The 60,948-nt window shown below is 40.2% G+C and overlaps 2 protein-coding genes across 3 annotated transcripts; both read left to right on the top strand.

The window, feature by feature from the left end:
- Positions 1 to 816: 816 nt before the first annotated feature.
- Positions 817 to 12,132, top strand: LOC130069491 (arrestin domain-containing protein 3-like). Its single transcript, XM_056233387.1, has 7 exons — positions 817 to 1,102; positions 1,198 to 1,242; positions 1,340 to 1,400; positions 9,240 to 9,387; positions 9,497 to 9,593; positions 10,148 to 10,404; positions 11,617 to 12,132. The coding sequence occupies exons 1-7, from the start codon at positions 844 to 846 to the stop codon at positions 12,067 to 12,069; spliced, it is 1,320 nt and encodes a 439-aa protein (XP_056089362.1). The 5' UTR covers positions 817 to 843; the 3' UTR covers positions 12,070 to 12,132.
- Positions 12,133 to 36,566: 24,434 nt separating this feature from the next.
- Positions 36,567 to 39,587, top strand: LOC130069490 (arrestin domain-containing protein 3-like). 2 transcript variants are annotated; one of them, XM_056233385.1, is made up of 7 exons: positions 36,567 to 36,869; positions 36,968 to 37,009; positions 37,098 to 37,158; positions 37,594 to 37,741; positions 37,852 to 37,948; positions 38,562 to 38,818; positions 39,033 to 39,587. In XM_056233385.1, the coding sequence occupies exons 1-7, from the start codon at positions 36,608 to 36,610 to the stop codon at positions 39,501 to 39,503; spliced, it is 1,338 nt and encodes a 445-aa protein (XP_056089360.1). In that variant the 5' UTR covers positions 36,567 to 36,607; the 3' UTR covers positions 39,504 to 39,587. The 2 variants fall into 2 exon arrangements, with proteins under 2 accessions (XP_056089360.1, XP_056089361.1); XM_056233386.1 differs by lacking the exon at positions 36,968 to 37,009.
- The last annotated feature ends 21,361 nt before the right edge of the window (positions 39,588 to 60,948 follow it).

The raw sequence follows: 60,948 nt of genomic DNA, 5'->3' as shown, positions 1-60,948 counted from the left end.
ATTTCTTATTTCTAAAGGTAATATCATATACTGAATATATTATACCTTTCATATAATGTGTAATAAAGAAAGAGGCTGCTCACTGCAGAGCCATGGGTGGAGCGTGATGTCCAGCTCCCCCTCTCTGGATGTAATTTGGGCATAATGGGTGGAGGTAGAATGTTCAACCACACCCTAACCCTACCCATAACTAAATCCCTCCACCCATTAGATCCACAGGGATGGAGATGGACCAGGTCAAGCTCCACCCATGACGTCCAGAGAGGTGGAGATCAGTGTCCTTGGTTTGTAACAATTTTGCATAATGCCCCATATGGTCTTGGCTGCCTGCGAACAATGTGTACTTTGAAACTAGCCTACTCTCAAACACTGTAGTATACATCAGACCGGTTCATCTTTTTATATTTTGTTGTCGCAGGCTGTATGTTAAAATGCTTAAACACATTCACTTCATATCACTTCACATCTATAGGCTACTTCATACCCCATAACGACAAAGCAAAGACAAGATTGTGACAAGTATCTAGACCTTTAGGCACTTTGACAAGCACTTTGAAAAAAAAAAAAATACTTTTGGCAAATGGTGGAGGCCACTGTGCTTTGGAACCTTCAGTGCAGCAGAATTTTATCCTTAGATTTGTGACTGAACACAATCTCTTGGTCAGCAGGCTGTTAATGTGACCTTATGGCTTGTTTCTTGTATTTTCAGCAGTTTTGCTTTATATAGACAGGACCACATATATATAGCCTATATATAGTTTCCTGCAGGAAGCGCGTGCTGCTATAAAGGGATATTCCATTGGGATCAAACGTCAGAAGCGGATACTGGCACCAGGAGACGCGATGTCCGTCACTGTGAAAAACATTTCTATAATATACAGTCCTATCAATCAGAACAATACCTTCTCTAGCGGGGATTTTATATCGGGACATGTCATTTTGGATCTAGCGAAGGACACGAAAATGCAGTCGCTGAGTGTAAAAATCAAAGGGAAAGCAGAGGTTTGCTGGAGGGAGCGTCACAAAAGCACTGTTGTTTACTCCGATAAGGAAAAGTATTATTCCGTGGAGAGGTTTTTCGTTCGGGAGAACAAAACACATGGTAGGAGGAACTACAGCTGTATTTTTTTGGTAACAATTAGGAGAACTCAGGTCGATTTAACCAGCTTTATGTTGTACTGTAACTTGATCTTGTAGGTAATGACCATGAGATGATGCTGAGAGATCCATCAGGACAGCCGTGTAAGTCTGGTCGTGGAATGGATGAATCTTACAAAAAGAGCTTTACAAATTAATCTGAAAAACATGCTGAGCTCTGCTTTGATTTTTGATTTGTTAGATTCTTCGGTTGTTGCACCAGGCCGTCATGTTTACCCATTCACCCTTCAGTTACCTCGACAGTAAGTTACGGGGTTTGTTGCATTTCGACAAGTAGGCTATGATCTTTTATACGCAAACAACTAAAGTGTCAAGTAGGGTAAAAATTGAAGCATAAGTAAAACCTTTGCTTTGCTCCTTAAATACATGCAAATGAACACAACTTTAGCCTTTTTAAAAGTTTTAATAACCAGAAATGTTCTTCCCCCTGCATGTTGGTTATAGCCTATGTGATCTTCTTGGTTAACAATATGCAAATCTAAAACGTACATTTAAAATGAACACATAGTCAAAACAATGCAAAAAGACAACCATCAGATTGGAAAATGGGATAGGCCTATGTTTAGCATACACATTTCTCTAGTGGTTGTATATGATTAGAAGGTTTATTTGTGTGTTTCAAAGTGAATGAAGTGAGAGTAAATCTCTCTAAAAAATTTTTTTTGGGTCTTAATACAGTTTTATCTTCCTGGTTTGTCTTTGCTGCTGTGTTATAACCAGTGCCTTGTTCTGCATCGGGATGTTAGTTGCAGTTTGGGGGTAGTACCACATAAAATCTTACACTTGTTGGGTGAGGGGTATTGTGAATTATTTATTAGGTAACCTATAACAAATAATTGTATCTGATCTGCCTCAGGCACTAAAAAGTGAATTATTGTAAGGCATGGAAATAAATAACACTGTACCTTTGATGTCATCACCTCTTTTTACAATAATCTATTCCAACAAAAGGGGGGAAGGTCTAAGGCTACTTTTCTTAACACGTCTGACATCTTTTGTTATATGTCATCTTTTGTTTGTTGAGTGTCTACTACAAGAACAAAAACACTAAACAAACCATTATCTTCTGGCACTGCCAATTCGCTAAGTCTCCCAGAAACATGCAGAAGTCCATTCTTTCAGAAGACCTGGTGTACAACTTGGGAATGAAAATGTGATTGCACATGATTTTTATTTATTTATTTATTTTGAGCAGTGAAAGGGTTTGTACATTCACATGCTTTCTAACAGCTTTCATGTTTGCTTCCACCAAAACTTGGGTTTCTTGTTTTACGTTAGTACTAATTACATTGGTAACTATCTCGTGCGTGTAGTCCGCAGTTGTTGTTGCTGTTACGCAATGGCCCTGTCCCAAATGGCACACTCCGGACTTGTGGACTTCCTCAGAGTCCACACTTCGGTGACGTCATGTAGTGCAGACCTATAGGGCCCTTAGCGCGAGTCCGTGAGGGCGCATTGAGAGGTGTTTTTGGGACAGACTCGATCGTCACGCCGGAAACAGGAAGACAGTCTGATTGTTGTTATGGACAGGAGCTACAGGTTCGGGGAAATATGCTGCCTATTGTTGTTGTGTTTACAAATGACTCAGTAAAGCCCTGACATTCTTTTCTATTTATTTAATGAATCATAATGCGATCGTATAATTCAGCTCACTATTATTAGCCTATGTTTGAGAGTGAGACATCAACCACTGGTCGATGATCATAATGTTTGTATAAACTTGTCATAAAAACCGTAATGATAATTACACTTAAATATTTTCTTCTCAGCCATGTTAACAATTGTCCGTGCGCGAAATCTCCTCCCATCCGTTGTCTGATTGGCCTTTCGCAAGGATTCCTGGGTAGTTAAAGTGCGTGGAGCCGGCATCTATGCGGGCTTCGCGGAAGACGGCTTCAATGGTACAAAGGGGGCGCTGCTGAGCACACTTCAGAGCGTTAAAATGCTAAATGGGACGGCCTACGGACTCGTAGACTCTGCGAGCACGCGCAATTTAAGTCCACGAGACCGAAAGTCCGCATGAAGTGCGCCATTTGGTACAGGGCCAAAGTAGTGGTGTCTGACTAGGGTCGACATCGTTTCACAAAATATATGGATTGGCTGTACACATGAAACGCAAGGGTGTCGTTTTCAGATTTATCCACTGTGGGACCGGGTTTACAAAAATAGCGGTTTCAAAACACTGGTTCCGTCTGGACGAAACGCCAATACGATACAAATTTTTTACGTATACAGCTAAATGGGTCTCCGTGTGGACAAGGCCTTAGCTTAGTCTTTACTAATGATCTGATGAGTTGAATCAGGTGTGTTTGATTAGGGAGAGGTATAAACTAGGGCTGGACGATTTTGGCTAAAATCATAATCGCGATTAATCGAACAAGCTACCTTGATTACGATTATTGAACGATTATTTGATTTTTTTTTTTTTTCTCATATGTCACTGGCAAGGCTAATACTGTAAATATGTTCACGGTTATTTTTTCTAATGAAAGAGTGCATAATCCTATCTTTGTGATTCTAAAATAAGGAGAAACACAGATAGCTTTTAATGCTTATTTATTAAATATTTCAAACAATAGAGCATCACATCACAGCCGGTGCCGGAAGTAAAAAATCAATACAATTTCTCCATTGACAGTTGGGGTATAAGCCATAAAAACATAACCATACATGGAAGACTTAAAACCAGCTACGGCTGTACTAAGTGATTGTATATGCTCATATAAACGCCAAAAGTTCATGGGGCGCTAACCTTGTTTTAAGATAAATGCCTTTTATTCGCAATGTATTGGATAAGTACTTCATTACCTACAATCCTGAACAATCCAACAATCCCACAGTGATGCATCTGATTGGTGGAAGTCGTGTAACGTGTCTGGTTAAACCCTGTGAAGGTCCGTGAAGACTGAAGATCGTGTAATGACGTAGGTCTAGTTCATTGGTCGCACGTCAGAGGCGCCTGCGCCATTGGATGTGCAGTTGCTGCAGCACAGCCTATGAGCGAGCCAGATGCTCAATGTGTTAGCTGTGCAGCTGCAAATGCGTTTTACATATAAGCTTCAGTAAATCGAGGAAAAGGAGTTTCCCTGCACATTTACTATATAATTCACTGGAGGAAAAAGTTAACATGGCCGTCGTCAGATTTGGAAGTCGCTCAAAAGGCTCTTTCGCGGTTGTGGCTTCAGTCGAATTCAGTGAGGCGCGGTGGTTTATGGGATGAGTAGTTCCTTCGCTCGGAAATGAAAATATGTACACAGTCTTGTACCTTTGACTTTTTTTGGATTTTCTCTTCGTTTTTTCACTCGAAATGATATGTTGTATGCTTATGAGCAGTGTTGGGGGTAACTCATTACAAGTAACTTGAGTTACGTAATCAGATTACTTTTTCAAGTAACTAGTAAAGTAACGCATTACTTTTAAAATTTACAACAAAATATCTGAGTTACTTTTTCTAATAAGTAACGCAAGTTACTTTGTTTTCACCTTTATTGACTGACTGCTCTTCTGTCCTAATGTTGAGACAAATCGAAGTGCAGAGGCGTTGTGTGTAACATGATGGTTATTATAGTTCTAGATTAAATGTAAGTGTGGATTTACTCATCTCACTTGCACAAAAAAGATTCAATATTCCTCAAAATGAATAAAATCAGCGAAATGCAGAATCAGAACACTATGCAAACCTCCAATACCTAAATATGTTAAATAAAACAAATTGTTATGCATTTAATCTTTATTGAGCAAAGTACTTGCTTCTGACCTCCGATTTTTCATTTAAACCATAAGCAAAAATGACTATAGATTTTTTTATATGTTTTTATTGGTAAAGTAAGTGTTAAATTTGTTTCTCCTGCATCCTCTTCTTCTGTTACCCAGAACAGCAGCAGCTGAAAGGTTTGTTTGACCGGCCCAAATTGTTCTTTACATTTGCCCAAAAATATATCTTTTTTGGTATAAAAAAACAAGCCCAGCCCAGGTGGAAAAAAAGTAACGCAAAAGTAACGTAACACATTACTTTTCTAAAAAAGTAACTAAGTAACGCAATAAGTTACTTTTTAAGGGAGTAACGCAATATTGTAACGCATTACTTTTCAAAGTAACTTTCCCCAGCACTGCTTATGAGTTCAGCCGTAGCTGGTTATCCTCAGACATGCTCTAAAACTCTTTAGATACGGATTTTCCAAAACGTCAATGGGAGAAATGAATGGGAAATTTACTTCCGGCACCAAAGCTCTCTCGGGCTGTGGGCGGGACTGTGAAGCTCTATTGAATCAAACAGAGCATACAATGCTTGAAATAAAAACGTCTTATAAAAAAGTCATTAAGTTTTAATGTAAAAAGAAAGTTTCCTAAAAAATTTAGAAAATAGTTCTTTTTGTAAACAAAATAAATTATTGTAAATATTGCCATCTTAAGAGTAAAATATAACTTGTATAAAACTAAAAAAACTAATCCTTTTCATATTGTGTAGCATTTGTAAATGCTTGTGTTATCGCAACCTGCTTTGTGGCACTTGCTGGGGGTTTGTCAGTCTCTCTCTTTTTTCGCGTGTTTCTTTGGTCACTGTTCAACCCCTCGCTGCATGGAGCCAGGCTTATAAACCCAAATTGATAAGCTAAGCCGGCATGTCGAATTGGGTTTTGGTAATAATCGAGCGCTCACTCCAGTTCGCTCGGAGGCTCGCTAGGTGCGCCTTATGCAACGACCGGCCAGCCTTTGGCTTCTGGACGGAGCCGATGACAAACTGGCACATCAACTGCCTGGAAATGATGGCCTTCAAGGAGCTCCAATCAGAGCTTAGAGGGCACCATGTCCTGGTCCGATTGAACAGCAGGACAGTGGTAGCCTATATAAATCACCAAGGGTCTCAGGTCTCACCCGATGAACAAGTTGGCGTGCCGCCTCCTCCTGTGGGCGCAATGGATAGCCAATGTCTTCACTTAGAAGAGCGCTGTACGTGCCAGGCTCCATGAACACTGTAGCATATATGCTGTCCCGGAACGTACCGCCCCCGGGGGAGTAGAGGCTCCACCACCAGATGGTTTGCATTTTAGGACAAGCAGAGGTGAACCTCTTTGCATCGAGAGAGACCTTCCACTGCCCGATTTTCTTCTTGAAGAAAAAAGATCCATTGGCCCACAGATGGCCCTCGCTGTGCCTTTATGTATTTCCTCCAGTGAAGCTGCTTCCTCCAGGAAGTCATACAGGCTTGAAGGGGACCACTCATAGGCCAATGCATCCTGTTCCTTGGAGAACAACGTTGGGCAGTGGGAGTTCTCTTTCGAGGCAAATAGGTCTATTTCCCCTTGCCCGAAGACACTCCAAATCATCTGCACCGTCTGGGGGTGGAGCCTCCATTCCCCCGGATGCGGTCAGTTCCAGGACAACATGTCCGCTCCCTTGTTCAGAGACCCTGGCACATGCACCACTCTCGCCAAGTAGATATTGTGCTGAGCCCAAAGGAAGAGGCGACTCACCAGCCTGTTTAGGAGGTGTGACCTGAGTCCCCCTTGGTGATTTATGAAGACTACCATTGTCATGTTGTCTGATCGGGACAAGACGTGGTCCCCCGTCAGCTCTGGCTGGAAGACTTTAAAAGGCCAGTAAGACTGCCATCATTTCTAGGCTGTTGATGTGCCAGTTCAGCATCAGGCCCGTCCAGGCAAATTCCAGGGAACTGAGACTCTGGGTTACCCTCTGGGTTACCCTGAGATTGATGTGTCCATTTCACAATGCCAGCCATTGTGCCAGTATTGAATGGGCCGCATATGAAGCAGACCTAGAGGAACTGCTGTTGAGGCTGCTGCCATGAGGCCCAACAGTTTCTGGGATATTTTGAGCGCTAATCTGAAAAACAATCTGTGATGAGGGTCGCCACGTTGTGGTGGAGAGCTGATGCTTGTTATAGTGCAAGAAAAATAAGTGCTCTTTTCGGGGAAAGGTTTTTTTTTTCTTTTTTTTTTTTGACTCACTGGAAAAGTGGTGAGGAGCTTGGGTATGTACACTCTTGTTGGGGCGGACTCAGCATTTTCAACAAAAACAACGTTCCCAATGCCTGGAACTGAATAGGGGGTTGAATCTCCTCTTCATGCCTGGTATATCTGGACTGCTTAGGCTGCTGCTCAGGGTCCAGCACTATCTTAGGATTCCTGGTTCCACGGAAAAGGGTAGCGCTTTGGGCTGCCTGATCTCGGGTTCTGCCTTGGGCTGGGGTAGATCAGGCGTATATGCTGGCCTGGTGTGCTGCTGAGTCAGCGGCGGTTTGGGACTGCCTCTTCGGGAGGAAATGACGCATGGCTTGCAACGATTTCTGGGCTGCTGTAAAATGCTCAGCAGAACCATCTACCGCAGAACCAAAGAGGACCACTGGAGAGACGGGAGTCTAGGAGGGCCATCTTGTCGGCATCCTTGATCTCCGTTTAATTTAACCAAAGGTGGCACTCGAGGACCACCAAATAGGCCCACGCTCGTCTAATCGCATGGGCTATGGACAGTGCTGGGCACTGCGCAGCTGTATAAAGGAAGCCGGGTCCAGATTCGTCCATGGAGCGGAGGAGTTTGTCTTGGTAAACTTGGTAAACTTCACACATTGTGTGAAGAGGGGATCCAGCCGCACCATATGCAGTGGCCGCCAAGGCCGACGTGGCTCTGCACGGCTTGGAGGGGTGGGCAGCTTTGGTCTTCCATCCGAGAGCTGTGGGTGGGCAGAGGTGTGGGGCGGTAGCCTCTTCCAATGGGGAAAGCTTAACATCTCTTTTGCAGCTGCTGAAGCGACGTTAATCCACTGCTGAGGCTTCTTCTCATGACGAGCAGGAAGGCTTCTTTTCTCGTCTTTGGGGGGATAAGATCTCCACGCATGAAGGAGAAAGATTCTGACAAAATGGCATCCATCGCTGACTTGTATAGGCAGTTGACCTCGCCCGTTTTGGCAAGCCGAAAAGCCATTTGTCTGTGCAGGTCCACAGACGTGATCCAATCAAGCTTCAGTATTCAGAGAAACGGAGTTACTGAATAGCGTCAGCTAAGAAACTGATGCAATGCGAGTGAACTGTATCAAAAGGGAACCATTGAGATTAATTAACTTTGGTTCAAACCAATCATAATGATCTACTCCCTTCTTGCAATCATCTTTCATTAAAACCTTTACAGTTGCCTGTAATTCTGTAAACTCTAGACAGTTTTTGAATGTTTCCAAATGTTTAACTGTTTCCAAATTAAACAGTTTAATTAATTTCACTTGCTTGTCTATTACATTTTCTACTTAAATCTGAGAGTTTCCTCTGTATGAGGAGATTACATTTTTAATGTTTTCTTTCATTAGCAACATCTGGTTCCTTATATTCCTCTATTTCGAAATCTCAACTCAATATGCCTAAAGATTTAGATTTAGATGTTTAGATATTTAAATGAACATTTCAATTGAGAATATTCCATAAGGATTCGCAGAAAACGTACTTTCCCTCTGCAGTCATATCACTTCTTCTCCCCATACTACGAGGCCTTTCCTCAGGCAATTTCATTCAATTACATTTATCCACAGTCATTGTCCTAGTCCCAACAGCCTGTGCTTTGTAGAACCCAACAATTTACAACCCAAGTCCAACAAGGTCAACTAATTAATCCATACAAAGTTCCACAATGAAGAGGATTTCAACCTTTTAAAGTGACTATTACACTACTTGATATTTTCGTGTTTCTCAATTAAGATGTCCTTACAGGGAAGTCATTAGTGCTCCAGTCTGTGGTGATACAATGTTTTTTTTATTGCACATAACATTGTTCAAGAGACATGCAAAGGGAAGCAATCCAATATTTTAAACCAAAACAAAAAAAGAATAAAATGGGCAACAATTTAAACTTTTTGTCTTTTACATCATTTTATAGGCACAATGATTATTGTCCATAATGCAGATCACTGCCCAACCAGCAGATGTCATTGTTCTGACCCTTAAGTAAATATAGCACATGTTGAATATAAATATTACTTTTGCCAATGTTATTTTCAAGAATTTCAAACTTTTAATGATACTTTACTTTCTGCAATAAAATGACTGTTTTTACATTATTACATTATTTTCTTATAGGCACTTTCCACCAACCTTCAAAGCTTCAGTTGGAAAAATTGTCTATACTTTGGAGACAAAACTATCCCGATCAATGCGTATTTCTAGCAAAGCCAAAGCAGAGTTTCTCTATTTCCCCAGTCCTGATGTGTTCAATCCTGAACTAATGGTGAGATTATCATTATTGAAAATCCCATGCACTGTCTTTCTAATCTATACCATACGTTCCTTGTTTTAAGGTTCAGTTTCCTCTCTTTTACTTGTTTTGTCTTGTTTAGGCACCTCAGTACAGAACCAAAGATGAACAAATGAATCTCTTCTCCTTTGGGAGTGTCTCCATGAACATAAAGACTGAGAAAATGGGATACTACCTTGGTAAAATTATATATATTATTAACATCTCAGCATGTTTTTTTGTTTGTCAGAAAACTCAAAGTTGGATCTTGTAGACAACCATTTTAAGGGGAGTCTTATTCAAACTATTTCTGAATCTTTGTAAGAAGATGAAATGATTATAAAATCGCAAACATCTCTGGAGTAGGCGAGAGGTGGATGGACATTTTTCATTTTCGAGTTTCAGATCATGTCTATTGTTATAATTGACAAAAAAGTTACACATTTTAGGCATGAAAACAACCATAAGTCCCTGAACCCACGCACCACTTGTAGAATTATTATGGTTGTTTTTTTTCAATGTAGCATAGACTTATTACAGAGCTTGCACAAAATGTATACATACTGTACAATCATCATGTTATCACTACAGTTCTTTATTAATTTGTTTATTGTGTATTTTTTTTATATCCCATATGTAACATGATTTTGAATTAAGAGTCCTGTTTTGTCCAAATAGACAGAATCATAGTTTCTTGTGATAATTCACCAAGTAATTTTAATTGAACTAATTGTCTTATTGTGTCTCACTACAGGAGAGGGCTTGAAAGTTTTGGCTGAAGTTCAGAACAATTCATCCCGTACAATCAAGCCAAAATACTGCCTGTATGAAAAACACAGTTTCTTCGCAAGAGGAAAGAGAAAACTTCACATACAGGACATTTTTAAAGAGGAAGGGGATCCTATTGAGCCAAACTCAAGAAAAACCGTCACCAAAGTGCTGCCCATTCCTCCCAGCCTTACCGTCTCTATCCTAAACTGTAGGATACTCAAGGTTGAGTACAGACTCAGGGTGAGTTTCAGCATCTAAAGCAAAGACAAATAGTAAAATTGCAATGAAATGAACAAATACATTAGATTGGGCAGCCAGGTCTCATTGTTAATACATAGGTATTAAAGGGGTCATATGTTGGTTCTAAAAAGAACATTATTTTGTGTATTTGGTTTATTGCAATGTGTTTACGCAGTTTTAAACATTAAGGGTTTAAAGTGTAATCTTGTTTAACAATGTAATCGAAACTAATTTGCAGCAGAAGTCACAGAACAGAGTGAAATGTTATCATTTTTATGTTAACCGATTTTAATAAATGCGACTGAAAACAATGCAATTGGTATGACAATTGAATACAAAAGAATCAAAATGGAGAATGTGAAGCTGACGTCATGCCCTGTTGAGTTCTGGGTAACTGTCTTTTTTAGACCGCATATTAGGAGGATCGTGCTGTCTTATTGCTAGTAAGTTTAAGTCAGTGTTTTGAATTTCTATCGTGATTGTGAAAAATGTTGCCATTGTAGGTCATTCATGCTGCATCAGAATTGCCATAGTAACTCACATCATCGTTCAGGGAGAAAACTGAACAATGTAATAAGTTTTTTTTCACATTTGCTACGTGCAAAAACAAGGAAAGCAGGTTAAGAGGGTGAGAAGACGACGGCAGATAGCAAATATATTAATAATGTCCCTAATTAAACCCACTGCCTATCACTCAATAAAATAATCAAATTGCTGAGTGTTTTTGAAAGTTTTGTATTTTGTTTGGTTTAATATCACTAGCAGAAAGGCAGCACGGTTTTCCTAATATGGCATCTAAACAAGATGCTTAACCAACAGGTCAGCTTCACATTTTCTATTAATGCCACGATTTTAATATTCATAAATAAGGATTTGTAAACATTTGTACAGCTGTAAAATTATTAATACATAAATGTACATTTTAGTGCTGTGTTATACATCAGTATTGTACGTTTTATTGTGTATGAAAACATAAGTAAAAGGACATGTGGTAGAGCAATTAGGCCTACTCACAAATACTCCTGATATTAAGTTGCAGTGGCATATCTGTGTTGTATTTTTTATTTAAAGCTGTATCTTTACATGTTCACTGTCTTTAAAATCAAGGGCTGTACTGATAGCTCATCTTGTACAGACAAAAGTTTCTGTTAACCACTCCTAACTGAATAATTTGTTGTTGTGTTTTTTTTTGTGTTGGTTTTTTGTGCCTAGGTCTGCCTGGATGTGCCATTTGCTTCGGAGATCAAATTCCCAGTAGTGATTCTTCCTCTTCAGTCTTTATCAGGTGTAAGTAGTGCTACAAACAGTGACTTTGGAATCTGGAATCAACCACCAGGTGGCAATGCGTACCCCAACCCACCTCCTATGCCTCCATCTGCCCCACCATTTAATATGGTTGAACCACCTGGTCATTGTGGTGCTCTGGGTTACCCTGGACCTCCTCTGAGTCATTATCCTGCTCCTGGTTACCCTGGACCTCCTCTCAGTCAGTCTCCTGCTCCTGGTTACCCTGGACTTCCGGGTCAATTTGCTCCCCCTAGTTACGCTGGACTTCCTGGTCAATTTGGTCCTTCAGTTTCACATCAGTCTGACTCATCAGCTCCACCTCCATATCAGGAATGTCATTTGTATCCACAGTTGCCAGACCACCCTGAAAAATCTTGACATTGATGACAACATTTTAGAATCACCTTGTAGGTTTGTTTTCTGATATTTTTTTTTTACCTAGATTGCTAAAATGATTTATATTATTTTGTGCCTGTTTTAGTAAGTGAATGTCGATTGTAATTAAAGGGGTCCTTTTTATGCCCTTTTACTAAGTCTTGATTTTGTTTTTAGGGTGTACTACAATGTTTTCATGCTTGATTGTTAAAAAAAGCCTAATTTTTCACATATTATTACAGTATTACAGCTCTTCTCTCCCCAGTCTGGCTCGAATGTACCATTTAGTTCCTGTTTCGATGAGGCCCCTCCCTCCAAAATACGTAATGTGCTGTAATTGGTTTGTTGGTCCAGTGTGTTGTGATTGGCACCGCTTAGCGGAGAAGCACATGTTGGGGAAATGTCACGCCCCTCCATAAAAGCGAGTTCTTCTCTAATGTAAATAATTAAGGATGGCGTCAATTTTAAACCAATTCAATCCCTCTTCAGACCTCGACAATGTTAACGAACAAGAGGATCACGCAGAACGGATTTCAAGCACAGACTTTGCAAGCACATATTTTACAGGACGTTTCAGAGTGCTATGTTTTTTGTAATTTTTTATAGATTATAGATTTGATCTTATCCAATGTGTTGATGTTATTTGTAGTTTTGTTATGTCTCATTCGGACTACAGAAACGCGACCCGATCTGGCAATCTTACATAGCGTGGATATATCAGATAAAGGACCGCAAAGCGGTGGCATAAGTGCATTTCACCATGTCACGACTTGATGAACCACTGAAACGATTTTGATTTTTTTTTTTAAATTATTCTTACTTAGTGTTGCTTTAACAGATTGTTCCGACAAAGTGGGAACAGCTACGTCTTTCAGGAGAAGCTTTTGTCCGTAGCCTGCATTGTACTCTCTTAGGTTCTGGAAGCTGTTCTCCGTAAAATTGCAGCACACAGACAAACGTTGGGGTTATAATGTTCAGGAACAGTTTTAAAAATAAATTAACCACTCTAAGTTCATCTGCCTTAGAACAAAGTTTTTCCCAATGTGGAAAAAAACAGAGACAACACTCTTCATCTTCTCTAGCGCAACTCAACCAGGCATTGCCCCGTTTTTTTTTTTGCGATTTCCGTGGGCGTAGATTATTTAAAGGGATAGTTCACCCAAAAATGAAAATTCTGTCAGTATTTACACACCCTTATGTTGTTCCAACCCCGTAAGACCTTCGTTCATCTTCGGAACACGAATTAAGATATTTTTGATGAAATCTGAGAGCTGGATCACTCCTTCATACTAGTCCATAGGCTTCTTCAGGGAGTGAAACTTGCCGGCCTCGAAAAGTTATTAAAGATATCGTTAAAATAGTCCAAGTGACTACAGTGGCTCAATCTAAAGTATATCATGCGACGAGAATACTTTTTGTGCGCAAAAACAAACATAAATAACGACTTTATTTCAACTATTCATTACCTTTCTTTTTGGGCCTCTAGTCAGTTTAACTAGTGTTATTGCGTAGAGCTACGTCACACGTAGGCTCACTATTGGCCGACGCTGGTCATGTGGGTGATGCGTGTGACGTACAACAACAGAAGCGTACGCTGTTACACTAGTGAACTGACTCGAGGCCCACAGAGAAGGAAATGAATAGTTGAAATAAAGTCGTTATTTTTGTTTTGTTTTGCGCACAAAAAGTGTTCTCGTCGTTTGATAAATTTAAGATTGAGCCACTGTAGTCACTTGGACTATTTTAACGATGTCTTTAATAACTTTTCGAGGCCGGCAAGTTCAATCCCTGAAGAAGCCTATGGAGGAGTGATCCAGCTCTCAGATTTCATCAAAAATATCTTAATTCGTGTTCCGAAGATGAACGAAGGTCTTACGGGGTTAGAACAACATGAGGGTGAGTAAATACTGACAGAATTTTCATTTTTGGGTGAACTAACCCTTTAAATGAATAACATTGTGACTTCACAAGAACCGTAAAAAATGCGTTGTAGTCCAAACGAGCTGTTCGTTGTAGTTCTTGAAAAGAGGATTCTGTTAAAAAATATCTCCCTTTGGAGTGGACTCTGAGCTTTGTAACCTTGCAGATCTTTTTTATGCTCAAACAGCAACATTACACACTAAAGTTGAAAAAGTGAAAAAGCATAATAGGACCCCTTAAAGGCATATGTAAGATTTTTGGATTAAAAACCACTAGAACAATGTTATATGTTTTGTTGACTGTGTATTCCATTATCCCAAATGTTTCCAATAATGTTTAAATCCATAGAAATAATCAATGCATCGCCTATTAATGACATCATACCAGTATTACCCTCAATTTCTGGATTTATTCTGTAGAAATCATGGAAACACCAAAGACACTTTAAACTATTATGTGTTTTATTAGACAGGTGAGCAATTGTTTGAATACATTCATTGACAGAAAACGAATCATTCTTATATAGCTCAACACAGTTAGTCTTATTGTTTAAATCTCGTTTTCTTGATTTACCGCAAGTACCATGTTTTACCATACCTAATATCGATCTAGCTTACTGCAGTGTGTAACAAGTGTCTCATAGTAGCTGCATAATAGCGAACGTACAGAGTAGCATTATAACATAACTTTCAACACACTCAAATGTAAACTGTTACCCCACATATATGACCGGAAGAAGCGGAAGAGGTCATCTGCTGCATAATAAAAGCTCCACTTCTCTCGAGCCAAATTCACGTTTATCAAGCTATGCGTTTGTTTTAAATAAGCGACCTCTAGCTGCGAAAAATTACATAGTGTTCCTTTAAAGTTAAAAACAAATCCTATACTGTTTTTTGTTTTTGTTCTATTTATAAACCTTTGGTATACATTCTCTTGAAAAAGATAAATCCTTCTTTATTATGAAGTATACTATTCTCCAGAAATGTTCTATGCCTTATAAAGTTGAAGGAAAAAGTATGTGAACCCTTGGATTTTAGATTTTCTGCATAAATTGTTACAAAAAATCCGATTTTCAACTGTCAGTTGTCTGCTTAACACAACCATATATTTTCACGTTTTACTGAACACTGACTATACTGCAGTTAGATTTGAATAAGTATTGTATATATTTTCATTTATGAATGAATATAAAACTGAAATGACTCATTAATTACTCATATTATCATTGATAATCATCTGTGCAAAATATATGCTCTGCCCGTATATTCCCTATATGCCTGTCCGCATGTCTCAAGTTAAGCTCTGGGGTGATATAGAGAGGATCACCCACAGGAAGTGCATCTATGTAGTAGTTTAGGCAATTCACTGCTGATTCAAGATATGAACATATTTCAAGGTATGACACAATTCATTCAGCCAATCAGTGTTCTCTAATCTAATCCAAAAAGAGAGATTATTTTATCCGCCCTAACGAGCCACAAGTTTTCATAAAGATTGTATTCTAGGTAAAGACGATTGCAGTGACATGCAAGAGTCTTAGGTACATGCAAGTCTGTTATTATTAATAATGAGCAAACAAACCATGTATGTGTTTTGCTGTGTTTAGTAATTCTGAACAAAATCCACATGTTAGCTATATGCAGTAAGGTCGAGGTGGCTGTGGTCTTTTGGCATCTCCATGTGGTGCTGTTTGGTAACCAGCTTGACTAGTATTTATTTATATAAAAGAAAGCTATAAACAAATGTAACATAATATATATATATAATTTATATATTTTATTTATTCTTCAGTTTTTGCTGTTACACTGTTGGCTATCCATTGTAAATTATAAAAATAAAGTTTTTTTTCTTACAAAAAATAAAATTATGATCTGGAATGTTTTCATGTGCACTTTGTTGTGCTCAATATAGTTCTGAAGTTAAGTATATGGACTCGTCATTTGGTTATTGTTTATTATTTTGGATATTTCCTTCTGTTAACCCTTTTTCTTTAAAAAGAAAACGTCACTATTTTACATTAATAATTTTAGAATATCATTCTGGCACATAAGTCACCACTGCACATTATAGAAACAATCTTGTGAATGGATGGAAAAACAGTAGTTTGAGTAGTTTATTATTAGATAAATATTGCAGTTTGCAGTAAAATAGTAGCCTTTTTTATAGGCTACTTTTAAAAAGTCAGCATGAAACGGAAGTAGCGATAGTTCCCTTTCGAGAGGTTCCTCCTATTGCGTAAGTAGCTTACGCTATGGGAAAACTCCTTTTCTCGAGAAATATTGAAGTCTTTATGTAAAACGCATTGCAGCTGCACAGCATACAGCAATGAGCGAGGCAGCTCGGTCATTGGCTGTGCTGCGGCAACTGCACGAACCTATGACGGGGCGACTCTGAACCCGCTTCCAATGAGCGTGCTTCGCGCCCGCGCGCGTCAGAGCCCGCCAAGATGGGCATGGCCAAGGGCTATATATTGGGCGCCCCGTCGTCTGAGTTCTTTAGATTTAATCTCCTTCAGCAAAGACCTTCTCTTCGCTGGATCCTCCGGATTTTTGGAGTCTTTTCGCCGCCGCCGTCGACAAGCCTACATCAGGACTGCTTCGAGGACGCCGGCGCCTTCAGCCGCCTTCGATCGCCTTCTGCTAAGCCATCTGGCGCGCATCACCTATATCCTTTCAAAGCTACCAGTGTTCGCCCCCGTGACCAGGGACGTGCACAGGAATTTTGTGGGGCAGTTGCTCTGACCTGAAAAAAGGGCACTACCCCCAAAACTCACGGGCTATATGAAGGAATATATTCAGTTGAATTTTGCCCATACAAATTGCCTTATCTGACCGTGTTTATGTCCAAACGCAATGCCTCATATTATGGTCTTATTATTATTTATAAAGATTGCAAACGTCAAAGATGACAGGTTTATGATATGCAACTTTGTAAACAGTATACAAAATGTATTAACAATATGTTAAATGTCACCAAAATACACATGAGAAAAAGAGTTCCTCATATTATTGTTTATTGTTTTTTAATTTAAAAAAAAAAAAAATTTAATAAATAATCTGGATTGAATTCTTGACAGATGGGGAAAAACTCGCTTCTAATAAAAAAAAAAAACGCTTAGATTTCGGAAAAAACACAATCCCTTTTTAACCTTTTGGCTTCCCGTACATTCAATTGTGCTTTTTGCTCATCTGGGCAACTACGCATGATTTGTAGTATGATTGCGTAAAGGGAACAGGAATTCCGGTAAGGAACAGAATCGACTGCTAAACCCAGTGCCGATCCTGACCTCCCTGGGGCCCTAAGCAAAATTCTGCTAAGGGGCCTCTACCTGACCTGTGATGTCGTGAGCTATGTAAACCATTTGCCATTGCCACAATCACACCTGACACTTCAGCGCTCCCATACAATCCTCCCTTCTTTAAACAAAACAGTCAAAGAATAAGTACAACAATATAGAACAGAATGAGGTTCAAACACACAGTATTTATTGAATAGAGTATTTTCTTTAGAATGTTAAGATAATAAGTGAATATTATTAAGTAAGTGAATATTAACGTAAACATAAATAAGAAGAAAATAATAAATTATAACCCTGAGCTTTGGCTTTTGGGATTAACTTTGGTTCTTTCTACAGCCTGGGCATTTTCGGCATCAGTATGATTTTTTTTTAATTTTGTATTATGCATGTTGAAGCAATTCTTGATTTATGGTTATTATTTACTGAGGGATGTGCATCCATTTTGACCAGTATGTCCAGCTAATCAACATTTTTAATTCAATATAGCCTATAAATCAATAGTCAATCAATGTCAAATTGTCAATACATTGCTTTCTATCTTGCATAATTAGTGCAGTTGTTCAGAGTTTTTAACACTGAGACTAGATAATCAGTGTCTTGTTTTAAAAGTATAATGTGTACTTTGATTGGGAGTGGCATCATTCACGTACATGTATTGTACAGTATGTCTGGTCTCCACATATTTCTGCTTGAAAAATGCGAGTTTCATTTCGGCAACGCGCATTATGAACGCACGATAACACACGCGACGCGGTTATGTTTTCCGAGCTGCAGTAAACAAACACCGTTGCACTTTGTCATTTATCAAAATCAAACGTAATAAATAATTGTATTTTACACTCACTTTTGTCAGCCACAAAGTGATGCAAGAGATGCACTGCCTGCCCAGCTAGGTTAGCAAGACCGAAAAACATCAAACTTTGCTGACATCAAACTTAGAGAGGAGAGAACACAAGTTTACCTGATTGTTGTTCCCGCAATTCACTCTCATGGTTTTTTTCTTCTTCCTCTTTTCGTGACCAGAAGGATAGTTTCGCTTCATTTTGTCGTGGATGTTGTAGCTACACATTTGACGGCGCGCTATGACTATGACACGAGATGGAGGCGTGGCCTTAAGTAATTTGCGTGGCCCTACGCCGGTCGCGTGCAGTCTATGGTCGCGTGCAGCGTTTGCCCTTCATACTGACTTTCACTTTCGGTGCCCGAATGGAAGTAAATGAGGCTTTGCGATTTTTTTTTAATCTAGGCCTACGTGAAATTCTGCATCCATTGTACGATTGAATTTTTTTCTCGGAAGGGCAACTTGAGTGAGAAGGGCATATGGGCAGTTGCCCGGGCAACCTGAGCAACCCCCCTGTGCACGTCCCTGCCCGTGACACTTTTCTAAAAGAGCAGCGCCACTCACAGAGGCCGCCAGAGCACGCGGTTTGCAGTGACGTCACGCCGGGCCAATCCCCGCGTGCTTCACCACCACCCGAAGACTCCCCGCCGCCAGTCGAGTTCACACAGGCGGACCAGCACCCCTCCAGCAGAGCGATGGGTCTCGTCTCGTTTGGCGCGTCAGGGGATGACGACGAAAAGGATGACAGCCTTTCCTTTGATGCTGCATCCGACGACTGGCCGGGCTCGTCCTTCGACCCCGCGCCATCGACGTTAGCGGGCAGGAGCGTGGGCTCCAGCATGGACTCGGAGATCGTCCGCATCCTGTCTAAGGCCGTGGAAGACCTCGGGCTCGATTCGTCTTCCCCGGAAGAACCCGCCCGCAGCCGACTGGACGAGTGGTTCCTGCAGGGGCGCCGGCAGGCTCCTCGGCAAAGGCCCTCCCCTTCCCGGAAGTTCACGACGAACTCACGAAGTCGTGGAAAGCTCCGCACTCCGCTCGCCTCTGTGGACGGCGCGAAAGAAAGAGGCTACGAGGGGACTCCGCCCCTCGAGGAGGCTGTGGCCAATCACCTGTGCCCACCCTCCACTGCTGGATGGAAAGCCAAAGCTTCTCATCCCTCGAAGCCTTGCCGATCTACCTCAGCTCTCGCCGGTCGCGCATACGCCGCCGCCGGCCAAGCTGCGTCAGCGCTTCACTCCATGGCTGTCCTCCAAGTGTTTCAAGCCAAACTTCTCCGCACCATGGACGAGTCTGGACCTGATCCTGAGGCATTCAAGGATCTGCGCAGCGCCACCGACATAGCACTGCGTGCCACAAAAGCCACCGCCCAATCCATCGGCCGTGCCATGGCTAACCTAACTGTCCTTGAGCGCCATCTGTGGCTGACGCTAACAGAGATGGATGCAGATAAGGTGTCGTTCCTCAACGCGCCTATCTCCCAAAGCGGCCTGTTCGGACTAGCGGTGAAGGAGTCCGCTGAACTTCGTGCCCAAGCGATCTAGCTCATCGCAGAGCCGCCAAAAGCCGCCTCAGCAGCAGCGAGTCAAGACGGCACCTCCCGTCTCTCAGCCCAGACCTGAAACTGACTTCCGACGCCGCTCGCGCTCTGCCAACAGGAAGCAACCGCCCGAGCTCCGGGGACCTCGGCCCAAGATTGTGCTGAACCCAGAGCCTCGTAAGTCTTCCTAGCTACAGGGAGAAAAAGAGAGAGCGCGTGTCTCGCAAAAGCCGGACCGCTCTCTCCAAAACGTTTAAAACATTACCCAGTCCCCTTACAGGCGGCTGGAAATGTCTGTACAGCAGCAAATGGGCCAGCCGCACAGCTCGCTCACCTGCAAACAAACGCCCGTTTTTACGGCGACACACAGAAATCACATAAAGAGCCATTTTCTGTCTGTGTCATTAAAGGGTCACGTGTCCACACTAAAGTGCGCATTCCCACATATCAAAACTGTCAAAGCAGTGCCAAATGCTTCCCCAGCTCAGGCTGGACGCCCCATAAATGTAGATTGTGTGCCCACTGTCATGTATGCACCACTACACATAAGCACTGTTCCCACAGTTATAAACACTTCCCCAGTAAAAGCGGGAAGTTCTATAAGAGTAGCGCGTGTGCCCGCTGTTATGCACGCACCCCAACTCACAAACACTGTTTATATGGCCAAAAACCTCCCGCCGCGAGCGGGAAGTTTTATGAAAGTGGCGTGCGTGCCTACCACAGTCTATGCACCCCCACCCATAAGCACTGTCCATACAGTCTTAAACATTTCCCCAACTCACACTGTGAGCATTACGGATGTGGCGAGCGTGCCTGTAATCTCACACGCACCCCTGCACTCGGCATTCAACAAAGCTGCTCAGCGCGCGCCCGCGCCTCTGAGAGCTGTAAGCTCAGTATTGGCACAGGGCGATTTGCCGGCGGGAGCCATACGTCACTGCGACACGCCCCCAGCCAGCATTCAGCCCATATCTGTGCGAGCGAAAGCTTGGGAAAATATCCCCGGCATGCTGAAATGGGTTTTGAACATAATAAAACACGGTTACTCGCTTCAATTCGCTCGCAGACCGCCCCGCTTCACAGCGGTGGTCGAGACGAAAGTGAGAAAAGATGTTTCACATGTTCTACGCACCGAGGTGCTCAAACTGATAGAGAAGGGCGCTATAGAAACAGTCCCTCCCTCTATGAGCGAGGCAGGTTTTTACAGTCGCTATTTTCTTGTCCCGAAGAAGGATGGTGGTCTCCGCCCCATTCTAGATCTCAGACATCTGAACAAAGCTTTAATGATTCGCTCGTTCAGAATGTTAACAACCAAGCATATCCTCGCGCAAGTTCGCCCGGGGGATTGGTTTCTATCAGTGGATCTGAAAGACGCTTACTTTCACATTCCGATAGTGCCTCATCACAGGCCATTTCTGAGATTCGCTTTCGAGGGACAGTCATACCAGTACACAGTACTACCATTCGGCCTGTCACTGGCACCCCGTACATTCACGAAATGTATGGATGCAGCACTTTCCCCCCTGAGACACCGGGGAGTGCGAATACTGAATTATCTCGACGATTGGCTAGTCCTAGCACAATCAGAGAGCCAGCTAGTGACACACAGGTCTTGGATTATCAGTCATCTAGAATGCCTGGGTCTAAGAATCAATTTTGCAAAGAGCATGCTATCCCCCAGCCAGAATATTTCTTTTCTGGGAATAGTGCTAGACTCAGTGCAGATGACGACGCGCCTCTCATCAGAGCGCGCGCTCACTATCCGGCGCCTTGCAACATTGTTCAGAGCGGACTCGTGCGCCCCCGTCAAGCGATTTCAAAGGATGCTCGGTCTCATGGCCTCGGCATCAGCTGTACTCCAGCTAGGATTGTTGCACATGCGTCCTCTCCAACGCTGGCTCAAAAGCCATGTCCCCACTCACGCGTGGCGCTCGGGCCATTTTTTAATCAGAGCGAATCACGGCTGCATAAAAGCCCTGACGCCCTGGAAAGCTGTCGACTAGTATCAGTCCGGTGTGAGTTTGGGCGTGAACACAAGGAGAAAAATGATCACGACAGATGCCTCCAAAATAGGTTGGGGGGCCCTTTACGAGGGCAGGCCTGTCTCCGGCTTGTGGTCAAACCCGGAGAAGCGCCTACATATAAACTGTCTGGAATTGAAAGCGGTCGCTTTGGCTCTCAGAGCCCTGCTTCTGTACCTGAAGGACGAGCACGTCCTGGTCCGAACGGACAACATGACGGTAGTCTCGTATATAAATCGTCAGGGTGGACTCAGGTCGAGCTCCCTGCACTCGATGGCCAGGGAACTCATCCTATGGTCCCAGCGCAACCTGCACTCGCTGAGAGCAGCGCATGTGCCAGGTGTTCTGAACCAGGGAGCGAACATGCTGTCCAGAGACAAAGTTCTCCCAGGAGAATGGTCTCTCCACCCCCTAACGATTCAGTGGTTATGGCAAACCTTTGGCAGAGCAGAGGTCGACCTCTTTGCCTCCAAGGAAAATGCGCACTGCCCTCTCTTCTTTTCAAAGAGCACAGACGCGCTCGCCCAAATCTGGCCGAGCCGCCCGCTGTATGCCTTCCCTCCGGTCGCGATGCTACCTCAGGTCATCAGTCGGATCAGGGAGGAGAAATGTGCAGTGCTCCTGGTAGCCCCACTCTGGAAGAACCAGACGTGGTTTCCAGAACTGATGCAGATGATGCAATCTGCCCCATGGCCGATTCCGCTGAGGCTAGACCTCCTCAGGCAGGCCAACGGGATGATCCTCCATCCCCGCCCCGATCTGTGGGCATCTCCATGCATGGCCCCTCAACGGGTTCCCGGGAACCTCCCCAGTGGAGTGTTGAGAACCATCACTGAGGCGCGAGCACCCTCTACGAGGCGCTTATATGCCCAGAAATGGAAGGTGTTCAGTGACTGGTGTAAATCCAGGAACCTGAACCCTGAGACATGCGAGGTACCGAGTGTACTCGTTTTCTTACAAGATCTGTTGGAGGCAGGCCGCACCCCCTCCACGCTCAAAGTATATGTGGCTGCCATAGCAGCATCACACGACCCTGTAGAAGGACGCACACTAGGAAAAAACTACCTAGTTGTTCGTTTCCTGAGGGGCGCCAGGAGGATAAATCCCCCACGCCCCCCCTCAGTGCCGATCTGGGACCTGGCCACGGTCCTGGACCTACTCAAAAGTGCCCCGCTCGAACCCCTCCGAACTGTGCACCTTAAACAGCTCTCGCTCAAAACTGCTCTCTTGCTGGCTCTCGCCTCGGTCAAGAGAGTGGGCGAGCTGCACGCGCTGTCATCAAGCGCTGCCTGCCTGGAGTTTGGACCTAACGACAGCAGAGTTGTCCTCAGGCCAAAACACGGGTATATTCCTAAGGTGCTCTCTACACCCTTCAGAGCACAGGTGATATCTCTGGCCGCGCTATCGTCTCCAGCAGACGAAAGCGACGCTAATTTACTCTGCCCGGTCAGGGTGCTCAGAGTATATTTGGAACGTTCTGCCCTGTTCAGACAGACAGAGCAATTGTTCGAATGCTTTGGCGGCCGCACCAAAGGTCTCGCTGTTTCAAAGCAGAGAATATCGCGCTGGATAGTTGATGCTATAGCGCTGGCTTATGAAGCCAAGGGCCTTCAGTGCCCCTTGGGCATCAGAGCTCACTCTACGAGAGGCATGGCCTCCTCGTGGGCGTGGTCGAGTGGGATACCCATTCAAGATATTTGTGCGGCAGCAGGCTGGGCCTCACCGTCAACATTTATCAGGTTTTATAACCTACAGGTCCCCTCATTGCACTCCAACATACTGTCGGTCTAACTATGCATAGGCTGGAGTGTGTACATGCTGAGCATTATCTCCTCCCTTATAGGGTCCGTCTCTGACTGACTTAGAGGATTTTTCATGCATATCAGTACATAAAAATGTGCTTGTGTGTTTTCTCTGGACGCCCATTGGGCCGTTCCACATTGTCCCTTATAAAGCCCGCCTTCGGGCGGCTTGTTGGATAATTACTTTGCTTAAAGGCTCAGGCATCTGCCTCCAGCTTAATAGAACGAAGTCAGCACGCACGGCGTTTTACATGGTGTTCCCATAGCGTAAGCTACATACGCAATAGGAGAAACCTCTCGAAAGAGAACGACTCGGTTACTAACGTAACCTCGGCTCCCTGAGAGGAGCTAACGAGTATTGCGTAAGCTGCCGTGCTTGTGCTTGGTCAGTTCGCTTCAGTCGATTGAACCTAAAGAACTCAGACGACGGGGCGCCCAATATATAGCCCTTGGCCACGCCCATCTTGGCGGGCTCTGACGCGCGCGGGCGCGAAGCACGCTCATTGGAAGCGGGTTCAGAGTCGCCCCGTCATAGGTTTGTGCAGTTGCCGCAGTACAGCCAATGACCGAGCTGCCTCGCTCATTGCTGTATGCTGTGCAGCTGCAATGCGTTTTACATAAAGACTTCAATATTTCTCGAGAAAAGGAGTTTTCCCATAGCGTAAGCTACTTACGCAATACTCGTTCCCTCCTCTCAGGGAACCGAGGTTACGTTAGTAACCGAGTCGTTTTTCATTCCTTCTGTTTGTGGCGTATGTCTGAGTGAAACGGCTTCCCGAACAAGAAAAAATGCAGGACGGGACATGATTTTATCGATTGGGAATTGATTAGATCGTTGGATCATTGTGGTTTGCTATTGCTCTGATCTTGTGTGAGTGACAGGTTGTCCTGAGGAAGGGGAAGCTATTTTGATTAAAGATTACAAGGGCACATGAACAATAATAATAAAAGATTTGCACAGAATATATCATTTATAATAAATACTGCAATATTCCATAAAAAAATCCATTTTGATTTCATGGTGACTTTAATGGCACACACTATGTTCTCTTACGAGAGGTTCTCTCGTACTGCGTAATATCTTACGCTAGAGGAAAACCTCTTTTACACAAGATATTGAAGCCAAAAATTATCCTTAATTTTGAATTAATGTAAAACGCGTTGCGGCAGCATATCGAGAGAGGCCCTTCGTCAGATCCAATGGGTGCGTTTCGCGCCCACTACGTCACCTCCCGCCAAAGCAGGCGTGGCCTGGGCCTATAAATATAGCTCGATGGGCTGATATAATCTGATTTTTTATCTCTTCAGCGAAGCTCACGCATCGCTGGATCCGGAGTGAAGAAGCTGCACCGTCTGAGAAAAGCCTTCTGCGGAACGAGCCTCTGCATCTGAAGCCGGTGGCCTTCATCTCGCACTCAGCGACGGGGACCGCCATGTCATCTGCGTTTCCTGCCTGGGAGAGGATCATGGAGCTCTCGCGCTTGCTGACGGCAGCTGCCATCACTGCGAGCTATTGCCCATGGTGACTCTGAGGACTCGCCTGGCATCCTTCACCGAGACTGCACTTCCACCTGCTACAGTGCCGCGCCGTAAAAAGCGCCGTACTCAGCGGGTCCCCGAGCCTTCTTCAACCCGCGACAGCTTGCCGGTTCGCCCGCCAGCTTGGCCAGCTTCACTCGGGTCACTTACCGACGGACAACGACCGCCATCCTCCGCCGCTTCCGCCATTGACGACGACGAGGCAGCTGCATCTGTGGAGGAGGCCAGCTGCTCTATCCTGGCGTCGGACAATGAGGATTGGGAGAGCTCTGTGGACCTCCCCCCTCTGCCCGCGAGTCGTCAGGGAAGACGAGCCTCAGCCTTGAGTGGGAGGCGCGCCCCACCGCCTTCTAGGCCCGCGCCTTTTCTTCCTGAGCTCCATGAAGAAGTCGCCAAGTCCTGGAACGCCCCCTTTTCAGCCAGAGTGCGCACCTCTGTCTCAGCAGCATTCTCTGTGGTGGATGGTACGAAAGACAGAGGATACCAATCTCTTACACGGTTTGTGTAAAAACGAAACCAACACACATACAGTCAGCTCAGGCTGACGGTGTTTTCAGTGCAGTAAATGTGCCTGATGTCCCGCGCCCACATTCACTCACAGACATGTTAAGCCCCACGGGGCTCGCCCCGCTTGATCTCTCTCAGCAAACTGCTATAAGGGAATCGAGCGTGGCCAGGCTGCCCGCCGCGATCGGTGCGCCCCCCGCAAACGCTGCAAGCATTTACGTTATGTTTACGTTACAGCACACCAAAGCTATCCTGTCACCACTATGTTGCGGCCAGAGCCCAGATCTCATTCTACCCCTAGCTATTCATGCAAATGTGTGGGCAAAGCTTCCCAGGGTATCAGAATGGCTGCTGAACATTATAAAAAGAGGCTATTCGCTGCAGTTCGCTCGACGTCCCCGCTGCTACATGGCGTGGGTCGAAACTACGGTAAAAACTGAAGTAGCCCATCTACTTCGAGTCGAAATAGCGAAACTATTGAGCAAAGGGGCAATAGAGCCTTTATCTCAAGCTCAGAGCAAAGAGGGCCCATACAGCAGATATTTTCTGGTACCGAAAAAAGACGGGGGTCTCAGACACATTCTAGATCTAAGACAGCTGAGCAAAGTGCTTGTGAAATGCCAGTTCAGAATGCTCACAACCAGGAAAATCCTCGCGCAGATTTGCCAAGGGGACTGGTTTATGTCTGTAAAGTATTTGGGCCATTGGGGAATATGTATTCAATATTTAATAATTACAAATTAATAACTATTGATATGGGTTTGACCCAGATAACAATACATGTTAAAAATCACCCAGCAAAGGGGGGTTACATTGCCAATCTGTTATGAACGACTGAATACAATGGATTTATAATCAATTATTCATACAGATCGGCAAGATAGATCAATTTTATTTATCAATAATCAAATCATAATGAATTATAATTTAATATTCATATACAAATTGTCTAGAATATATAGATTCTCAGGATACTCCTCAATGGAATTAATTTGTATAGAATAATCTGTTTGTCCAGCAAACTGATCATGGATCTTCATCAACTCCCACAGAGAAATTACCTTTAAGAGACTCGCAGGAAAAGACGATCTTTACGGCCGTAAAAGATAGCTTTCCTGTTTTGCCACAATACTATTTAAAGTATTCTACAATTTTAAAGCTGGTAGCTGAGACCAAACCATTTAAGTGATTTGAGTTTGAGCATGAAGACAGAGTCAATAAATGAATATATGTATTTAATAAATGCAAGTATACGGTTACTAACGTTACCAGGAATACATGTATTTACAAACACAATAAAACATCGACGAAGGAGAATGCATACAGAAAGAGAGAGAGAGCTGATCGCGAAAGATCAGTGTGAGATAGACAGAGAGGGAGGGAGAGAGAGAGAGAGAAGATATTTTTTACAGTCTATGGAGAAGATCTGGAAAGATCTGAGTTTGGCAACAATCATCACAGACACAGAACCGTTAAGAGAGACAACTAGAGCCAAATCGTACCCTAATTAGGGCAGGCAATCTTAGCAGTATTTAGATCTCGGTAGGAAAACGAATACTTGCAAATCATGTTCTCTCGTGTGTGTGTGTGTTCCGGACCCGGTCAGAGGTCCTTTCCTGCGCACCCGTGTGGCGGGATGTTCAAATCGTCCTTTGAAGGTGTTGCCAAAGAAATGATTCAAACTAAGTTCATTTCCCTTCGTGGAAGTAAACAGAGTCGAATACAGAAAACAAAACTCAACAAAACAATACAAAGAACAGAAATGATTCCTGCGGGAATCACGGAGCGAGAGTTACATGGTGAATCGACGGACGTGAGGTAAGAGAGCGCAAGAGTCAAGCGCGCGTCACATGTTGGAGGAAGAGAGAGAGAAGCTTGGAGCGCACCGACATTTATCACCTTGGAGAAATCCAGCCTCTTCCTGTCGGCTTGGCCAATCGGAGAGTTGGAAATCACAGGCGGGAATTTAGTTTTTATTACTCTTTGTCTAAGAGCGCAAGCTCCTTATCTTTGTGTGGGTGTGGGGAGGGATTACAGTCTAAAGACATTTCGATCTTCAATGATAGTAAAACTTATCAAAAATATACTTTACTTCATAGAGCATAGAGGCGCCTAGTAGACGGTGCTCTAGCCTTAGTGATGGTATTAAATACCTTTTCTGGGAGGTCCCAGGATACCCATTGAGGGGCCACACATGGAGGGCCCATAAGTCGGGGCGAGGGTGCCAAATCGTCCCGTTTGCCTGTGTGAGAAGATCCTTCCTCATTGGCACTGGCCAGGGAACAATGTCCATCATCTGCACCAGTCCTGGAAACCACGCCTGGGTTTTCCAGAGGGGGGCTACTAGGAGGACTGATCATCCGCTCTCCTTGATCTGTCTGATGACCTGAGGGATCTTAGAGAAGCCTCTGAAACTTCCTGAGGGGTGTGCGTGCACCTACCCTGAAGGAGGCTATCAGCTATTGGATAGAGAGAGCAAGCTCTGGTGTGAGCCGCGCTCTCATCATTGTGGAGTCGATAACTGTGCCCAGAAAGATTACGTTCTGGCTTGGTAACAGTTTGCTTTTGGAAAAATTGATCCTAAGCCCCAGGCATTCCAAGTGGCTGAGGAGCATGGAAATGTGTGTGTCCAATCGGAGAGTTGGAAATCACAGGCGGGAATTTAGTTTTTATTACTCTTTGTCTAAGAGCGCAAGCTCCTTATCTCTGTGTGGGTGTGGGGAGGGATTACAGTCTAAAGACATTTCGATCTTCAATGATAGTAAAACTTATCAAAAATATACTTTACTTCATATTTGTATGCATATTCGCGTTGTTCACGCCACGAGTGTTCTACAGGTAGTAAGAACGCTATGTAAAAGTTAAAGGAATATACAGTTATATTTAAAATGTATAATGAAGGTATTTATATATCACTTTATGCTACGATAAAATCATAGTTATTCCACTGTGACATGGACAAACAGACCCACATAAAAACACATCGAATACATCTGGTTAAATGTCTTTCAGTGAGGATATTGGAGAAAGGTTCGTGTGTGTGTGTGTTGGAATGTGCTCGTGTCCATCTGGCTTCGCTCTGAGGAGATAGCGATCTTTTTGAGGCCGGACCCCTGGCTGTGAGAATGTGTGTGGGGTGTTTGTGAGTGTGTGCGTGTGCAAGGAGTCCAGCCAGTCGTGTTGCCTGCAGTGGGGGAGAGCGTGGAATGTGTGAGCCTCTTTATGGCACTTGCTTCCAGTCGCGTTGGAGCACTTTAAACACGATTCTCTGGCGCCCTACTAGTGAATTACAAGGCAAAAGTTAGGGGTTAGAAGATTTCCACGTGTTGGGCCGCATGAGTCACGCTCGCCCAGCCTAAATACCCTACATGTCAATAGATCTGAAGGACGCGTATTTCCAAATACAAATAGCGTCACGTCACAGGCGATTCTTGAGATTCACCTTCGAGGGCCAGGCATATCAATACACAGTCCTACCGTTCGGCCTGTCCCTAGCACACCGTACATTTACAATGCGCATGGGAGTTTTGAACTACTTGGACGATTGGCTGATTCTAGCTCGATCACAATCAGAGCTCATAGAACACAGGACCATATTACTCGAACATCTCGAGAATCTAGGTCTCAAAGTCAATTGGGCGAAAAGTTCGCTGTCTCCTAGTCAGAAAATATCTTTTAGGGGGTTATCCTCCTTTTATCCTCCTTTTATCCTTTAAATCCTTTTATCCTTTATCCTCGTTTATCCCAAGTGACTGGCCAGCCACAGGAGCATGGTAAGCTTTTATGGCTGCCACATACACTTTGAGCGTGGATGGGGAGCGACCCGCATCCAAAAGCTCTTGCAAGAAGGAGAGCACCACTGACACATCGAATGACTGGGGCTCGAGGTCCCTGGCTGAGCACCAGGCAGTGAATACTGACCACTTCAGAGCATAGAGGCGCCTAGTAGACGGTGCTCTAGCCTTAGTGATGGTATTAAATACCTTTTCTGGGAGGTCCCAGGATACCCATTGAGGGGCCACACATGGAGGGCCCATAAGTCGGGGCGAGGGTGCCAAATCGTCCCGTTTGCCTGTGTGAGAAGATCCTTCCTCATTGGCACTGGCCAGGGAACAATGTCCATCATCTGCACCAGTCCTGGAAACCACGCCTGGGTTTTCCAGAGGGGGGCTACTAGGAGGACTGATCATCCGCTCTCCTTGATCTGTCTGATGACCTGAGGGATCATAGAGAAGCCTCTGAAACTTCCTGAGGGGTGTGCGTGCACCTACCCTGAAGGAGGCTATCAGCTATTGGATAGAGAGAGCAAGCTCTGGTGTGAGCCGCGCTCTCATCATTGTGGAGTCGATAACTGTGCCCAGAAAGATTACGTTCTGGCTTGGTAACAGTTTGCTTTTGGAAAAATTGATCCTGAGCCCCAGGCATTCCAAGTGGCTGAGGAGCATGGATATGTGTGTCAATAATTCGGTCTTCGACTGAGACATAATGAGCCAATCGCCGAGATAGTTCAGCACAGCACCTAAAGCGGGACTGGTTACCCGGATGTTGTGTGTTTGAACATACTTATATAGAAAACATACTTATTTTGTGCTTTATTTGGGTCGCTGTGAAAACAGCGTTTGTTTGTAGGGGCGCGTGCAGTGCAACGTTGACTACATTATGAAAATCTCCAGCCGCCTGAGCTGAACAGGGAGCTGTGAGATTTAAATGAGCTCTTTTCGAGGGCGATCCGGCTAGAGCGAGACTCAGACCCTCTCCCTTTCAGGCTTCGGCGGTTCAGGGTCCAACACAATGCGGGGTCGGGGATTCTGGCGCCGGGGCAGCGGGTAGCGCTTAGCTGATCTTGAGCGATGGCGGATATCAGCCGCAGGGCGGCGCTGAGAGACCCGAGGCGCTGGTTTCGCTGGCTGGGGAGGCGGCGTGCTCTTGTGGCGGCTCGAGGCAGAGCTGGAGTGCTTGGGCAGGAAGTGTCTCATAGCTTGAGAAGACTTCTGTGCCTCGGTAAATCTCTCAGAAAACCCTTTGACAGCCGGGCCGAAGAGACCGCTGCTGGAGATAGGTGAATCGAGCAACGCCGTCCTTTCTGCCTCTTTGATGTCCGTGAGGTTCAGCCAGAGTTGGCGCTCGAGCATGACGAGGTTAGCCATACATCTGCCGATCGCCTGAGAGGTAGCCTTTGTAGCGTGCAGCGCTAGGTCTGTGGTGCTGCGCAGGTCACGGAATGCCTCAGGGTTCAGGCCAGACTCGTCCATTGTCTGGAGAAGCTTGGCCTGAAACACTTGTAACACCGCCATAGTGTGCAGAGCCGATGCAGCCTGACCGGAAGCAGAGAAGGCGCGTCCAGCGAGGGCTGAAGTGTTTCGGCAGGGCTTCGAGGGGTGTACTGCTCTAAATCTCCAGGCAGCAGCAGTGGGCCGGCAAAGATTGGCGGCGACTGCTTCCTCGAGCGGTGGCAGCTTCTCATAACCTTTTTCCGCTGCGTCGTCAACAGAGGAGGGCGTAGCGGAAGTAGAAGCGCTTGTGCGTGCCGAGTATGGCGCATGAGTATGGAGTATTGAGTATGGTGAGTATGGTATGGACTTTGTGAGTTCATCATGGAAGAAGGGCGCTGGTTTGTGGCGGGGGGTCTGCTGGCGCCCTGGCAGGAACCATCCATCCAGGCGACTCCTAGGCGGCTCCTCAGGCGAGGCCCATTCGAGACTGAGGTCTGAAACGGCTGCAGTGAGGATGCGCAGCATCTCAGCGTCCGAATTAGTCCTGGTAGCCCGACCACTTTTCCTCAGACGCAGCGATGGAGAGGCTGTCGTGTTCTTCGTCCGATCCGCCGAAGGATACGAGACCCGCCGCTCGAAGGGAGGGTCGCTGGTCTGCCTGAGTGAACAGGACCCGGCGAAGGAGACTGAGATGGAGAAAGCGAGGTACGCGGGGATGTGGCCGGCGTGGGCTCGCTTACTTCCATGTGCTCGGGCTGCCGTTGACTGCGGCACTCCTTCTTGCGCGGCTGAAGTAGTGCCGGGAAAGGAAGAGCAGGTGGAGCGGTGTCGCCGTCTCAAAAGAGAGCTAACAGCATCAGCAGCGTTGAGATGGGCAGGCTCTCGCAGTGAGAGCAGCCCGTGGCAGAGCGTGGGCGGGTCCCAGGCACGTGGCGCACTCCGTGTGCCCGTCATCCTCGTGTAGACGTGATCCGCATGAGGTGCATGAAGAGCGAGGCAATTGGAACAACGCTCGCTGAAATTTCTCTTTTAGAAACTGAGTGTCGCAGCGGCGAACACAACAGTAGCAGTAAAAGGATATTATAGTGTTTTCCGCCGGATGGCCACAGGAGAGCAGCGACAGAAGAGAAACGTCTTCGAGGTGAGTTGAAGGCGCTGTCCGCTGTTTGCAAGGCTCGCTCTAGCTGTCTGGCTTGTTTCCACGGCGAAGGCTTCAGAGTCAGAGACGTGAAGTGTCGCTGAAGGAGAGAATATCTGCTAGCTGGCCAAAATGGGCACTCTTTTTAAGCTTAAGCCACGCCCATTTAGGCGCGCTCTGACGTGTTGGGCGCCAAGTCACTTGATTGGGTCGCACGTCAGAGGCGCTTGGCCATATGTGCAGTTGCCGCAGCACAACCAATGGGCGAGCTAGAGCTAGACGCTCTGCTGTGTTCGCTGTGCAGCTGCACTGCGTTTTAAATTATTAGCTTCAATATTTCTCGGGTAAAGGAGTTCCCCCACTGCGTATTAGCTACGCAATACGAAGTGACCGTTCTCGAAAGGGAACTCTAATAAAGGCCTTCTGAAGTGAAGCGATACGTTTGTGTAAGAAAAATATTCATATTTAAAACTTTATCGACTAAAATAACTAGCTTCTAAGATGGGGGGGACAATTCAGTTATTGGTATGAAAACAAGTAAATCAAACACAGTAAATCAAAAATCTAAATTCGTCCAAATAATTGGAAAACAGTATAACAACATCAAGAATATACTGTGTATATATATATATATATATATATATATATATATAGGCCTATATATAGTAAAGGCTAAACAACAAGTAACAAGAACAAAGATTTCTGTGTGTGTGTGATATGTGTGTCAGTCACTGTCCATCTTCAGGAGGTGCCCCAAATTCTTCGTCAGCTGCCTAAAAAAAAAAAAAAAAAAAACAGATATACCAATCACTTCAATTACTTTTTAATTGATTTTAATTACACTTAGGTGTAAGTAAGTGAGGGGATAAATCAAACAGTTATGTTATTCTAGAGAATATACCCTTGTGAAAAAGAAGTATGCTTGCTTAATTGTATTGAAAGCATACTTTTTGTGTGCTTAAAATCATAAAAGTATACTTTTTGAAAAGTGCACTTGCAGATAATATAATATAATTCAAATTAAAGACCACTTAAGTGTACTTAAAGGGAATACACTTTAATGACAATATTTATTAACACACTTAAGTGCACTTTTTACAAATGCATTTTGTAATAATATCTAATTAAGTTTAACTTAATGTACACTTTCATCACAATATTTATAAACACACTTAAGTGCACTTTTAAAAATGCACTTTGTAATAATGTCTAATTAAGTTTTACTTAAAGAAAGTACACTTCCATGACAATATTTCTAAACACACTTAAATGCACTTTTTAAAAATGTTTACTTAAGTTTTACTTAAACATACATTTTAAATAATAATGATTTTATAGTGTTACTATAAGTCAGTGTTATAAGTACAGTTATGTTTATGTATTGACTAATATAGTAAATAAAATAATAATTTGAATGGAAAACATGGAAAATAATTTTAATTTCAACTCAAGTGTGTTGTCCAAAATTATTTTGTTACTGTATTTTAAATGTGTTTAGTCTATAATATACTGTGTGCCTTAATGCATTTGAAATGTATTTTTCCTCTAAACTGCAATACATTTGCTTATACAGTATACTCCAGTACAACTTATTGTTGACATTTTTATCACCAGCTCCTGCTCTATGAACTCAATTAAAAGTGTCAGTTTTCTACATAATATTTGACAATAAAATGTCATTTATGAGTTCTTAATGTAATATTAATGTATTGTACTTTACATCTGTGTACAGAATACTTTTAATATCATTATGTTGTTCTAAGTCAATTAAACACACATTTAATTGCATTAATTTCGAGCAAAGTTAAACAAATCTAAACAAAATTAATTTACATTTAAATTAAGTTTAAATACATTTAATTTAAATTAGACTAGATTATAAAAATGATTGACTTTTAGTTAGGTGAATGAGTCAAGTTTTGTGAATTCACAGAGTCTAACAACACAATGTGTTGTATATCTGCAAACAAAATAATTTCTTAATCAGCAACATTGGCCCAAATTTCCCGGTCAAATTTTGAATACAAACCAGCCAATGACGTGAAGGCATGAGCGAATGTCACGTAATTGGTCAAGTTGAGAGTCACCATAACGACTAACTTAGCAAGTCGACGAAAATGTTTGTGCATTTGCAATTTTGCATCCTGTCGCATTAAGGTAAATATTACTAAAATATTCACATACGTTTTGATTAAACGATAAATGTAAAAGAAAAAGACGTCCGTTCTTCGATTTCTGTTGAGTTGTAATTTGCACATTATTTTACTGAAACTAACGTTACTTCGACTTGATCAGCAACTTGTGACATTTATTGTGACCCTTTCAAAGGATTGACTGGAGATGATACATAATAACCATATTTCACATACAATAGGAGTAGTTAAAGTACATACTGTAGAAAGATGCATTAAAATCACACTTAAGTTCAACTGATTGTATTTAATGTAAATTTAAATTGATATATTTTAATTTATTTTGCAAATATGTATTTGTTTATGAAACATTACATTTAATTAGTAGTAGTAGTTTATTTTGAACATGTAGAAAACATAAAAATAAGAATTATACAAACATGCTTTCACAAATAAAATTAAAATAATAGTTATATAAGGAACTGTGCTTCTCAGCACAAACTTCCAAAATTAATAAAGGTCATTCAACTTAGAAATTCCCATGTTCAAAAAGGAGTAGGAAGAAGTTCATAGCAAACTTTTCAAGTCCTACCCCTTTCTCTATTGTTATCATTTAGTTAAATACAAAACAATTTGACACTTCTCATATACATACTTCTTTACATAGACTGTATATCAACTTACTGTTCACATAAACCCATGCCTTCACATAGAAACAAATGCATACCTACATTCATGCAATACGATACTATTGTACAATACTATCACCTCAAGGCCTTTTCATATTCATTTAATATCTTCAGTTTAAATAGTTTTTTAAATGTACTCATAGTTGTACATGATTTCATCTCTTCACTGCAGCTGTTCCATACATTCACTCCTTTTGTTGTGATGCAGTGATATCTAGAATTTGTTCTTATATGTTTCTTTCTAAATACCAATGTTCCTCTTAAGTGATGTTTGCTCTCTCTCATTTGGAACAACCCTTGAATACTGGTCGATAGCTGTTGATTATTTATTTTATACATAATTTGTGCAGTTTTAAAGTCAACAATATCTCTAAATTTTAATGCTTTTAATCTAATAAACAATGGAGTAGTTGGTGCTCTATAAGTGGTTTTATTAACAATTCTTATTGTTCTCTTTTGAAGGATAAATATAGATTCAGTGTTGGTTTTGTAAGTGTTTCCCCATACTTCCAAACAATAAGAAATGTATGGAAGTATGAAGGAACAATACAACATGTACAATGTTTGTTGATTTAATAGGTAATTTATTTTACACAATATAGCAATTGATTTTGATATTTTTGCCTTGATATAATGTATATGTTGCTTCCAACATAATTTTTCATCGATTATTACTCCCAAACATTTCATTTCTTTTACTCTTACTCTTTCTATTTCAATATCATTTATCATAAGTTTTTTATTTATAGTTGTAGCACGATTACCAAAAATGATAAATTTAGTTTTACTTAGGTTCAGTGTTAGTTTATTTGCATCAAACCAGCTCTTCATCTTTTTTAATTCATTTTCCCCTGTATTCAAGAGTTGTTGCAGGTTTTCTCCAGAACAAATTAAACTAGTATCTTAAGAATTAAGTGTACTGTAAATTTACATTAAAGTATGTTTTAGTTCACATTAATTGCTTGTCAGTAGATTGAACAGTGCACTTTAACTATATTTTAAAAACACTAGAAGCAATTATGAAAGTAAATATAAAGTTGTATTAAAGTCCCACTTAAGTTGTTCCAAAAAATCACTCTTAATGTCAACTTATTGCATTTTATTTCAACTTAATATGTGATAATAGTTGAAATTAATTACACTTAATGTGCATTCAGTGCGGCGAAAACATTGCATTTAATTCACACTTAAGTGTATTGTTGACTGACATTAAAGTATATTTTAGTTCACATTAATTGCGTCATTATATTGTGTAGTGCACTTTAACTATATTTTAAATACACTAGAAGCAATCGTGAAAGTAGATATAAAGTTGTATTAAAGTCCCAATTAAGTTGTTCCAAAAAATCACTCTTAATGGCAACTTATTACATTTTATTTCAACTTAATATATGATACATTTGAAATCAATTACACTTAATGTGCATTCAGTGCGCCGAAAACATTGCATTTAATTCACACTTAAGTGTATAGCCTACCTTTAAAGTAGGCCTATATTATTTGTGTAATAAGTACACTTTATAAAAGTACACTAAAGTGCACTTTTTTCACAAGGGTAGGCTATAGGCTGTGTGTGTGTGTGTGTGTGTGTGTGTGTGTTTATTTATAGCCTATTCTCAAACGAACGATTCCGTTTTGAAACTCATCCCCAAGCGGCAAATCTCTCAAGCGATACAAAGACTTCAGATAGGCTACGTTTTGAAATATGCCGTCTTGTTTTGTCCCGAACAGCACAGAAAAATAAGTGTCTCTAACTCCGGTATGGCCCGCCCACCCACAGTTGGAAGTCCACATACTTTGCTGATTTTTCCCTGCAGCAATCGCCTGGCCCAGTCCATACTATAAAGCGATTCCATTGAGTTCAAACGTCAGAAGCGGATACCCCCTTGACTGGAGACACGATGTCCCTCACCGTGAAAAACATTTCTGTCATTTACAATCCTATCAATCAGAACAATACCTTCACCAGCGGGGATTTTATATCGGGACAAGTCATTCTAGATGTAGCGAAGGACACGAAAATGCAGTCGCTGAGTGTGAAAATTAAAGGGAAAGCAGAGGTTTGCTGGACCGAGCGTCACGGTAAAACCACTGTTGTTTACTCGGATAAGGAGAAGTATTATTCAGTGGAGAAGTTTTTCGTTCGGGAGGAAAAAACGCATGGTAAAATTAAATCTGTAGTTTTTGTGGTAGGGCCTACAGTTAGTGGAAATTAGGTCGATTTAAAAAGCTTTATTTTGTTCTGTAACTTAATCTTGTAGGTAATCACCACGAGACGCTGAAAGATCCATCAGGACAGCCGTGTAAGTCTGTTCGCGGATGAATATTGCAAAAAGAGCTTTGAGAATTAAACTTAAAAACATGCTATTTTTAATTTTTTTTATTTATTAGATCCTTCGGTTGTGGTACCTGGACGTCATGTTTATCCATTCACCTTTCAGTTGCCTCTACAGTAAGTTACGGGTTCGTTGCGAGATAATATGGGCTAAAGAAAAGTAGAAAGCACAATGTTGTGTTTTGTCATTTTTGTATCGATCTTGTTTTCATAAATATTTTTTAAATGTTTTATATTAAGACAAACAAACATAAATAAATGTCCTTTAGTGTACCATCAAGTAAACTTTCTTTGCACTTTCTTTCAACTGTTATTAAAAATGTTTAATATCCATTTTGTTTATGCCTCACTGATTTGGTGGGCACATTTTTCAGATATTAATTATATCTTAAATAACAATTTAATATAAATATATTACTAAAATAGAATTAATAAAATATAACTTTTAATTTAGCTAATATTTATTTTTTCAAGAATTTCAACCTTTTAATGATACTTTACTTGCTGCTGTACGATTACTCTGTGTTTACACATGACATTATTTTCTTATAGGCACTTCCCACCAACCTTTAAAGCTTCAGTTGGAAAAATCGTCTACACTTTGGAGACAAAACTATCCCGATCAATGCGTATTTCTAGCAAAGCCAAAGCAGAGTTTCACTATGTCCCCAGTCCTGTTGTGTCCAATCCTGAACTAATGGTGAGATTACGACTATATCCCATGCACTGTCTTTCTAATGTATATCATACGTTCCTCTACTATGTTTTAAGGTTCAGTCACCTCTCTTTTACATGTTTTGTCTTGTTTAGGCACCTCAGTATGGAACCAAAGATAAACAAATGAAACTCTTCACCTCTGGGAGTGTCTCCATGAACATAAACACTGAGAAAATGGGATACTACCTCGGTAAAATTATAGCTCTTATTATAACACCTCAACAGTGTTCATGTTTTTATTTCTCAAACTCAAAGTTTGATTACTATAGACAACCATATCTGAATCTTTGTAAGAAGATGAAATATATATAAAATTGCAAACACCAAACATCTGTGGAGTAGGTGAGAGTTGGATGGATATTTTCCACGAATTTCTTGTTTATTCTCTGTAAGCACTGTTGTGTAAACGGGTAGATTAAGATGATGAATGTGGTCATTTCAGATCTATTGTAATAATTGACAAAGAAGTTACACATTTCGTGCTTGAAATCAACCATAAGTCCATCTGAGCCCACTCACCACTTGTAGAATTGGTTCTACCTGTTTTTTTCTCCCTACACTATTTGTGGAAAAGCATCATTTATAGAGCTTACACAAAATGTATACATACAATTATAATGTAAAAAGCACTGTTTTCTTTATAAATTTACATTTTTAATTGTGTATTTTTTTATCTCTCATATGTAACATGATTCTGAATTAAGATGCCTATTTTGTCAGAATTGACAGAGTCATAGTTTCTTGGGATAATTCATCAAGTAATTTTAATTTACATAATCGTATCTTATTGTGTCTCACTACAGGAGAGGGCTTGAAAATTTTGGCTGAAGTTCAGAACAATACATCCCGTACAATCAAGCCAAAATACTGCCTGTATGAAAAACACAGTTTTTTCGCAAGAGGAAAGAGAAAACTTCACACACAGGACCTTTTTAAAGAGGAAGGGGATCCTATTGAGCCGAACTCAAGAAAAACCGTCACCAAAGTGCTGCCCATTCCTCCCAGCCTTACCGTCTCTATCCTAAACTGTAGGGTACTCAAGGTTGAGTACAGACTCAGGGTGAGTTTCAGCATCTAAAGCAATGACAAACAGTCACATTGCAATGAAGTGAACAAATACATTGGCATATGTCAAAATCCAGCTTTGAAATATTTTTAATTCAAAACTGGATTTTGACATGGCAACCATCTTTTAAATCAAGAGCTGTGTTGATTGCTCATCTCGTACAGAGACACATTTCTGTTGCCATTACCCACTCCTAATTTGTTCCTAGGTCTACCTGGATGTGCCGTATGCCTCAGACCCGGAGATCAAATTCCCAATAGTGATTCTTCCTCTTCAGTCTTTATCAGCTGCAAGTAGTGCTACAAACAGTGACTTTCAAGTCTGGAATGCGTACCGCAACCCGCCTCAATCTGCCCCACCACTTAATGTTTTTGGACAACCTGGTCAGTTTGCGGCCCCTGGCCACTACAGACCTCCTCTCAGTCAGTTTCCTGCTCCTGGTTACCCTGGACCTCCTCTCAGTCAGTCTCCTGCTCCTGGTTACCCTGGACCTCCTCTCAGTCAGTCTCCTGCTCCTGGTTACCCTGGACCTCCGGGTCAGTTTGCCCCCTCTAGTTACGCTGGACTTCCTGGTCAATTTGGTCCTACAGTTTCACATCAGTCTGACTCATCAGCTCCACCTCCATATCTGGATTATCAACTATATCCACAGTTGCCAGACCACCCTGAAAAATCTTAGAATCCCCTTCTAGGTTTCTTTTATTAATATTGTTTTATCTAAATTGCTAGAATGATTCATATTAATTAAGGCTGTCAAAATTAACGTGTTCATTTTTGCAGCGTAACGCTTTAAAACAGATGTTGCGTTAATTGTGTTACATATTTTCCCGTAGCGTTACATTACACACTCTTATTCATGCACATGCTTTTAAACCATTCATGCGCGATAAGACACAAAAGAGAAGGCGCGTCTAAGTCTCCTGTCTGTAAAGCAGCTTCAGACAGCAATTGAATGGACAAAAACACAAAATTATGCAAAAAAAGCCTGTTTTGTCGAGTATCCTCGCAAGCGCAGTCCTTAATGAGTTAAATGAAGTCTTAAATTAACATAAAGAGTTATTAGAAAATGAGATGCGTGTCAGATCCGCATCAGAACAGCAAATTTGTGTGTATTTTAGTAGGGCAAGTAAAAATCTAAACCTGTCTGACTGGGCCAATAGAAAAAATGTAGCCCTGATAAAACGCCTAATAAATGGTCCAATTTATAGCTTGAATTTATACTGTAATGCTAGCTATGACTAAAATTGAGAAAGAAAATCTATTTTTTAGACATCAGTAGCTGTATTGGAATCGGTGAAACTGGCCTTCTTTCAAAAAAAAGATGCAATACATTTTTTTTTAAATATAGGCTACTGTCTTTGTTGTTTTTACATTAATATGGAGATTAAATATGTAATTATTACAATATAAAAATATATTAACTTTAATTTTAGGTGTGATTAATTACAGAACAATGCGATTAATTAGTAAAAAAAAAAATAATCAATTGACGGCACTAATATTAATATGTAACCTTTTATATTTTTAGTTGGGGATGTTTATTGTTATTTAGCTAAAAACATAGATCCTGTACTGTTCATTTTTGATGAAACCTTCATTATAATGCTTCATTTTACATCCCTTAAAAACGACAAATCCTGCTTTATTTATTATTAAGTAGAGTACGGTTCCCATAAATGTTTTATGCCTTATACAGTTGCAGGAAAAAGTATGTAAACCCTTGGATTTACTATGACTTTCTGAAAAGCAGAAAAATAAGTCTGCTGAAAAAAACATATATATATATATAACCATATAATGTTTTTTTTTTTAACACTGTGACTTTATACTGCAACTAGACTAAGTGTTTTATATATTTGTTTTATTTATGAATGAAACTAAAAATGTTTTTATGCATGCATATTATAGGACCAATCTTGTAAACCGATGGAAAAACAGTAGTTAAAGCAGTTCATTATTAGTAAGAAATTATTTATTGATGTTGTTTGTGGTTAAAGAGTAGCCGTTTTTATTTGCTGCTTCCTAAAGCTACACTATTTAAATTTGGGCCATCTAAATAAAACTGCATGCATCTTGCGGAAGAGCATTGTTTGAATGTGGTTTGTGGCACCGTTGAACACATGGAAATCTAAAAGATATAATCTGAACAGGTGCCATGTTGTATGTTATTGTTTTGGTTTTATTGGAAACATTGATATTTTAAAATAAATGAGTCATCAGTAGTTTAACAAAATGTTGGTTGTTTTTCTTTTTTTTTTCTTTACAACCATGATTTTTTCCAGGGGCCAGACTGGGAATGGTTGTAACACCACCAATTAGGGATAACCTAAGGGTCATATGATCATTTCATAATTTGCCCACTTCTGTCAGGGCTGTAAATAGGTACATGGAGATTTTATAAAGAAAAATATTATTATTATTTTTTTTTTTACTAAAACTATTTTGTTTAGTACTTGCCTTTTGCAGATAAAATCATATAACTTATATTAGATTAAATTGTAGTTTCTTAAGCAAAATATTATGCATTTTCAACCTGCTAATTTCAAACTTTTGACAGCTTAACACTGTCTAACAGGGGTAGGGCGGGTTGTAACATATCTTTAAAAGGTGTTACAACCATCCCCTTACATGCAACTAAAAACTGTTTCTTTTTAATAATTTTACAGAATGCCAGACAGTGGAAAATAATGGCAAATAGATGTGTGTCTGCCAGTGTTAAAAAAAAGAGGAACTAATGAGGTTTCAAAGAAGGGTCAGTAAGATCAGTTGCAACAACAATAATGTTGAAAGCCAGTGGTGAGGATTCTGAGACCTTAGACAATGAAAATTTTTGTATATGTGGGTACTTTGTATAAAAGTTTAAGCACTCTAGGTCAAAAATGAATTGAATTACAGATGCTGAAGCAAAAAGTGTTACAACCATACCCAGTCTCCCCTATGCCATGAAGCCGGTTTAGGTGGCTAGCAAGCTATGTTTTAGTTTAGTTTGTGCCAATCCTGGGTCTTAGGCATGCACCATAAAAGTGGCTCTGCTTTTAGTGGTGTTTATCACCATAATTGCTTGCATTTAAATATTTTTCAATCTCTGAATGTTTACCAAAAGAGAGATGTTAATCGCAGTTTCACTGTTTCCTGTGATACCAAATTAGCAATTTTGTTGCTAGATTTAGCAACTTTTCAGACTACCCTGTCACCTTTGTTTTCTTCAAAAAGCAACCAATTTAGCAACGTTTACATTTTATTTGTTGACTTTTAGAAACTTTTTAAACTTTTCTAACACATGGTCTGTCTATGTGATTGCAAAATTGTCAAAAGTGCATTGTGAGTGATGTCAGCAGTAAGTGACAGCAGTGATCATGTTGGCTGACTGTAGTAGCAGTATGTGTTCGACGAGACAAACTTAATTATTTTTTTGGTCAAACAGTAAACTGGTAGGTTTATGGTTAGAATAAGTTGATATGTAGTTGCAAAGTCACTTATAATCAACAGAATTTGCAAAAGGGACCTTCAAAATAAAGTGTTACCAAAATGTGATATTAAAAAAAGAAAACAATAAACAAATCTAAACTAATTTCCCATCATATTTTTTTTGGCCAAAATGGCCGCCAGTCAATTTGAGTAAATTCAGTGTATTCTACCAAATGATCTAGTTTTACGCCATTATGTAATGCCATCATCACGCAATGACATCACAACATCATTTAGAAACTTTTAGCAACAAATCAAACTGCCTCTAGCAACTTCTCCTGAAAATTAGTTGGCAGCAGTGGCTGTTCGCTACTGAGGTCACAGTTTCATGTGCATGTGCTCCATAGTTATTCATTTAAACTCAGGATCAAAGCCAGAGAAAGTTAATTATCAGCGTCTTGATTGGATTGGTTTGGTTTTGTCAACTCGAAACGAATCCTGTAACCCTGAGTTTGGTCCAAAAGGTGTGGTCCATTTTCCCTCGTTTTGACAATTAGCTTTTAGCTTCACGCCACACATGCCAGAATAGCCGGAGATAACTTTTTCTGTTTATGGATAGGTACCTATGACGTGACACACAGGTGTATGACACTTGTACTTATTCTGATGTCATACTGATGATGTATGCCAAAAAAGGCATTACTCTCCCCCCATTGCCCCGATCCTATCATGTAATTTTCACAATTCAAAATTTTAGGCATGAAAGCTGTCCTCCACTATGTTTTATAAAAAATAAAAATGCTAATTGTGACCTTTTACCTCAGAAGACTTTACCTCAGAAACAAGTCTAAATTCTGAGATATTAACTCACAATTGGGAGGAAAAAGGTCAGAATTGTGAATTTATATCTTGCAATTCTGACCTTTTTTCTTGTAATTGTGAGTTTACATCTCATTATTTAATTATTGCAATTGCGATATAAACTATAAAGTCTGAATTGCGAGATTTAAACTTATTTATTATTTATTATAACTTTTATTTTTGACTATTTTAGTAAAATCATAAATCTCATTTTTAATGCATTTGTGTAATTTCACATGCAGAGCTTTAGAATAGATTTGTATATAAATAGCATTATGGTTGATTACTTTCTTTTTCTGAAAAGCATAGGCCAAATATTATTAAACTACAGTGTCAACATTTGAAGTGGAGACAAGATCGGGTATTGTTCAAAATTCATGTATAACTTTGATGAAAGGTTTTGATCCACTTCAAATGTTGACTGCTGTACTTGAGCATGAGCATGAGCCACTGATATGTGCCGAAGTGTCTTGAAGGGGATAGGCTTTTCACATGTTTTGAGATAATGTAAATTAATGTACTGTAAATGACATAGACCTTCGCTGGATATATATTACTTTAGGAATAAACTTTATCTAAATAATGGCACAAAGTTGCTTTCCAAAACCTTCGCCCTCTCTGCTCCTGTGGAATGAGCTGTCAACCTCCCGAACTGCTGAAACCTCACAACTTTCAAGAAGCAGCTCATAACACACATTTCACCAGCCCTTAACCACTCCACAACCAATGCTCCTCTATAAGTCGCTTTGGATAAAAGCGTCTGCTAAATGCATAAATGTAAATGCTGTCATCTATTTATAGAAATTAAATATGATCTTCACTCTTGCAAATTATGATACAATTCTGAATTTTAGGAGAGCTCAAATGACTATGTCCATGAAAACACTTTTTTTTATTGACCATCAATACATGCCTTTTCATTAGATGATGAATGGTTCCATGACCAAAACGCATCAATAAATATTGTATTTTATTCTTACTTTAATTGTAAAATTGGTAGTTTTACAATGGTAGGCTATGGATTGTGCATGCTACGTGTGCAATAGAACGGGGATGCAACAACTAAAGGTAAACTCCAAGAATGACATTTGACCCACTGGCTTCTTCCCTGTTTTGTACACACCTTTGTCTCATTAACACTCCCATACATTCAAAGACAAATCCAGCTGCCTGGAGAGTAGACAGTTTGAGCAGCAATATTTATGCTATTACATCTGAAAGTAAAACATAAACACAGACTGCTATTATTCTATGGAAGTCTTTTAAAAGTGTCACCGGCCCACTGGTGGGCCCAAAGCCATTACATTTTTTAAACAGTAATATCCTATACTAAACCTAAACTAATCTTGACCAACTATATATCATTTGAAAGCTTACAATCTCTAGTTTTATTAGTCTGATTTTCAAAATATATTACAGAGCAGCCGTAATTTATCAATTTGCAACAAGAATATTTTCATACTCCTAAGGCGTGTTCAGACCTTTATTTTGAAATAGCGATGAACATGAACAATCGTGAAAGAAGGGTAGAAACATCAGTTTGTTTTCATGCCAAGAGTTCAAAAGATAGCATCCATTCAATTATTTTAGAAAAAAAGGTCCGAAAATGTTTTAAATATAAACAAAAAAAATAATAGATTCACCATTTGTGATGTGGCAGCGAGCTATAACGCACATACGTGTTATTTTTATGTGTTTCTTAGAGGTTGAATTCATATCAAAATCTACCAAACTTCTCATACTACTTTTGAATATGATGTCTACTTCATAAATTGTATGAAAATTGTGGAAATAATGGTTCAGATCACTCAAACCACATATGGAAAATGGAAATGGAGGTGGCGGTGCCCTTATATGGTCAGTAATGGAGTCTGGTCGTCAGTAAACCCATGAGTAAACCACCTCAGATAGGCCTACACGTTTCGATCTCTGAGTTGTCAGAAATACCGGTTAACCTATGATTTTTTTCTTGACATTTTGTGACTTTTTCTCATGTAGTCATGGACATGCATGCAAAGTGAGAATATACTGATGTGTTTTGAATAATTTCGAATATACTGATGTGTTTTGAATAATTTCGATTTCGATGTCCGTATTTTTATGATCCATATGGCAACTGTCCAGAACCAAAATGAAACCATTTCTTGGTTTAAAGTTGATATGTTGGTTTTACCCCGTGAAGGCAAAAAGGAGTTTTCCCTCACTATTTTCAGTAGCCTACTGAAAAAGACTTTCTCAGACACAGATGGTAAAAATTTGTTTTCATTTTTTACTTTCAATCTATTTGAAATAATATTTAACATATGTTTTTTGTGTGACTTTTTTCATTTAGGATTATGACCATGCAAAGTAAGGATACAATAATGTGTTGTAGAATGAGAATACATATTTTTTATATGACTGATGTTCGCGGGTCAATTTGACCCTACATATTTTTATGGTCCAAGGCAACTGTACAGATCCAAAATGAAAACATTTCTTGGTTTTATATTGGAATGTTTTTTTTTTTTTTTTTTTACAATCCTGTGAAGGTGAAAATTAGCTTTTCCACACTTTTTTTCAGAACTGAAAAAGACTTATAAATAAGCTACCATTTCTTTTTTTTCAAGCTTCTGGAATATCATTTAAAGACAGTGGTAAACAGTCTGAAGAAGAACGATTCAGAAGAATTGGCGTTGGACAGAGAGCCAACCACCAATCACGCTAATGTATATTTAACATTTTTTTTATTATTATTATTATTTAAATTGTAGTTTCAAAAGGAAACAGGAACATTTAAACAGTCTTCTTATTATATTATTGCATATTAAGAAAGAATATTAAACATTGTGCAAATTCTATGTTTTTATCACTTTCTTATTAACAGACATTGAGATTGTATTTAAATATAAATTAATTTATTGTGTATTGTTAACATTTAACTTGTCAACAAGTGAGCCATGCATACTAGCACAGCAATGTTTAACACTACAGTCAAATTAATTAAGGTACAGTCATACATTTTTTCAACAAAAAAAAAGAAGAAAAAATAATCATCTGCACCCTCCAGCATTTCTCTGATATAAATACCTGTCAATCAGGGACACAATATGTATATAATTGGATACTCTGGGTTAAATAAAACTAAGCATATTCTTTGTTTTACATCATTATGACTATAGGGAAATACATAAATGTTTTACTTAACCAGAGTGAAATGAATGAATGCAGTAGGCTACAGAAACACGACTCCCCCTGCAGGGCATAAAGATAAACACAGCAAGATGGTGTCAACTCCAAAATTCATCATTAACCTCACGTTTTACAATTTCTATATATTGCAGTGGTGGTTGGCTGTACAAATTGAAAAAAATGGTAAAAATCCCTCATTCCAGAATAATGATGCATTTAGACCAACTAAATCACCAAAAATGGACATAACCAACATGGCAGCCCATTCAAGATGGCAACGTGTTCAATAGTCAGTTTTAAGTGTAGTCAATTTTTAGTGTTTATGCGCTGCACTGTTACACTGGATATATAACTTTTTACATATTGAAGAGATGGATTTTACTTGGATTCAACAACTTGAATTTAAGGGATTTTATACCAGTGCTTTTCAGCACCTACTGGAACATTTTACCTGAGGCCTGGTTTACAAGAGTCTTCAATCAAGGCACATGTCTTGGGTCTCATTGGCACTTCGATCAAGGTACTGTGCAGTGACATTCATTTTGTGAGACTGAGCTTTTTGAGTAGTAGTGTGTTTCAGTACAGTATGTGTGTGTGTTCCTAAATTTGTGTTTTGTTATTTACTCCTAGTATGCTACATTTGTATTTTGTGACAATGGAGATTAATTTCAATCTCTGCCTTATAGTTTTTGTGTGCTGTGGGGTATGTTTAATCTATATTAAGATATGTTTTAGTTTATCAACACTTTAATTTTCGTATTACTTTCATAGTTGATTCAGGTTATAATTTTTTTTTTAATTGACCCCCCTCCCCCCATTTATTGTTACCATACAATATCAACCAAATGCTTCAACACATTTATTGAATAAGTGTTTCAAAATTGAAAGCTATATAAATTACCGGATTTTTGATTAATGATTTACTTTGTTGCCTACACTTCCAATCATTGGCACAATGTCTTTTATTATAAGGCTATTTTAGGAAAACTATCTGGCTATTTATCTGTTTTTTATGTTTCAAGTATGTGGTTTGTTTGAATTGTGGTCTCAGGACATTGTGTATTCTTGCGCTTGGTTTGAACTGGCCATAGCTTTTTTTTCTCGCCATGGTGCCTCATTCCCTGAATCCTGCAGATCACCTAATGCCCATCACAGCGAATCATTTGTAACTCTTAGCTTTATGTAGTTTATTTTTTTCATTTCACGTTGTATGAGACCAATTCATGCATATATCCTAACTCATTCTATCTTGTTCATATGCTGCAGTTTAGATTGTAGGCAAATTTCACTAGTTGAAATTGCTGTTCTATCTCAATTGTATGTTGTAAGAATGAATTTAAGATATAATCACATGATCAGCACGTACAGTTCTATTCCTCACGCTGTTATTGTTTTCATAGGATCACATGTCATGTCTGCCATACAGCTGACACCTTTTTTTCTTCTCCATTGTTTGTTTTACTATAAAGCCGATTTGTGATTGCTATCACTATTTCATCGTTTACTCAAGCTCATATCACTGCTTCTATGATATAAATAATTGAAGTGCTGTCTTATGTAAATATTAATCTACTCTGGTATTACCTAGTCCACTTCCATTTTTAATCAGACAATATGATTGAGCTAATAAAGAAAACGTTGAGATTACAAAATTATAAGTAATCAAAATCTGGGGTATTTGGTATAAGTAACTTAAATTTAAATAGCAAGAACTTGTATGGTGGTAAAGATATATAGGCACATCATGGGGTCATTTTATGGATTCAGTTTTAATTAATTCATTTGTTTTGAATCATTTTTAATTTAAATTACATTTTATGAATTAAAGCGTGTACATATACTATTATTAACAGAACATTTTGAAATAACTTGTTATGCAATTGTTTAAGACATTTCTCCATATACAGAACCTTTTTGGTATTTAATTGAGTCAAGAACCCTAGGGTTCTAGAACCTTTACTTTTTTTTCTAAGAGTGTAGAACTCACAGACTTTTGAGATGCAAGAGGGGTAGGATAGTTGTTCCCTTGTTTGACTTTACACTATCAGTATTTATTATTATTATTTAATGTAAATACTAAAATGTAATATTACTTTAGAATGTTTTAAAGCAATTGCTTTAGATCTTTTGCTGAAGATTGTGAAGATTTGTAATTTTTTGTGAAACTTCTGTGGTGGAAACCTTTTGGTTTTTATTTCGCAAAACGTATTGCAGCATTTTAGCTCTATTTGGTGTTTTTGGGAGATGTTTGTTATAAATTGTTGTGTTTTTTTATAAGCCACTATTTTGGGTTATTGATTTTACTTTTGGTTAAGTTTCTTCAATTTATTGAGTATATAACAAATAGTTTGCAACTTCTTAAGTTTATTTAAAGAGATGACATCAGTCTTTAGCAAAACCGAAGATGTACCAAGTGAGAAATGTCCCATTTAAAATACTTCAAGATTTACAACAGGAATAAATAACACACAGGACTACACAATATAAATTAAATGAAATCAAAAAAGCTATGTAGCAATTTGAAATATAATTCAAGATTTGAATGTAGTTTGCTTTTAATTAATATCTACCAGTGAATCCAGTTATTCTTGTATTACTCTAGATTGCTTGGCATGTATTCTCTGTAGTATTTTCATACATATTCAACATTTATATTGTTCATAGATTTGCATCCTCTCAACAAGCATACTAATGAGGAATGTAAAGTGGAATTTCATGCATGCTTTGCCAAGCATAATTTGGCTGCCAAGTTTGTTTCAATTATATACAAATATTGGCAAAAGTTCTGTTTATACATATCGCCTGCAAATATTTAAAGGACTGCAAACTAACTGTGTCCATACAGTGGAGCTGAATCTGAGACATTGACATTCTGGATTTTTGTTGTTGTTGAAATCCCTGAAATAAGAACAGTTTTTGAAGAAATAGTACCAAAATATACCAAAAAACTTTAAGATTAGAGATGCTCATATATTTTGTAATTATTTGACCCAACAAAGAAATAGCCCTAAAGTAAATGATCAGATTTATCCAGGTGTCCACCTTATATCTGAAGTTGCATTGTAGTTTGTAAGTTCATCTATTTTCATGCAAACTCTGCCATCTACTGGCTGCTATTAGGTAAATATTTTTTTTAGCAGTTGCTTACTTTAGAAACCATAAACAATTGAATGTCTCTGTGTGTGTTTGTGTTGCTTCCTCGTTTACTTGACTACTTAGAAAACAAACTAGTAGCCTACTAAAAACCATGTGCTGATGCACAGCCTGTCCTTAAAGGGATAGTTCACCCACAAATGAAAATTCTGTCATCATTTACTCACCCTCAAGTTGTTCCAAACCTGTATGAATTTATTTCTTCTGCTGAACACAAAAGACTATATTTTGCCTAAGAATATGGGTAACCAAACAGTTGATGGACCCCATTTAGGCTACTTCCATGAAAAAAAAAAAAAAAAAACGATGAAAGGTTACAGACATCACCTGTTTGGTTACCGACATTCTTCAAAATATCTTCCTTTGTGTTCTGGAGAGGAAAGAAACTCATACAGGTTTGGAACAGCTTGAGGGTGATTAAATGAGTAAATATTTGGGCGAACTGTCCCTTTAAGGTTCACCTTTTTCTGACAGCTTTCTGTTGAGCCAAATGGATTATGCTCTGTCAATACTCAGTATTTTGTCCTTCCAACTTTTTCCTGAAATCTAGCTAAACCTGACTACAGTATTTCAATCCTTTTCACCATGCATATTTAATAGGCCTACAGCTATAAGCTGCAAATTAATAATTGCCTTTTCCATCGAAAACCATTTAAATGCATGTAAATATCCCACTTTCAGCTATTTGCGGGATTAAACAAACCCTTGGTTGCTTCTGCCGGCGTCCCTCTCCACATTTGAACGTGGTCTGTTTTTGGAACAGAGCTCAAGGGGTGTGGTTTGAGCTATCTCCCAATTCACAGCCGGCAAGTACCCATGACAACTATTTGAGCCTGCTGGCAACTCACTGTCTTCACATGTTAGGGTTGCCATAGCAACTCCCCGCGGGACTCCCCCTAGATCGACAGGAGGGGCGTCCAGTTGACTAACCCGTTCTTCATCAGAGAGCTGGAGGGAAAAGGCACTGTTGTGGATCTGAGAAACCAAAACCTCAGGAGGACTACGCTTAGAGGCCTAACACTGACTCACCAAAACGAGCCGAGGGAACAACCAAACAATGGCACTTCAATGTTATGAGCTGGTGAATGAGCTTGTTGATGATTGTTCTGCGTGATATATAAAAATTGTTTACAATTATAATTATTATGTCATTTTTAAGTGCTCATTATTACTAAAAAGAATAAGAGACCCTTTAGGGTTTACAACTATGAATACAGTAAGAATAATCATAATCAAGCTGTCATAACAGTGCAAAACAGATCCAAATCATATAGTGACAGATTGACTGTACTCATATCTATAGCTAACATTGAGATCACATCTCTCTGGCTTCCAACAGTTCAAGTAATGTGCTGAAAATAACCGAGCTTTATTAAGCAATCTTTACACCGTCCCTAAAGATGTCTCGCAGTAATTGCACTTAGATTAAGACTGTGGTTATCAGTGCCTTTTTAAAATGGTAACGCTTTCTCTATTCGCATGGATTTTGATGCCTTTTCAGACATCGAAATACTTATTTACCACATAAAACAACAGTGAGCAAATCAAAGTCCTTCTAAAAAGAAAATTTACATTTGACAAATATCTGTTTTGTTGGAAAATATACAAATAACAGGCTCTTTTTTAAAGTATTTATTTAGAAAAAAAAGCATGAGAACTTCTCACAGAAAACATATGCTGTTTTAGGTGCCAATGTATGCGTTGAAAAGTTGTATTAATCCATAAAATGCATTTTTTGTTCATCATAATATAAAAAGTGACAAGGCCTTTTGTTGGCAATATGAAAGTCAATTGGATAAAACAACCTATGCTAATGCAAGTGTATAATTTCTGTTTTCTTGCAAATCGTGCATTACTACAACAACTATTACTAGAGTACGATTACGAATCAAATCAGACTATGATTGGTACAGCACTTGCAGTGGTCACCTTTGGAGAGAAGAAAACCACTGTTTAAACATTTTCCAAACAAACAAACAAAATGTGGAAATTCTTGTTTTTTAAAAAACCTGCTCATTTATGGAATTCACTGAAGCACCCTCCTCTACACAGATGCACGTTGCAGATCTTGCAACCGAACACACTCTCATGTCTCAGGCCTTTGTTTGTGCAGTTCCGACAGCGCCGTGAGCGTTCTGACATGCGCTCGAGGCGGTGCCCGTACTCCAAGGGCGAGTCCGCGTGCCGTTTACGGGCCGCCCGCTCCATGCCCCTTGCCCCCTGGTAGTCACCAATCAGCTGCTGCGCCAGACGAATACGGAAGTGACGCTGTGTAAACTGTTTGCCATTAAAACCTGCCGGCGGCGACCCTCCTCGGCTCTCGCGCAAAACCACGTAGGCGTTGACGATGCAGAGGTTTACGTAGAACCACAAGAAGTAGCGCCACCATTTCTTGCTCGGCCTCCCGACCTGGTAGCACTCCCTAAGCTGGTCGCACAGGTCAACCCCCCTCATGTTCTCCTGGTATAAAAGCAGAGGAAGCGGACGAGGTATCCCAAGCCCCGCCAGTCCACAATCTCCCTCGCTCGCGTCTGCATCCCGCTTACCCGGCCCGATGCCCACGATGCCAGGCGCAGAGTTAGAAGACACGCAGCTAACAATTTTAGCATCCCTTGTGACAGTGGCCACCAGGTTGCCGTGCTGACACTGATAGAACTCGCCTGGTGCTAGCTTTCCAATGTTGCGAGGTTTGAGGGCATCAGGATAACCGCCGCGACACGGGTTGGTCGGGCCGCAGGCATAAAGCCCTTGAAGCAGCAGATGCTGCAGCAGGGGCACCGACGTGAAGAAGCTGTCCATGAAAATGTGGTGGTGTCTGCCCTCGAGTCCCCTCACCAGTGACGTCACCACTTTGTGGCCCACCGCAGCTGCTGCCAGATCGTCGCTCGGCTTACCCACATAAATACGAGTGCGGTGGCAGTAGCCTGAGCGAGAGTCACAAAGCATCCACACCTTCAGCCCCTTCCGCAAAGGCTTCGACGGCATGTACTGCGTTGGCGAAAAGCGTCCCTTTGAGGCAATAGAGCATTCATCGATAGTCAAACAGCGGTTAGGCAGGTAGGAATCCCACATGGTATTTCCAACCATATCCAGCAGGGGGCGTATTTTGTAAAGTCCATCATAGCCCAGCTCCCCTTTGGAAGGCTCTGACTCACGGTCGCACAAGTGCAAGTGTTGGTTGAGTTTTTCGAAACGCCGTGCAGTCATTGTTTTCTTAAAGCCAGCATTCCCTATGAAAATGTCACTGGCCCAGTACATGCCACAATCTGGCAGCTGATTGATGCCCATGAGGATGTTAAGGCCAACATATGCCCTCATTTCTCTAATGTCAGTGGGGTGCCAGTGGGTGTCTGATCTACCGCTTCTCCGTTGCCGGAAGATGGCGTAGTTGTTTGTTTGTTCTACCATGTGTTCAAACAATGAATCTGGGAAGAGCAACCGGAAATAGTCTAAAGTGTCAGCATCATCCCCTAGCGAGTGCTGAGGGCCACTGTCAGCGGTGAAAGGCTCAATTGATATTACCTGGTCAGGCTCTCCCCAGAAATCCTGAGAAGTGCACTCGTCGTCCAAAAAATCATATGTGCTGAATAAAGCTGGGTGTTCCTCCTCTTCTAGATCGGAAAAATCGATGTCTGAGTCAGTCGAAGAGGTTTCAGAGCAGTTATTGGAAGTCGCAAAATAGGAGTCCTCCTCGTAGTCCTCGTGCTTGATCCCATTTCCAGTGACTAAAATGATATTGCAGCCGCCTCCCGCGATGTAGCTGGCGGAGTCCGCAGTCTCTTCTCCCTCTGCCGTCTCCGCAGCCGCAGCCGCCGCCGAGCTCTCCAGCTCAGACTCCCCCTTGTTCTCCTGCAGTTCCTCGTCTTCCTCGTCCGACTCGGACTTTCTGAAAGGAATCTCGAACCACTTCACATCGACGGGCAGATTTAACGGGGAGTCCTCGCTGTCGGAGAGCGCGTTCGTTTCTGTGTCAGTGCTAGTTTCCAAAATAGTAAAAAGCTCTCCTCTTTTTCTTGCCGCCATGTCGGGGTATTGAACTGCCCCTGCATGAGTCCTTTATTTATTTTAGCGGGGTAAATATTCGTCAAAACTAGTCGCAAATTCAAAAGCAACAGAAACGGTCTCGCATGTGCGCCCGGGAAACTCATGGGTGTCTAAATCGGGCTGTTTTGAAGGATAGTTTCTCATGGTTTCCGCTCTTGCTTTGGTACGCTTTGTAGCGCAGTGTGGCCGCAGACGTCAGAAGCTGCTCGCATGTCCTGCTTTGTAAGGGCGTTTTGCGACTGCAGCTGGTGGGGTTGCTGCTAGTTCGCTGGGCTGCCAGATGGCCGCTTGCTGTTGTAATGCCCGTTGGCACTTGCCACAGCCCAAGAGCCCCGCAGAGAAGGCAGATAAAAAAAGTTCAGGACAATAAATGTACCTACAAAAAGTGTCAAAAGTACCATGGCGCTGCTGTGTGTGGTTTTTGGACACTTGCCATGGTGGTATCATGTATTTGTGGGTCTATATCAGGGTTAGCCTAACTACCTATACCGTGGTAGTGCATTGTTCTTTGATGTGGTACCATGGTATTCTTAAAACTGGTTATTTACATATCAGAGTAGCCCTATGGTATTACCATCTGACAACATCACTGTACCGTTTCCATTGTAGGTCTTTTTTTTCTTCTAAGGGTATTATACAAATAATGAACCATTCTAAAGTAATTTTCATTCTGAAATAGTTATGATCTTTAATAGTAGTGTCATATCTGCTGTTTTTGTTGGCAATTCTAGATTTAAGTTGACTATGATAGTGACGTGACAAATGTCACAGCTTGCTTTAGAAATAAAGATGCACCTGGATTGACTAAACCTTTTTTTTTTCTCAGCAAATATTGTATGAATGGTGCATCACCTGAAACAGCTACATCAGCACTCTGCAAAAGTTTTATTGTTTTATTTGCAAAGGCGGGTTTAGTTTTACAGGGGAAAAGTGCTCTCTTTAACCCTTTAACTGTTTAGTCAATTTATTTGTAGACCATAGGCTAGTTTTGTCTTGTTATTTGGGTATTTTATTTCACATTGAAGAGAGAGCGGAAGCATCCTCACAATGTCTATGTTTTTGTAGTTAAGTAAGGAATATCTGCACAATACCCAGTTCAGTTTTTGTTGTTGTTTTTTTATGTTCATGTTCAAGATTCAGGTGTGTTACTGATATCTTAAATATGAGGGACTCCAGGACACCAGTTTGGGATGATTCAGTCAGCTCATTCACCTGAACAAATTTAAGCTTGGTTACAGTGCTTTGTTCAACCCGGTATCAATATAGTTGGGTGAAATGATCACTATTCTTATAAAATACAAATTAACATAAGTTTACATTTATTAATTTAACAGATATTTATTTCAGTAAAATTTAATTCAGTGTGATTTAAATAATTTATTTCAGTCTCTTTAATGTTAGTCATTGTGGCTTTGTCTGAAATATACTAAATGTTGCCTTTGCAAGCTAATGGATGTCTGAATCAATATTCTTTCTTTCTTTCTTTCTTTCTTTCTTTCTTTCTTTCTTTCTTTCTTTCTTTCTTTCTTTCTTTCTTTCTTTCTTTCTTTCTTTCTTTCTTTCTTTCTTTCTTTCTTTCTGTAAATGCATGTGTGGATTTCCTTTGAGAAAAAGCATTATAGTCATTTGCTTGGACTAAAGATATCTTCGTTCTGGGTTATTAGATGATGCCTGGATGTCTGTCTGAAACCAATATCCTTATACCTTCATACACAAACCACTGTTATTGACTGACCAAGCAGCAAAAACTGGCGTAGCTCACAGACACAGCCTGTAATGCCATTTCTTCTTCATTGATCTCAACCTGTCTCGAGGTCAGTAATTTTTTCATTACAACTCAGAATGAAAAATGGTCAAGAATCTGTTATTTCACTTACTAAAAAAAATTATTTTTAAGTTTTTTTTCTTTAGGTAGGTCTGGTTGTAAAGGGGTAAGAACAATGAACTCAAAATGGCATCAGGTTCTTCAGCAATAACACAGACAAATGACTGGAATAAGTTAGCAGAATAATAACAATTCTAATGATAGATGTATTCTAATATGAGCTCATTTTCAGTGTGCTTGGTGAACACTTAACCTGGATGTTTTAATTATACTGAACTGTCCTCCACTTCAGGCTTAAAATATAATTGTCTTTATGTGGAATTGCTCTTTTGAAAGTAAAGTGACAAACAGAACTTTAACAGAAATAGAAGGGCACAGTAAAAAAGTCTCTCTATATCCAATCCCCTGGAGAACTAGGCTGCTGCAGTCCCCACAGAGACTCTATTGGCTGGGTGGAGAGACAATGACCAATAGGGGCACAGAGCACATTAATGGGTGGAGCGAGGAAGGGGAGGGTGTTAATGCTGGTTAGGTCAGAATTGAAGACAATTAGCTTTAGAGACAATTCTTGTTCTTTTTTTATGGAATATTGTTGTATTTATTATAGGATGTATGTGTGCAGATCATTTATATATATATATATATATATATATATATATATATATATATATATATATATAATTATCTGCACAGATACATCCTATAATAAATACAACACTATTATATATATATATATAGGCCTATGAGAGAGAGAGAGAGAGAGAGAGAGAGAGAGAGAGAGAGAGAGAGGGGCTCTATATATACACATTTTTTTAAAATCCACATACCCTTTAATCAAAATAACTTTCCCTCCCTCTTGCAACAACATCTCTTCTCTGGTGATGTGTTTACTGGCATGAGGGCGGGGCAATCTGTCACTCATATGACATCACAGCAATAACAAACCACAACCATCCAATCAGTTCCTGATGGACAAAATTAAGTCCCGCCCTTGGTCTTTTTCAAGAAGCCGTTTCAATCAGATATAGTCAAACCAAAATTTATTCAGACACCTTCAACATTTCTCACATTATCACAGCTTATTCACTTTAGTTTAGAAAATGGTAATAACATATTATAGGAACTCACAGTTATCAAATCAGTTGTTATTTCACTAGTTTTGGCCATCCTTCTTTTAGACTGTCTCACAAATGAATTATGTTGAATAGCTGCAGCTATCAGCTGTACAATTTGAGTACACAATTAGTTAGACCTATTTAGGTCAACCAATTGCCAAGCAATGCTTAATTTTGTTCAGTCTGTGGTGTAAAAAGGTCACATTAGCAATCAAAGAAAAAACACTTAAGCAAAACATGGTCAGGTCAAAGTGTCTGAATAATTTTTGGTCCCAATTTTTTATACATTTTACTGGTAATCCACTGTATGAATAATTTTTGGGTATTAAAAGTGTCCTGCACCCACTCGTAAAACAATATCACAATTTGTATCTGGTGTCTGAATACTTTTTGGTTTGACTGTACATCACAACACTGTATAATCTAATTAGTTAGACTTACTTAAAAAAAGCATGCAAACCCATTGCCTTAAAAAACAACAACAAGTAAAATAGGAATAGTATGTGTGTCACACTGCTAGAAGGATGAGGACACAAGGAATACGGTCAACAGACTTTATTTATACACCTGTTGCAATATCCGATCTTATAGATGGCTTCGAGATCCACACAAAACTGAAAACAGGGAATAACTGGAACATAAACAGTCTCTTGAATACTTTGAACTCAGAGGTAGACTTGATGATTAATCATTATAAACCCAATTAAAAGTTTCACACAGTGGTTAGGACATAAGTGTTAGCAACAAAATTATATAAGATCATTAATTGACATGAAATATAGTTATGTTATTCATCATTCATTAACCCTCTACTGCACGCATTTTTATGCAATCATGGAACTTTTTTTTACAGTGTTTTTTATATATAAAATAGACTCAAATTAACTTTTTTTTTTTTGGGGGGGGGGGGGTTGGGTACTTTTGGGTACGTTGCCATATGGCAACATTGTGCGACAATGGAACAGCCTGATGCGTTTTCTCCCAAAATGACATGAAATTCATAGATGATTACAGACCTGTCTTTTAGAAATGAAATTGTTTTTATTATTTAAAATGTTTTTATAAAATAAGAAAAAATAAGAGCTTTGTGTACAAAATATGAAACTAATTTTCAAAGTATTATTTCAACAATATTTACAAAACATCTGACGCAAACTCATAAGAACTGTTCAAGTGAAACAACTCAATGTGAAACGATTATTTCAACAACATTTACAAAACATCTGACGCAAACTCATAAGAACTGTTCAAGTGAAACTACTCGATGTGAAATGCCTTAAAGCAGTTGTTCTCTCCGTTAAAGGTGGGGTATGTGATTTTCTTTTTTGACCATTTTTTCAAAATCACTTGAAATCCTATTCCTAACCCACTTACAGCCACTGAGTTAGAAGCACTGACATGAAAATTAAAAAATTTAATCATCTGTGGAACGGGCAGGACTCGAAAAACTCCAGCCAATCATTTCCAAGACCACCTAGAATCATTGGACAGTAAGTGCGTCAATCAAACGGTCATACCATACCCCCCTCCCCCCATGCCCCTCTTCGAATGGGTGGAGTGGGTGGAGTCAGGGCCAGCGTTGGAGGAAAGAAGGTAGGACCTTTTGAGTTTTGTATTTTCAAAATCTGCCGGCCGTTTTGCAAATCACATACCCCACCTTTAAGGCAGAGGTGCACCTTGCACTTAGAGCAAACAACTCTGACGATGCCCTTGCAGCCAGGATTCTTGCACCTTCCTTTTGGTGCACCCATCTCTGGCCAGTGATCAAAGTGGTCAAGACGGATATATATTTTACTTTTATACTTTACTTTTACTTTACTTTATAAATATATACATATATATATAAATATATGAGTAGAATACAACCATCCAACTATATCAGTGCATCCATACATTGTCATTCATTCAAAGCTACTCTGCATTAGCATGGGCAAAATATTGTTCCATTACCGTACAATGTTGCCATATGGCAACATACCTATTTTATTAAATAAAAAGGTAATATAAGTATCAAAACAATGTGACAATGATTGAAAAAAGATTAGAACTTATCCCAGATGCTTGATGTATTTCTTTATTCCGAAGAAATATGAAAAAAATGAGGAAAATCTTCACATATACACAAGCACTTTTTCAGCAGCTGGAGTCATCAAAAGTGTGTGAAAAGAATGACGTTGCAAGGGTGTGTTTAGTGTCGTGATGTCATCAAAGCATATCATTGGTTACCACCAGGTTCTATTATGAATTTAAGATCAATCAGAGCTCATGTTTATTTTCAAAATTCAAGAAATGTCCAAAGAAAGGGTATGTTGCCATATGGCAACACTGTGCAGTAGAGGGTTAATACATACGTATAGATACATACATATATACATATTACTTCTCTTCCTTTGAAACCAAATAATTGATTTCTTGTTGCATTGCTACATCAATGGAAATATAATTACAATAGTGTAAATAAAGTTCCAAGTGCCTAACCAAAGGGATCACTAATCTCCATAATGGTAATAAAAAACATTTTAGGAAAATCAACATCAATTTATGAAGTCAGCTTATGTGATGTTCTTTCAATTTTTTTTTTATTGACAATTCAACATTCAAGATGACTTTTGAAAAATGAGTGAATGCAAACAGAGAAAAATAACTGCAGAAGTGGAGGAAATGAGTGAAGAGTCCATTAAGAATTTTCCCGCCTCAAAAACCGCACTCAAACCAATCAATTACTCTTAACTTGGGTTTTCTGAGTAAACAAAGCATAGCATGTGAATGTACAGATTGCTAGATTTTTACAATTAAGTTAAGACATTAAGTAAAGTTAGCTAAAAAGTGTTAGTTAGAATCACTGTTGGATTTTACAGTGAAGAAAGAAAAGTATTTCGGTATAACTTCCTTTTGATGCCGTCTTTTAAATTGCACGTGGAACTGTAACCTCTTACAAACCTTGACAAAATTTTTGTCATCTATGTTGTTGCCATATTTTATCATATTTACTTGCTTTTATTATATTTATTATTATTATTATTATTATTTTCAGGCATCCGCCCTTTTCCATGTTACCAAATCCACAAGCATTTTCCAAGGGCAAAAGAAGGTTTATAATACTCTTCTTCTGGCGACCTTTGATCACTCTGATTGTGCCAATACAAGAACCTTCCTGGCAGTGACCTTCCCATGGCACCTTTACAATGGCAGCAGATGCATCCTGGTCCCTGTGAGCCGTGGCCGCGTCATACTCCACGTGAACGTAAAACATGCTGAGGCCATTTCTCTGCACCAGACAAATGCCCCCTCTTGTGCAGACACAAAAATGCCAACCTGCATTGGACAGCGCACTCTGTGTCCGGCTTAGCTCGCTTGTCCCTGTGTCTTCCCTGAAGAGAAATGTTGTGCATTCCATATTGCTGAGCCTGCAGTTCAGCAATTTGGAATTAAAATAATAAAGTAAGATGAATGTTTGTCTTCTAATCCTCTTGTGAAGTTATAGAGTGATATAAATGACCCACTGGGCTTTGGCGCTCTTTTTTAAGCCCATTGTTATTCTCTAGAGGAATAAGCTAAAATAGGAATAGATACCCAGGAGATTCATACAGGCTCTGCCAGAGAATCCCTTACACTTAATTACATCAGTGTTCCTTCACTATCTGTTTCTTGTTCCAGCTGAGGTCTCTAATCAACTGAGGACTTGAGCAACCAAGATTAGAGATATACAAAGCTAGTCTTCCCTTCAGAGCTGCGTGCATTGCTGTGCATGTCAGCATTAAGGGCCGGTTTCCCGTTAAGGGCTTAAAATAAACCAGGACTAGGCTAATTCTACTTAAATTAATCCACACTGAACAACTGACTTTCTGAGATGTTGCTTAAGTTTGGATTAACTAGTTCTAGACTACAGAGTCTCAGATTAAGGTAATCAAGGACAAGTGAGATCATCTTTTGGAAACCCGATTAGATTAATGGCATGCACATGTGGCTAAGGAGAGGTTGCTATAAAAACCTGTTGTGGAATACTTGTAATTCATTAGTCTTAAGGAGTGTGTGGAACAGGAGTCACAAACACTTAACCAAAAAATGGATAAAGGCCGAAGAATACGCTCAAAAAACTTCAGTGAATTTGAGAAGACCCTTTTATACAAATTGTATCAAACTATCCTGTAATTGAAAACAAACAGCATGATTCAGGTACAGAAAACAAGAAGAAGAAGGCATGGATTTCCATATTGAATGAATTCAACTCAAATGAAAAAGTAACCAAACGGACACTCCAACAAGTTCAGGTAAGATTTATTGTTGCCCCATTCTTACAAATCAGTCAATTATAAATGTTTTCATTAATAAAATGTAAAAAGAAAACAATATTATATAGAACTCCTACTTCAGAGAATAGATTATCTTGTAAAGGTCCTGTGGAAAAACATAAAAATAAACCTGAAAAAAAAAAAACCAACTGCTGCTACGCATCAAGAGCGTTTCAAGACAGGTGGGGGACTCCCAGTTCCACCAGACACAGAAGAGTTAGGGGACTTGTTGGCTGGGATTATTGAAAGTCAGCA

Source organism: Rhinichthys klamathensis, unplaced genomic scaffold (genome assembly GCF_029890125.1).
Source record: "Rhinichthys klamathensis goyatoka isolate OS25496 unplaced genomic scaffold, OSU_Roscu_1.1 h1tg000369l_1, whole genome shotgun sequence".
Lineage (NCBI taxonomy): Eukaryota > Metazoa > Chordata > Actinopteri > Cypriniformes > Leuciscidae > Rhinichthys > Rhinichthys klamathensis.
Note: the sequence above shows the minus strand (reverse complement) of the source record. Positions and strands in the feature narration are given on the sequence as shown.

What these genes read in the sequence shown, in the direction of transcription:
- LOC130069490 (XM_056233385.1), top strand. Translation starts at nt 36,608, where the DNA reads ATGTCCCTCACCGTGAAAAACATTTCTGTCATTTACAATCCTATCAAT. An exon ending in TCGGGAGGAAAAAACGCATG is followed by an intron (nt 36,870 to 36,967) that starts GTAAAATTAAAT and finishes TTAATCTTGTAG; the next exon opens with GTAATCACCACGAGACGCTG. An exon ending in ACCTTTCAGTTGCCTCTACA is followed by an intron (nt 37,159 to 37,593) that starts GTAAGTTACGGG and finishes ATTTTCTTATAG; the next exon opens with GCACTTCCCACCAACCTTTA.
- LOC130069491 (XM_056233387.1), top strand. Translation starts at nt 844, where the DNA reads ATGTCCGTCACTGTGAAAAACATTTCTATAATATACAGTCCTATCAAT. An exon ending in AGATCCATCAGGACAGCCGT is followed by an intron (nt 1,243 to 1,339) that starts GTAAGTCTGGTC and finishes TTGATTTGTTAG; the next exon opens with ATTCTTCGGTTGTTGCACCA. An exon ending in ACCCTTCAGTTACCTCGACA is followed by an intron (nt 1,401 to 9,239) that starts GTAAGTTACGGG and finishes ATTTTCTTATAG; the next exon opens with GCACTTTCCACCAACCTTCA.